Source organism: Pelmatolapia mariae, linkage group LG1, assembly GCF_036321145.2.
Source record: "Pelmatolapia mariae isolate MD_Pm_ZW linkage group LG1, Pm_UMD_F_2, whole genome shotgun sequence".
Taxonomy (NCBI): domain Eukaryota; kingdom Metazoa; phylum Chordata; class Actinopteri; order Cichliformes; family Cichlidae; genus Pelmatolapia; species Pelmatolapia mariae.
This window is the reverse complement of record NC_086227.1, coordinates 32,112,304-32,184,392: the sequence shown is the minus strand read 5'-3', so window position 1 is coordinate 32,184,392 and position 72,089 is coordinate 32,112,304.

The following is a 72,089-nucleotide window of genomic DNA, read 5'->3' as shown; positions in this document are numbered from 1 at the left end:
AAAGAAGAACATTCATGTTGTCTAAAGGATGAGGATGAGACATGTTTAATCCCTACATGCTCTTCTTGACCATCCTTTTACTCATCCTGTGAATTATGTTATAATCTGCTAGTTGAATTGGCATAACATTTTGTGCAGACATTGATAGCTTCTATGATTAATCCTGATGACTTTAGTGATCATTTAATCTTTCCCTACTAGCACCACGAGATTCAAATTTGTAAATTTTAATAAAATGTCTGGCAAATCGGTTGATGGACTTCCATAAAACTTGGCACCAACATTCTTGTCTCCCTCAGAATAAATGTGTTCAGTTTTGGTAATCTCTTCACTTTTCATCCAATGCTATGATCATCTATTACTTTTATTTTATTTGACTGAATAAAAAGAATACTGTTTCTAGACTGAACTTCTAATTAGAAAATTAAAAATAGTCATACCTAATCAGCATCAGCATGCTAACAGTCAGTATTGTCAGCATGAACATTTTGACATGGTGCTGTTAGCAAAGCAGCTAACCACAAAGCAGCCCAGTCTAATAGAATTGCTCTGTGGCTATTGACTAATCTCAGTGATAGCTGTTGCATCTGAGGTTTGATTATTTGTTGCCATTAGCTTTAGTTTGGGGCCACAATTCTTTCCACTTGAATGTATCAAATAATATTTGGGGATTTTTTAGTCGTGTTCACATGCATTGCATTGGTCTGGTTTGGTATGGTTACAACAGAGTCTAATCATTCCCAGTGTATTTTAAACTCTACTGTGATTACAGCTCAACTTTCTTTGAAGGAAGAGGGAGAAATCTGTTACCAAGTCATATTCACCCTCATATGTCCTCTAATCACAGTAATAATGCTGATACCTTCTCAGCATCAAAGACAGGTTATTCTATTTGATCCAGTGTGACCACTCTCTAATGCCTGTCACTGGCTATTTTCTTATGTTTATATCATGGGTTTGGAGGAATCCTTATGAATATTCATGCTCCACTACAACTGAATGCTCAGCATGAAATGAAATACTGCGCTGCTTGAGAGTTGTTTGCCGTGAGACACAAATCTAAATCTACATATTGCCCATTGCATACAAATAATAGTGCTATATGCTTCAACCTGCAGGACACATCCATCTATCTCGTAATCTAGTTGAAATATTAAGATCCCGTCTAAACTGGATATTTTTTTCTTATCAGTTATGCTCCCCATTTAGTGTTTAATTTACATGTTCAATGGGTTTTGACTCTTTGGATTAAAAAGGATACACATATTACTTCTTAATTTCTTTTTTGACACGTATGTCTGTTGCCTGACAATCACATCGTGCACAGTGAACTGCATTTTCTCTTCCATGGTCCAATAACTGAAGAAAGGTTCTTGATTTGTTTCTCCCTATGGCTGCAAATCTCATTTTTATAGCACAAGATATTATGTGCAAACCAATTGCAAATCCACTTTTCCAGTCTACTTTTCCATTATCACTATAAAATCGGAGCTCATTTTTATGATGGCTGAATGTTGAAATACATTAAAATGGGTCTGAGAATAGCCTTGCCCTCTTGGCCGTTGTCTTTTGAATTAAATGTCAACACAGGTGTAAAACAAAATGTAACCTCATATTCTGCTGAATATAAATGTGCCATTTACTGATATAGATGAGTCTGGAAGAGAAAGAGGCTCATAAATTAACTAGGGGCTGTCCGAGGTTGAGTGACACATCTTTGATTTGTTGCAAGCAGTTAATTTCAATCCAAACCCACCAAGCTGTAATTTCTTGCTGTATCTTGTCTTCTAGACTGTCATGCAGAGGAATAAGGAATACACCACCATCAAATAAATGACATGTCACGCAACCTCTAAAAGTTACACTTTTGCTAATGTAAGTGAAAGAAAACACCCGAACGTCACACTTTCAGCTGAACAAACACGTGCGGTCCATCCTTTAACTGGTCAAAACTAATTGTTGGTTGTTCATGGGGACGACCAATTTGTTGATTCCTCCACTCATATTTTTTCATTGTAATTGATTTCCACTGTGCAATTATTTCCAGACAAATGCAGTATTTTCAGTAGAGCAGTGTATTAAGTTGTGCGAGACGAGGCTCAGGAGGGCAGCCAGTTTGAACAGGAGAGAAACAGAGGGGTGGCTGGATCTGAGCCATGACCCTTCTACTGTCTCTCTCCAAAACTGTCATTTCCATTAGTGTAGACTCACTAGGGCCCTGACAAACTCTCTCGTCCCCTCCAACTCTATTCGATTGGACAAGCACTGGACTGTGTCGTTAAATTCTTCATAAATGGTTGTGTTTTCTGAAGCATGAATAGCCCCATAGGGTTGCTTAATGAAATCAGTATATGGTATAGCACTGGGTGGGGGGTAACAAGTTACATGTAATGGAGTTGCATAATTAAATTATAAAATAAAGGTAATCATCACCAATTACTAATCAAAAATCCAGAGACTTAAGTCCAAAAGATCAATAAAAGGTTTGATTGTAAACCATTCTTTTTCTTTTCTTAAATCTTTTCATCGAGCACCAACAAAGGTCAGGAAAGCCACTGGCTCAAATTTGAGTGAAACATTATTAAGGATTGGATGGCTTGCAAAGAGATGTCTCTACGTATGGACAGACAGTATGCACTAAAATATCAAGCTTTCTTTTCGTTGAGTTCACTTATTTAAATTGCTGCAGCAACTCTACCATATGATCAGAGAAGAACCTTTCAGTGCTGCAATATCTACTTTATTTTCCTAATGAAAACAAAAAGGGGTTCTAATATTACATTTATTGTAGTTATATGGAAATAGCTACATTAATTATTAGAGTTTTAACACAGTACATATCTAAAATAACCCTGCTGACACAATTTTCTTATAAAGCTGTATCTTTTCATTGATATGAAGCACGAGTTACAGTTGGCAACAATCTCAGTTGGTCCTATAAGTGGTAAAAGTTAAATTTGTAATAATGACAGTTTTTAGGTTAATTTTCTGGAGAAGTGTGACCTATAATGCTGGACATACTATGCATATGAAATTGAAGAGAAGAGAAGAGAAGAGAAGAGAAGAGAAGAGAAGAGAAGAGAAGAGAAGAGAAGAGAGGTACAAAGGATGAAATGTTCTCTACAGACAATCCATTTACTCCTAAACACACCTTGGGTTATTGAGAACGATAACAATGCAGCAAGAGCCTTTTGTATTTCAGCGCACAGACACATGTTTCTCCGAGACTGACATAATTGCCATTCTTCCTCTATTTTCTATCTGGGCAACATCAATCTCTGTTGCTGGTCTGTCAGAACTGTCGGAGGCACGGAGCAAAGTCAGGCTTCCCGTTCAGGGCTTTGTGGAGTGCTGGAGCTATAAGCATGAGATGCAGCTGAGGATGAGAGATCACACAACTGGCTCAGCCAAAAGACTCCATCCTCCTCTTTACATCATATGTCACCAAACAGATTTAGTGTAAAACTCTCACTGTAGCACCAAAAGCCTATACAGGCTGACAGTAACGAATTGATTGTTGTTGTCTCTGCGATGTCTGATATCACATCAATAACATCTAAAATGAAATTGCAAAAGCAGGGACCAGGCTGCAGTGCATATGGACACACATCAGATCTGATGATGATATGAACACTTTATATAAATAAGTATGGTTTGGAATCACATTTGAAAAAAGGCGTATTGAATCATAAAGTATGAGCTTGTGCAGTTGGTTCCCAAAAAAAAAATGAAATCCTGTGCACTGTGAACATAGACTAATCACTGTTTCAAAATTTTTTTCCACAACTTTGGGATGAAAAAGATTGTTTGAGGGGAGAAGCAATATTTCACTGGGTGAAATAGGTGCAGGCAATCTGCCTTTGGAGTGGAGAAGGCAGCAGTGTTTTATAATGGAAGAAATTCAATGTGACATGTCGAGAATGAATTGCTCAGTCAACCAGAAATATCCCTTGTTCTAATGGCTTGGGACATTCAGTGGCGTGTTCTCTCCTCCTCCTCCCCCTTCTCTTCCCCACATATTTCTCTCCATCTCTCCTTCCTTTCTATCTCACTCTCTGTCTGTATAAACACAACACACATCTGTAATGAATAAGGTTATAAATAGTTCTTGATTGCTTGAACTATTCCAGAACGTGCAGCAGCCAAATTGAACCAGCTAGTGGAAGCAGAGCATAAATGACCTCCTGAAAAAACACTGTGAGCAATATCAATGCTGACCTTAATAGCAGATTATCTTGCAAAACAAAGCTGTCTCCAAGTAGTTGCAAGTATAAATTCTTGGAACTATTTAATGCAGTTTGTATGTGCATCTGAGGGATTTGAATGCACAAAGAGCACAAAATAAATAAACAGAAATAGGACTGAATTTGAGGAAAGTATCTTAGTATGACTTATCCTGTTTATACATTGTTGTTGATAAATATAAAGTCTGTAATGCAGTGTTGCTTCAGTGCACAAGTACTTACATTTCTTTATACAGATTTATAGATTAAATCTGTATTGTTCATCTCCCTTGTATTTGCAGCCCAAAGTAATTTCCCTGGTGAATCACTGTATATCTGATTTTGTTTAAGTTGTATATGTTAAAATGATGAAAATATTTTCCAAGAAAAATAATTAAACTCTGATTTGTGAAGCCTACCAAAATTGCTGTGTTTTACAACTATACAGATACAAGCCTTGCATCCTTAAACGTTATGAGCAAAACATTTTAAATGAAGCCTTTTTACAGAAATACACAAATATACTTAGACATTCATTATGTAGGCTAATTGCATCTTTAATTCTGCACTATTTTACAAACAGGCAAATGCAGGAAAAGAATTGTTATATAAAAAGCCATGTTTTCATTGTCCTCTGTCTAAATTTCTAACAAATTGAACAGCTGAATTATAATTATTTTCAATTATGAAGAAAAAAGGAGAAAGAAAAAATAATGAGTTTTAGTGAGATGATCACCACATGCCACCAGAAGAACTTTAGTGCCCCTTGGCCTTGATTCCACAAGCTTTTTAAAAACTTTACCAGACGAGTGTTTATTGTTTTTATGAGTCACTAGATTGACTCATCCAAAATCTTCAGTTCAGTTTCCTTTGATACTCTGTCTTGTGTTTGCAAAGGCTATAGCATATCAGTTCACATGTGGTTTTCTCTTTTGAACCATTCAGTGACTGTTTGTGTCCCATGCTAGAGGGTACTGTCATCCTGAAAAAGACCTCCCCCGATCAGGAATGTTTCATTATAGGATAAAGATGATAACCCTGACACACTTAATGTTGATTTACAGTGGCCCTTCCCTTTAAAGGAGCAAGTGAAGCCAACTCATGCAGGTCAGGTTTTCAGACTTTTCATCTGGCACCCATCTGTACATGTATTACAAACCACATAGAACTACATGACACCAACACTGGCTGGAGCCAAGAAGATATGTGTACATCTAATTTGGGGTCTAAGTGTACATACAGTCACCAAGGGCATAAATGCCATGGTAATTTCTTTGAACTACTCTGGTTCAAAGGTGGAATAATTGTACATAAGGTCTTTAAAAAACAAAAATTGCATGCAGAAGTTTGAAATTATTTTTGGATTTTCTCTAAACAACACAGGGTAGAAACTAAACATACACCCTCCCTAATGTTTGGTTAAATGTCCCTTAGCAAGTTGTGCCCCTTATGATATGGACTATGCTTAAAATCACAGGCCTGAAAATTTGTAATGTGGTTACGTTGGAGGCTTTGGATATACCATTCCAGAAACTTAAGGAGCATGGAAAGAAAAGCAACTGGACTTCTTTAAGTTTCTTGAAGAAGTTTCAACAGATGAGGAGTAAAAAGCCACTTTTCTTTCCAACCTCCTTAGATTACATGACCTGGATAACTTAGAACCTACACAAATATTCCAGAAGCTTTATGTTAGCTTGTTTTTACCAAGGAAGATACAAAGGATCATAGTTTGTCATTTCTGGACTTTGTTGTGCACATTGATGAAAATGTAAACCTCAACACTGAAGTTTACGGAAGTCACAACTGTCTGCCACCTACAATCCAGTTTTGAGGTCCCTTCCTTGGTGCATTATCACCCACTCACATCTTGCGTCAGTTGATATAAATAGGTCACATGATAGGGTAAGGCAAGGTCTCACAATGTTTTCACCCAAAACCACTGCTTATAAGAACCCCACCCTTTTCCTCATCTTGGCTAATGTGATGTGGAAGATGATGAATAGTGGGTCAACTACCATCTTAAGCGACAACTCCCACTAGGGCTTAAATACCTGGGCCACTCCACTATTTGGTCATAGAACTGAAGAAGCTACTCAGATGAGAGGTGAAACATCTTCAAGAAACTTAGAGGTCCAGTTGCTTTTCTTTACAAGCTCGTTAGATTGCCGTGACCTGGATGACTGAGAACCTGCACAGACAATGCTAAGCCAAGAATCAGCCCAGCAGCCAGACCCTGAACTTCAGCAGGTAACAAACTGATGTGCAGTCAGGCTGCTGACTCCATTTCTACCTGTTCATGTTTCCCAAATAGAATCACTGCGGCAATTGCTTTTGTGGAATGTGTGAGAAATGAAGAACATTCAAAAACTGTGGAGCTGATTCTTGTTATCTAATCCGATCAAGAAAAGCCCCAAACTACCATGACATTCATGTCCATGAAGAAGTCTGATTAAGTGCTAAGGTGCTAAGCTTTTTAATATTTTCATATTTTTAAGATGTCAACAGTTTCTTTTAATTAAAACAGAAAACATGTTTCAGCATGTTGAGGGGACAACAGTGAATTAAATACATTTGCACTGACAGAGAATATATCAGTGGAACATAACAGTTACAAGAAATGAAATGGCTGGCTTTGAAATCTTGGAAATATAAAAAAAAAAAAACCTGAATACTTGCTTTAAAAAGTTAGTTATTACCAGTTACGGTGTTTTATCAATGCTAATGCCATTTTCCAGTGATGGTCATGACTTAAAATTCATTAAAGAACATATAGTAAAATATAGTTTTATCAACACAATCATGCTAAATTGGTCATGTTGCACTTTTATCTGTGAAGTAGGGTGAAGATAATGTGGTGAGATGAATGTGCTGCAGCAGCAGAATTGTATTTTCTCCAGGTCACTGCAGTGTTGTGATATGTGTACTCTTGCCACTGATAAAGAATATGTATTCTCTCCTCAGTGGAGATAGAGGATACACCATCATGTATCCATTCACATTATTGGTTTTTGAGTGTATACACTATATGATTGGTACTTTAGCTATTCATCCAGACCACAAAACATGTCTTACCTTACATGAAATATGATTTCTTGAGAAGTGTAATCATAGGTTGGGAGATTGCTTTCTATTATCTGGGAGTGAAAATGATAAATTGGTGCTGGGAGGAAAAATGTTTCAAATGTCAGTTTCATCACTGAGCTATTTTCTACACGTGCTCTGTTTCATTGTGTCACTTGTCTCATCGAAGCATTGTTGAAGATTGCGATGATTCTCCTCTCTTTTTGGCAAGGTTTTTTGAGGGTCAACACAGCATCTGCACTGCCCTGGTCACAGGATGAGTTTGACTGCAGTCAGCACAAGGAGGGGATCTGTGCTGTTCACTGAACACTTATTCACAAATGTTAGCTGTAGCCAAACTGTTAACAAACATACTGGAAGCAAACGAAACTTGGAGGCTAAAAGTATCACAGGATTAAGATAGGGTGTCTGGCTCCTGATAACAGGAAGTAATACATTACTTATTAACCAACATTCACACACTGGAAGTTCAACACTATAATTTTGTACTGAAGCTACAAAAGAATGCTTGTTGATAGAAACTACACATCTGTTCTCATTTTAACTTAATTTTAAAAAAAAATACATTATTACAGAAAACCTATTTTGTTTTAGTTGTAATTATCAAAGACAAAGACAAGATGTAACAAAGAAAGATGTGCCTTTCCAGGTGGTATTGCTGTAACTGAAACACAGTAGTGATGCAAAACAAATCCTGTGATGTTCAGTGTTTTTCTTATTGTCCATAGGTCATTGTCTGTTGCATAAAAAGTTCAAAAACAAGAACAAATTGATCCTATTAAGAAATGTTATCCTTGCCAACAAAGAGAGAGCTTATAAAAACCACAGTAAACATTGGCTTCTGCCATTTGCACGTTTCTACTGCTGCAAAATTCAGTGTATGAGAATAGGTTTCGATGAATACACTAAATAATCATGTTTGAGCAGTTTGTACTAAAAACTAGGGTGACCAGATGTCTGATATCAAAACAAAAATATATACCCATGAGCCATTTTTAAAGAATTAACATTACCTGTATACACCAGGTTGCTTTGGTCTAGAGGTCATTGAGGGTGCAGGAAAACCATATTAGAAGGTATTAGAAAACACACACAGTTAGGTTTTCATCTAACTGTGTGTGTGATGGTGGGGGGTGGGGGGTCTGTGCGTTAGAAGTTATGTGTGGGTTGTTTTTTTTTATGCAAGCACAGCAGAAGAAGAACTGGGTAGTTAGCTTAGGTAGTGATATTTATCATGGCTGAATAATGAAAAAAGCATTACGTTAGACTAGCAAATTCCACACAGTAATATTTCACAGTATTTGAAATATTGTTTTAGTTACTGATGATTTGTAGGGAATGCAGTCCAATGTATTTATTCTTTTATTATTGTTTAAGTCGGAAAGAAAAAGGCAGTCAGACACTATCATAAATATACAATCATAATTGTTAGCTTATGTTGGCTTAAACGCAAACACCTGCACTGTCAGATGTGTAGAAGGATATGTAGATGGAAAGTATGACAGAATTCCCACATTGTTTTTTATGGTGCACGTAGTATTGCAGGTGTTTATGGTACAAATCCACACCCATCTAAAGAGTCTCAGGTCCAACAAAGTGGGCTGTAGAATTTGTTATTAGATCATTAGCATTGAAAACCCCCTTCGTCTTGGAGCTAATGCACTGCTGTCTATTCATACAGACTCATCTCCTCCTGAGCTCTAGCTGCGCTAAGCTAATACTCTCTGAGGCGTTAACATTAAGCTGGGCTACAATGTCCGCTGGAGCTGTGGAAAAAGGGGGCTCCCTGTGCAGCTCCCCATCCAGCACACTGTTTAGAGTCAGCACACCATTAGTCAAATCTCCCCAGCCATGAAAAAAAGATTGGGGGGTGCTGGGGGGGTGGGCAAAACAGAATATGCATGCATAAAATTCAACACATTTGTTCCCATGGCAACCATTCAGCATGTCATTCACTTGTCAAGCTGCATCAGGGCCGATGGGGTCCATTGTCTGGGTCCTGGTGAGCATGGTTGCCTGGAACAGACCAGGCCCCCTTTTCCTCCCTCTGAACGACATCCAGGTCACTCACCACGCTGTTATTTCTCTTTAATTCCAATTCAGTTCGTTTTTCATCGCTAATCACACGACAAATGACCACCATGGTTAAAAAAAAAAGAAAAGAAGGGGATAAAGCAGTGCAGTACTGAGGCATGGCTTTTATGATTCTTATGAATAGGAGGGAGGGGTACGGGATTAGGGAGAAATTCAGGACCACTACTCTCAGAACAACACCTCAAAGATTTCTCCACTATAGTTCATAGATTTGGTGGGCGGTGAAGGCAGTGCAGAGCCTCAACGTCTATGACTGGCTGTCAAGATTAGTTTAACAGTCACAATAGGAGAAAAGGCCATTTGACTTCTGTAATGTTTTTTCAACATGCTCCACAGTCACCGTTGATTGGCACTGCTCAAGCATTTCCCCTGTGAACAGCACTGTGCTGCTTGGATGTTAAGCTTGTGCAAAGGTTGTTGTATGTCGTACACGCTTTAAAACGCTTGTTCAACTTCATTGTTCTTGTCTTTTTCACACAAGTATTGTTTAAGACACTGAATGAAAGAGAGCAGAGATACAGAACAGTTTCCAGAATTTTGTTTTCCTCTAACACGTTTCGTGTTTGAGCTCAACACAAAACAAATGCACACTTCCTCCTTTAGTTAATAATTAACCTTTAGCTCTTAAACATGACCTGCACATTTGGAAAAAGCCAGTTGTGAGGTTAAACTACTCTGAATGAAACTGAGAACGTGTCCTGCTTCTGGTGCTAAAGCTCAGTCTTAATTTGGACTCACTGGAAGAAGAGCACTTCTTTCTAAAGCTTTTATAACATATTGTCTACTGTTCAGGTGCTCACAAGTAACACAACATTGACCTATTATTAAAACCTGTGTGGTAAAGGCTGTTCTCCCTGCTCTACACATGAGGACGGCTGTAAGCTGAAGCGTTCAGTCAAACAGCTGTTTTTCAACACAACAGCATGACTGCTCCAATCACCTGCCATGGCCTAATCAATATAGATCAGTGGAGATGATATATGATATTGAACAGTGAGTAAATCTGTGTTGCTGTCAATTCGTTGAAGCAATTATAGATAAAGCTATATATTAAAACAAGAATTCAGTGTTAGAGTTGTGTTTAACATAATAATACAAATTAAAACTTTTTGATTTTTATTATTTTTGGCAATGTATTCGCCCACACTCACAACTCACATGGCTCTGCACCTTCAACAGACACCACTATAACCTTCATACTTAGCTTTTCCAGAGATCAGGCAGAAGCACAGCTGTAGCAACTTGTAATACTATTAAATGAGACTTCTCATAGATCATCTGAGAAGTAAAAAAGGGGGATTTCTTTTCTTTCTTTTTTTTTTAGTAGAACCCTATCTCAGAGCTACAGCAACCAAATGATTAAGTCTCCACAGAAGCATTACTCTAGTATATTAAAAAATGAAACTGACATACACAGACAAACTGCATAATAATACAAAAGACAGTGTCCTTGAAAATGAAAGGAATGATAAATTACCAAATTGCAAAGTGAAAAGGAAAGGGCAGTTAATCAAAAATGTGCTTTTACAATTAAAAGGAGACAGTATTCTAGAAAGAATACTGTTCATTCCTGTGCCCTGGTGTGTGTGAGGCCAAAAGCTTATAAAACATTTCAGTGTTACAGGTGATGATCGAAATGTACTCAGTGCTGTATATCATTAAGACTGGAGCAGCTCATTAATGCAGTTGATTAGCTGAGACAGAGTTTGTTATTCACAGACAACAGTATAACATTTTATGATTTTCTAAGTTGGAAGCACAATGCCAAACACATTTGTGTCTAAAATAGGACTCAGCTGAAGCAAGTTCATTCAGTGTTAAACCTTGAATATTTTGATTGTTTTTGATTGGCCATCTTTAAGTTACATCATCTCATACCCTCCTTGTGTATTTCCTATAAATGTAGCTATTGTTTTGACACTGTAACTTTGCACTTGCTACAGTACCTTCAAATCAGTGTATAGCTATATACTGTGAGACTGCCATGCAATGTGAAAAAAGGTTGAGGCCATTTGGTCCAAATGGAATACTAACCATAGAGAAATAAAAGGGGTTTTTGAAATATTATATATTAAAGGAAACTATCTCTGATAATTTTATATGCATGTCTTTCCTCATTTAAAAGTACAATTGCAACTGAATGACAATGTCACAGTGGTACTGAATAAATAGCTGCTGTTCGTGACTTTATTGTAGATGCAAGGCCCCCCCCCCCCCCCCCCCCAATCCCTGCAATGGAAATGCTGACTGCAAAGCTGCAGTTATTAAAGTTACTACTACAGGTAATAAAATGTCAGAACAGATTTACAGTTTTGCAACAATTTGGTTAACATCCAAGAAAAGAAACAAAGCTATAATAAGCAATAATAAGTAATTTGTTACCTAATCTGTTACCTTTATGATATCACTTTTTTTTTTAAGTGTGTGTGTATAATTTGAACTCATACAGACTGAAAGGTCTGGCATATCGTCATGCCTTATATGTATGAGAAACTAAAAACTGGGTGAGTGACAGCAGGTCAGTCTGCCGTTTAAAAAATGTTGTGTTTATATTTAGGGTGGCACACATAGCCTGTATAGGAATTATAAGTAGGCTAATACCAGAGGCTGAATAATGAAACTGAGACAAATGTACACATGTTTTGAAGGTGACATCAACAACTTAAATGAAACAACTTTACTAGACAACTGAACCAGGGCTGTTTTAATCAAACAATTAGGTGGGATTTTTTTAATATGAAAAATCTCATTATCTTTTACTTTAACAAATAAATCCCAGAAGCTTTTGTGTTTGGTATATTGTGGACACAGTGTGAAGTTTTTCTTTTCAATACTTCATGCATGGTTCTAGCAATAGAACAATGGTAAAAAGTTAAAGTTAAAACTCACATTAAATGGTCACGTAAGAGTCAAATTTGTTTTTTCATGGAGGCTGATGTGATTGAAAGCAGCATAGAATACTTTGACAATCACATGAACAGATCAAGGATAAGCCGCGACGAATAAAAAGACCCGTAGGTGCACTCTGGCCCTGCTATAAAGTGAAGGGTGTGAGAAAATGGCAGTTAAACAGTACCCAGGTTTGGGGCTTCTTAATAATTTCTCCTCCATGCTGAAAGTTTGGGTGTGGGATTTGTGCCTAAATAGACATGAGATGTGCTCACCACCCCTGCTCACAGCCAGTACCGGGCCTAATGAGGCATTAATCTGAGGTGTGGGATGTTGCTCTATAGAAAAGCACAGGGTCAGCAAAGCACAATGAAGATGACAACAAAGACTGCAGAGGCAGTGGCCCAAAGGAGCATTTCTCTGAACTGTATGCTCAGCAATCACTTCAAAAGCACGGTGACAGAATATTCACCAAATTTCAATGGAAAACATATGAAAGGACCTTTGAACACTTTTGTTTGTAGGTTTTCCTTTTTTCACATGGGTGATTAACCTCACTTTTACTACCCCACCCCCAAACATATGCACACACACACACATACACACACATTAAATGGTAGGAGTCCTTGAAAATAGCATGCTATCGTGTCTGCTGTTGATTAAAATGCTTGCTCATTAAATTTAGTTGTTTTTTTTTAAAACAAACTGCAATAGGTCATTTTTGCTTGGATGGTTGTAATCTGATAATAATGTTTCATGAGTGCAAGACTGTCTGACTCATTGTTGTAGCATACAGAAAGAAAATATTTGAGATAACGTAGACAGAAACCAACTGTTGCTGACCCTCTTTTAAACTTCAATCTCAAACATTGACTCTATAATGAAAACAGTGAGGAAGAAATATAATGATAAAATATTGTCTTACTCTATTTGTTTCTATATACAGTTGTTTTTCAGATTAAACACCATTTCTGGCATTGAGAAATGAAACAAAAAGGTTATTGAATACATTTTTTTATTAGAGGTACCAGGTCAACTATAACATTTGCACAATGTCCCAGTGTGAGAAGACATATTAAAACAGTGGGTGACCTTTTATACCAACTGCTCAAAACCAATATTTCCTACAGGGTCAGTTATCACAAACTGCCTTTGTGTCTTTTATATCTGGATCATGGAGCCACAGATGGCTGTTAGACTTGGCCATCTGGATATGAATGTCCAGGCCAGAATGTTTGTATCCCAGAAGAAGCTGACTATTCCCAGATACAGAGAAAAGTCCAAGTTTGACTTTAATAAGTTTGACTACAAAATATGACTTCTTACACTTGAAACAATTACTTTGGGGAAACTTAATAGCTGGGTGGGTGCTCATTTTAATTATTTGCATGTCTCTCCCCTGCTTTCTCTTCCTCTTTTCCTGATATTCCTCCTAAAACAAATATTTTTTAAAACATATTTTTATGCTCCTGATGTTCAATGTAAACTCTTCAAACATAAAGATTTAACAGGAACTCAAACTGGAATTATGTTTGTTTAAGTGGAAAGGTAAAATGCACATAAACATGTACACTGTAACTCACACAAGCATATATAAATGAGTTACTCACAAATATGCCATTAAAAAAGTGAGCAGATAAAAAAAACTATTTTTATTTTGCTGACCATTATCTTCTTAAAAATATGATCCCGCACAAAGAAAACAAGACAATTAATGGCACATATAACTGCATAATAATTTCACTTAATGGTGCCCTTTTACTATCATTTTCAAAAATTATTTAATTTTGTTTTAAATTGATATTCATTTTGGCCTTCCTAATGTTATTTCTCCATGCCCTCATTGTTTTCTTATCTTTGTCTCCCTCTGTCCCTTAATTTTTTAGTTATCACTTCCTTTTTAATTTTTTTCACCACCTTTCCTTCCCTGTTTCCAGTACCTTGACATCCTGTCTTTGTATTCTCTCTGAGTCTCTGATTGTTTTTAGCTGTTGTATATTCTAACCTCTGCCTAATTTTACAGTCCTCTTTGCATATAATGTCTATAATAGTCTCTTTTGTCAGAATGCTTATTTATTCATGGTGTGTCTTCTCTGTGGACCCTCAGAAGATCTAGTAGGTGATATGAATGCAGCATTACGAACGATACCTACCGCCACCATTTCTCAAGACTAACAAGCTGATCTACACCATGGCAGCAGTGATCAGTGAGATGCTTGGCTACAAGTTGAACAGCCACAAGGAGCAGTAACCTCCATGTAGAAGGAGACTAGAGGCCAAGATCAAGGTAGCACGGAGGGAGGTTAGCCAACTATGGGAGTTGCAGAATGGTGCGACAAAGAAGGTGCCTATAAAATACAGCAAGCTGTCCATACCTGAGGCCTTGGAAACTGCCAAGCAAAGACTCACAGCCTTGGCCAGCCCCTTGAAGAGGTACAACAGAGAGATAGAAGGCAGGAGAATAAAGCAGCTGTTTTCCACGGCCCCAGCCAAAATGTACTCTCAGTGGCAGGGGAACAATATGAGAATAGCACCACCAGGGCTGGAGACAGAACAATACTGGAAGAGCATATGGGAGAAGGACACAACCCATAACGGCAATGCTCAGTGGCTAGTGGATCTGAGAGCAGACCACAGCAACCTCCCTGAACAGGGACCAGTAACCATCGCAGTGGCAGATATCCAAGAAAGGGTCTCCAGTATGAAGAGTTGGACAGCACCAGGCCCGACATGGTTCACACCTACTGGCTGAAGAAGCTGACTGCACTCCATGAGCATCTGGCAGCACAAATGAACCAGCTGCTAGTTGACGAGAGACACCCGGAATGGCTAACCAAAGGCCGGAGAGTCCTGATCCTCAAGGACACCCAGAAGGGACCGGTACCATCCAACTACTGGACAATAACCTGCCTCAGTACCACATGGAAGCTCCTGTCAGGCATAATAGCGGCTAAGATGAACAGGCACATGGGTCAATACATGAGTGGGGCACAGAAAGGGATTGGCAAGAATACCAGAGGCGCAAAACACCAGCTACTGGTAGACCGAGCAGTCAGCTGAGACTCCAAGACTAGGCTGACCAACCTGTGCACTGCCTGGATTGATTACAAGAAGGCCTATGACTCAATGCCGCACACCTGGATCCTGGAATGCCTAGACCTATACAAGATCAACAGGACCCTAAGAGCCTTCATCAGGAACTTAGTGGGGATGTGGCGTACAACACTAGAGGCCAACTTCAAGCCCATAGCACAAGTCACCATCAAGTGTGGAATCTACCAAGGAGATGCGCTGTCCCCACTGCTGTTCTGCATAGGCTTGAACCCCCTCAGTGAGGTCATTAACAAGACTGACTATGGATACCAACTACAGAATAGAGCAGTTGTCAGCCACCTCCTGTACATGGATGACATCAAGCTGTATGTCAAGAGTGAATGAGACATCGATTCACTGATCCACACTGGAGAAATTTAGTCAGATGATAACAAAGAGAGGGAAGGTAGTCAGAAGTGAGGGGATCGAACTACCAGAAGGCAACATTGCAGACATAGAGGACAGCTACAAGTACCTGGGGATCCCACAGGCAAATGGGAACCATTAAGAGGCCGCTAGGAAAGCTGCAACCACCAAGTACCTGCAGAGGGTCAGGCAAGTACTGAGCAGTCAGCTGAACAGTAAGAACAAGATCCGGGCTATTAACACCTACGCCCTGCCCATGATCAGGTACCCTGCTGGGATAGTAAGTGACCAAAAGAGGAGATAGAAGCCACTGACATCAAGACCAGGCAGCTCTTGACCGTGCATGGAGGGTTTCACCCCAAGTCCAGCACCCTGAGGCTGTATGCTAAGCGGAAGGAAGGAGGCCGGGGACTACTGAGTATCAGCACCACACTCCAGGATGAGACAACAAACGTCCATGAATTAGTGCTGTCAGCGTTAATCTCGTTAAATGATGTTAACGCCATAACCGCATTCAGTCGCGGTCCTAGCCTGTTTGGCGCCCTGGGCGAACACCCCCTCCAGCGCCCCCCCCCCCCCCCCCCCCCCCCCCCCCACACACACACACACATATATATGAAGAGTGAGAGAGTATGCATAGTATGCAAACGGCTACTAAACAGACATCATAATTCGTCATACAACGAGAACAGGACAAATCAACAATTGACACTGACTAATTAATATTATATATGTATATATTGTTTGGAGTTTAGTCTCTTACTGTTACTATTTTTACCATTTCTTCTTGGAGGAACATAACCCACATAATTTCCTTAGGGATTAAGAAAGTATTCTGATTCTTAATGTTTTAGGATACATGACCTGTCATTATCCAATGATACATCTGCTTACCTGTATCTTTTGCTCGTTCCTCCTTGTAGGAGCCATAATTAAATGTTTTGAATTTTAATGATCGCTGGGTTTTCATTTGTTTGGTTGCTATGGTGATGTGCAACGGGAGTCACGTGGGTGCTAGCGGTGACATTAAGAGTCAGTCTGTCATTCACTGGTTTGATTTTGACAGAGAGGAGGGCTGGGTAGCCGTAGTTTTTGTTGACCGCAGCACAACGAGTTTCCCCTTGTTGCATTTGAGCCTGTGATGTTTTAAGAGTTTGAATCGCGAGCCGATCACATTGCTCTGTAAACTTTTCAAGCACTTTAATAAACAAGCAAGCAATTCCACCTCTCGCATTATTGCGTACAGTTGACAGCGCGTCAGGCAACTAGGCAGGCTCCATCCCCGGCCTCTAGCGACTGTGGAAGTCGCTACACTCCTCCTCTTCTTTTCTCTTTTTTTAAAACTTTAAAAACGGATTGTGTGTGAGACTTTAAATCAACAAAATATAAAATATACATTTTAAATTGTTATTGATCCCTTTACCCCGAGTCCTAAAGTGTATATTTATTTTTTTACTCTTAAATATTTATTGTTCGTTTACTTGCACTGCTGTAACTGGAGCCTCGTCGTCTCGTCTCTCTATATACTGGACTGTATGTAGCGGAGATGACAATAAAGTTTACTTTGACTTCAGCAGCGAGCAGGCGCACCGAGGGCTCTCGCGCTCACTTTTCGCGTATAGAGTTTTGAAAAAACATCGGTTCAAATTTTAAGTCTGTATCATAATGTCTGCTGTTTTCGTGTTTGTTGTTTTGTTTTTATTTTGTTTTATTTTGCGGGTTGGTTATTAGATGCTGCTCCAGCCAGCCAGAGAATCCCCCGCCGCCCCGCCCTCTCCTCCCTGTGCCGCAAGCAGCAGGCGCACCTCGCAAACGGAGGGCGCCCTTACTCCCAGCAAATGGGCGATAGAAAACCGATCGGTGCCTACGCCATTCCCAATATGCGCTGGCATGATGTTGGGGCAGCATGAGTACGAGCAGTTTTTTTTTTTTGCCGATGCCCGTGATGCCGCCCCCACCACGATGCCGCCCCGGGCAACCGCCCGTGTCGCCCGTATCTAAAACCGCTACTGACCGCATTAATGCGGCAAATTTCCGTTAGCGAGTTAACGCGGATCGCCCCATGCATGGGGCTGCACAGCGTCAACGCGTTAGCGCAAGTAGCTCGTTAACACAGATGTTTCTGTATACTATGCCGGCCACTTCGTTAATGCGTTCCATGTATGCCCTGCCTACTAGCATCTTGCAGTAATGCTTTGTTCAGCCACTGGTAAGATTTTCCAATATCAGTCACTTCTTCAATCTGTCGGTGGTACATGCCATGCAGGAGCCTGTCCTTTAATCGTGGTTCCTCCTCTTGCCCTCTTTCTCAGGTTTCTGCTGCCTGAGATATTCACTAAGCACATAATTAGTTGTGACCAGGTTCTTAATGTACTCATGCATCTTCGTTGTTTCAACTTGGATAGAGGTTCTGACACTCACTGGTCCTCAACCTCCTTCCTTCTGCTTAGCATACAGCCTCAGGGTGCTGGACTTGGGGTGAAATCCTCCATGCATGGTAAGGAGCTTCCTTGTCTTGATGTCAGTGGCTTCTAGCTCCTCCTTTAGTCAGCTTATTAACCCAGCAGGGTATCTGATAACTGGCAGGATATAGGTGTTGATTGCACAAATCTTGTTTTCCCCATTCAGCTGACTCTGGTTCCAACTCTCCCATTTGCCTCTGGGATCCCTCAGGTACTTGTAGTTGTCTTCAATGTCTGCAATGTTGCCTTCTAGTAGTACAATGCCTTCAGTTCTGACTACCCTCCCTCTCTTTATTACCATCCTACTCCACTTTTCCAGTCGGAATGACATTCCAGTGTCATTGCTGTAAATCCTAGTGGTGTGGATCAGTGAATTGCTGTCTTGTTCACTCCTGGCATACAGCTTCATGTCATTCATGCAGAGGAGGTGGCTAAAGTTTGTGCTCGTTTGCTGTTGTTTGCGACATCCCCATTGAATTCCTGATGAAGGCTCTTAGGGCCCTGTTGATCTTGTACATATGTAGGCATTCCAGGATCCAGGTGTGTGGCATTAAGCAGTGCACAGGTTGGTCAGTTTGGTCTTAGCTGATGTTTTGACCCTCTGGTGTTTCTGCCAATTCCTTTTTGTGCCCCACTCATGTATTGAGCCATATGACTATCTATCTTAGCCACTATGATGCCTGAGAGGAGCTTCCATGTGGTTCCAAGGCAGGTTATTGGCCAATAGTTGGACAGGTGGTCCCTTCTGAGGATCCTTGGGGATCAGAACTGGTCCAGCATTTTGTTAGCCATTCTGGGCATGTCTTGTCCATTGGCAGCTCGTTCATTTGTGCTGCCAGCCGCTCATGGAATGTAGTTAGCACTAGGTGTGGATTATGTCAGAGCATGATGCTGTCCAACTCTTCATGCTTAAGACTCTATCTTGGATGTCTGCCACTCTAATGGTCACTGGATCCTTTTTCGGGAGGTTGCTGTGGTCTCCTCTGTGCATTAATGTCTCCAGCCTCAGTGGTGCTATTCTCATATTGTTGCCTTGCCACTGAAAGTACACCTTGGATGGTTCAGTAGAGAACAGTTGGTTTATTCTCGTGGCTTCTATCTCTCTTGTGTACCTCTTCAAATTACTGGCCAAGGCTGTGCTGCCTTTGCTTGGCAGTTTCTAAGGCCTGAGGTACAGGCAGCTTGCTGTACTTCTTAGGCACCCCTTTTTTTCATCCACACCCTTCTTCAACTCTGATATTTGGCTAACCTCCCTCCGTGCTGCCTTGATCTCTAGTCTCCTTCTCCATGGAGGGTACTCCCGCTTCTGGCCATTCATCTTGTAGCCAGGCATCTGGCTACAAGATGTCTGCTACAAGGCATCTTGTACCCAGGCATCATGTACAGTGATTACTGCTGCCATGGTGTAGATCAGCTGGTTGGCTTCAGTGATGCCCGCTGCATTCACATCTTATACCTTACCTTCCTTCCGATGGTACTTCATGTAGTCTTGGTAATCAGCCACAGAGCATCCAGGTTTCCTGCTTAGCCACGATCCTATCTCTCAGGTCAGTTGTTCCCACACTCAACACCTTCAGTGCACCAGTTGTTGTTCTTGGGGCTCAGCAACCAATTTCAGACAGTGGGGATGATGATGTCTCCCCCCTGACCCGAAAATGCTAAACAGGCAATATGCATTGCACAGCTGCTTTATTGGAAGAAAAACAGTATTTTGGTAGTAGTGAAAGTAAATCAAGCATTTGCTATGAAATCAAAACAAGTTGAAAGATTCCAAAATTATTCAGAAGTAGAAAGCATTTCACATGATGGCTTTCTCATTACAGATATTCTATTTCTGCTGTGAAATTATTGAGCAGAGACACTTTATTGAATCTTGTTATATATCTGGTAATATGTTATTCCTACAACTCTAGCTAATAGTTATTCCTGATTGGTATTGCTTTTCGATGACTTTTTTGGAAATTTTCCTTTGCTACATTTCTCTGCTTAGCAATTGGCTTGAGTTTCACTTGCTTCTTTTTGAAGTTCTGGTGATAATACACTGTATGCACAAATCTGATCCAGACTTTTCAAGCTAATTACTAACAGGTTGTGAGCCCTGCTGTAATGTCAGCTACAGATGGGGCTCCCTGCTAGGGCAGATCCTGGTGTCATCAACCCAAGCTCCAACTGATGTGAAAACAAATTAAAACAAAAATCAGACATCTAATGACAAGCTTGAAAAATATAATCACATCACAACACTTTTTATTTCTTTAATGGTGTTGCATTGTTTATGTGGCTTACAGGATAACATTTACCATGTGTCATCATAAAAAGGCTTTTTTCTTTTTTCTTTTTTAAGTGGTAAAAGGCGGGTAACCATCTAGATCCTTTCTGATATTGATGGCAGTTGTTAAGATTTAATTAGGAAAAGGCACAACTAAAACTTGGATTCACAAACACGAAGTACTACAATCAATAGTATTAATATTATACAGAGAGTACAGAATATTATACCTTAGTATTATACAGAAAAGATGGCACGACTGTCTAATATCTACTATAAAAGTTTATCAGCAAATATTGCTGACAGTTAAAGAGGACAATAAAAAAAGAGCAATAAATATACAGCATTGGCCATTGTGGAGGCTACAATACCTTAAAATAGTATAACAGCTAGTATTGATTTAGGTTGCCTTCCAGAAACTGTTTGTTGTGCCACAAATGAGATTAGACTTTGCATTAAAAATGCCTTTAAAGTTAACTGCTGGAACTTACTGTGCTTAACTTACTGTGTAGCTATGCAATTTATTCATCCTCTAATGTTCATTAATCAGAGAGATCAATAATCAAATTAATCATTGATTATGTGAAATGAATGTACTGAATTAGCTCATGTAACAAATAGACAGCTCTTCATATTACAATGGAAATATGGTCTGTAATAGTTCCATGAAGCAAATTAGATGAATTTCAAGAGGTATCTGCCACTTACTCTTGATCTCTTGTTAAATGTAAATGAGCGTGCTCAGCAGCATCTCAGCAAGTGTGCCATGGATCCTTCAAAAGGGAAACAAATGGCTAAGAGGAAGGGGCATCATGGAAAAGCAGAAGATGGTACTATGAAGCTGATATTATTGTTGATGCCCACAGATCTGTAGAGCTTTTTTAAATCCCAGAAATTTTTGCTTGGTTTCATTGAATTTTAGCAGTTGACCTTCTGCGTGCTCTCCAATCAAAGCAAGCATTGCTTCAACACTGAGGGAGATATTGAACACTTGTTTTTGACAAAGAGCTGTCAGACATGGTTGCTGTGGGAACACAGACACAAGAGCAGAGATGTAACATTAAATGACACATATATTTAAGTGTAAGATTATGTGCTGTGTTCTTTAGCACTTTGTATTTCTGTTCAACTTATTAACCTCTCCTAGCTGTTTAATGTGTTGCTTGAGAAGAAATAATTCAGCTTTTTACTGTATTTGTTAGCCATTTCTTTGCTAGACCCTTTTCACATGAATTTGAAAAGCACTTCACTTGTAACATTAGAGGAAGATAATCATATTTCCATACATATAAGAAAAAACAGGTATTCATTGGGCATTACCATTTAACTGTAGATTTAGCATGTTGATCATAATTCTGATCTGTGTATTTTTAGAGCAGTTTGATGTTTGTTGTTGATTTTCAAATTAATCTTTTATTGATGTCTTAATGCAATGCACATCAAGCAAATAGATCAGAGATGAACAAAACTGGAAGCTGCTATCAGAGTGGTGTGAACTGAAGGAAGACTTTCAAAATTAGGCTTTAACAGAATGCAAAAACACATGACAACAACACAACATTGGAAGACAAACTGAGCTCCCACATAAAATTTTATGTTAGACATAAAATGTCCAACATAATCCACAGCTGCTAAACGTGTAGGGAGTGCTTGGCTCAGCTGCTTAAAACTACAACAGTGTGTATGCACAAAGGCATACATGCGCTCACATACTGTTATAGTCACGTTTATATAGTATACATGGACGTCTTTTTTAATATCAGTCATTCTTAAATTGAACATATATGAGCCTGATTTTTACTCTCATCTGTACTAAAGAATATAATTCGAAACTCTTATTTGTACTACTTAATTGATACTACTTAGTTTTCAGATAAATGAAAAATACAGTTTCCCTGCAAGTTATTAGACATGTGATTGACAAGATCAAAGAAAAAACATAATTTTGACACTCAGCAAGAATTTTCATTAAGTAGCTTTTTGCTCCCTTTATTATTACTAGTTTATTTAAAGAAAAGGCATATGTGTGTTTTTTGTTCACATCATTTCTCTATCCAGCTCCTTTGTCTTTTGCAATTTTTGCCATGCAGATAAGTCTAGTTTAGAGATACAGAACCAAAATTACAGTGTGCATTTCTCACGTCCAAATAAAACAATGTAGAAATATCTCTTAAAGAAAGATTTGTCTTGCAACAGTCATTATCTCCTCAAATGATAATATGGAGTGATGATGCAGTTTAAATATGAGCTATCATTTTTGACTTGCCTAATATACTGAATATGAATGAGCTGATGCACAGCACTCTATAATAGATTTATCCATATAGGTTGACACCAAAATTGGATGAAGATATTGGTCAGAGCCTATAATCATTCCTAAATATAATAACTGATCTTTTATTAGAAACAAAAGTGTCTTATCCTGATTAACTTTGTTTTGGTCACAACTTGAGATAACTGAAAAAACTATTATTTGCACACAGCAGTGGGACACTAGCAAGGTTAGGGAAGCTTGGTATAAATACTCCAGTACAAAAAAGCAATTTACTGCTACAGTGTTGGTGTTACACCATCTGTTAAGACTACAGAACTCCTACAATCTGGATTCTTTATATTCACATGAGTAATTTAGTATGTGATCCTAATTTGTTCCTGTACTTGTCTAACAAACCGAAACTTTGATCTTTGACTCCAAGAATACCTAAAATGAATTTTACAGGGAGAAACTACGCTCACTTTTATAAAGTGAGACAAAATTATAACTAAATGTTTTGTTGTTTTTGCACAGGTGAACTGAATATGTAATACAAAATCAGATCAAGAGCCTTTTTTTTGCAAGGTTGCACTCAAAATAAAACATCCTGTGATATTTGAAACCAGAGCTACTTCATCCTGCCAAGGACTCTAATCAGAATCTTCAATTATCAAGTGCATTACACATATAGCTATATCACATATACAGAGACATATTAGGAACTTAATTGCAACAATATATATGGTACAAATTCAGTAAGACCTCAGATGCAGCTGAACTGGTTAATGATGTTTTTGATGTCAGCTAGGTGTTTGTAGGAATAGATATATACATACAAAAGAATACTGCATGTGCTCTATGGCAGTGTTTTCTATATACAACATTTAAAAGATTAATATACCAGCAAACAGCTATTAACCTTTTAAGAATTACAGAAGTAATGCCGCTTTGAGCAGAGAATGAAGTTTCACTCCCACTGTGTGTTGTAATATGAGCTCTGTCCTGTGTAGTAACAGCCTATTCTGTGGCTAATGCATGTTAGTTCATGTAGGAATGTTTACACTCCACACATTCATAAAGATAATAAGAAAGGGAATTTAAGGTGAAAGTGAGATAGAGTGGTTACTGCTGTTTTCTGCTGGCCTTTGTTTTCTGTTTCATTGTCTCCTTTGCTTCACTAAGAAGACGCAAAGAAGAAAAGAAGACAAACACACAGTGAAACAGAAACCAGCCTACCAAGCAAAAAACAGAAATTTCTAACATGTGTTTAATTTGATAAAAGTGTAGATTTTAATCCAAACTGTGACAGTCCTCTAACCTGGCAAGATCCTGCTGTGTATTCCCCTGTTTGTCCCTCTGTGTTGTCTTCCAGGTTACTGGTAGGCGGGATTAATTAGTGCAGCTGGGAGCATCTGGTCAGTCTCCCTGGAGCATTTAAGAGCTGCCTGTCTCAGCTTTCAGTCTCTCTCCATTCACCCAGCACCATGTTATTTGTTCGGTTGGCTTCAGCCTGGTTATTTTTGGTTTTACACTACACAACACCACACACATAATATTCAATCACTCATCCAACTGCTGACACACCAACAACACTGACTAACAGATCTCATAAAGTTATTTGTGGTTTTTTCTTTTTGGAAGAGGGCTTTTTTGGGGGTTTTTTTGGTTAATAATTAAGTAAACTTTGGTTAAGTTGTACCTCTCCCAATATTTGCCATGGCTTTTGAGTGAGACTATGACAAAACCTTTTCTTAACCCAGAGGAATAACGTTTCCTAACCTAAATCTAACAAAAATGGTATAGTCCTGGCAGGCCTCTGGTTTTTCCCTTCCCTCTTTTTTTCCCTCTTCTGTCTGTAGCCTCTCTTGCTCACTCTCTAGCTCTTAGTTGATGTCGCAGGTTGGTTTTTCCTTCCTGGCCCACCTGTGGGTGGGGTTTCCCTTTCCCAGGCGCTCTTCTCCACACCTGTTCTACATTAACTCATTGACTTATTGTATTTAAGGCCCTGCTTGTGCTGCTACCCTCCACCAGATTATTGTCATCATTACGGTGATAATTAGGCCTCCCATGTCTTTAATGAGTTCTTGTGTTTTTTTCCCTCTGTAACCTTACTTTCTTTTGTGTTCTCCATTTACCAGCCCAAAGCTAAGGTGATTACCTTGTTTTTTGTTTTTTCAGATTCCTGTTGCCGCGAGGAGATTAACAGAGACTTCTAAATACACTTACATGAGCCTTCCAACCAGTCACTGCACCTGTAAAAGAAAAATACTTACCTGTTACTCACCTGCCTGTCTACTCTCCACCAAATCCCTCTGCCCCTCTGAAATCTCATATGCCTGCTAAATCACATGCTCAAACTACAAACAATGTCTCAGAATCAAATCACAAATGCCACAGAATCTTGTCAAAACTATCTTTTCTAACTTTTTCCAGTAGAGAACACCACATCACTGTTTCTCGAATACGTTTCACAATAAAACCTGTAAATCTGCAGTTGGCTTCCTGAGTCTGCCTTTTAGTTTAATTTGTATTAAACGGCAACAAAAAAGCAATAAAAATGAAAGAAACATAGTGAAATAGAAACATAAATATAGTCCCAACTTGACATGGTGCAACAGCCCCCCTTCAAACGTCAGGTGTGTTTGTAGTTGTTCTGAATGTTTTATATATAGTACCTTTGACTTAATCATTTTAATTGGATGACATTTAGAGTGCAGCTGCATTCACAGAAGCAATAATTGTTAGGATAATTAAGATATGAGAACTGTATAATTATTGGTTCTTACACAGAAAGCTTCAGGCATTGACAAAATATAGCTCTAAAAATAAATCGGTTTCTTACAGAGAAAAATCCAAGGCAGATGAATAATATCTGAACCTTCTGTCTTAAAGCAGAATGCAAAATCTGGGAAGACCAAATGGAGGGAAAAAAGATCCTGCTGAGCAACTGTTTAAATACAGTCACCTACAGGTGCCTAATTAAAGTGATCTAGGCCATGTCCAGTGAGATCTAGGTCATCTCCAGCAAAGCAGGGCAAGAAGACTTCTTGTCACTTAACTAGTAAAAAAAACCATTTTGGCCATTTCAAGCAACACATTAAACTGCAAAAACTGTTATTTTTTAGCAAATAAATTGATGAATGTGTCTACAAACTGTAATTTAAAGTTTTCCTGTTTACTTGTGCTTCCTGATAAATTTAACTTCAGAATTTTAGTACTTCAAAGAGTTTCATTGTATCCACTAACTAATTCTGGCAAGTCTGGGCCTTGCTGTGTTACAGAGCTTTTTCTTTGAGAAAATGTACCTCATTATCAATAGGAGTATAGAGAGTAAACCAAGTAAACCAAAACTTCAGTGTTATGAAGCCAATGTAATTAATTATAGAATTATAAATGTTACATAAAGCTCACTCAGGTTATAATTCTCAGTGGGATTCACTTGGTTCTTCAAGTGACAGCTTTGAGGTATGACCGGGATAAAAATGAGAACAAACCTCGAATTTCAGTCAGAAATGCCAAATATTTGTTCAACTTTGAGAATGTATATTACAATCTAACTTATTGTACTTTGTATATAGTAAATTATATAGTAAGAGAATAACCTGCACGTTGGCATCGTGGGTGTGTAAGATGAAAAAAGTTCATATGAGCTATATTTGAATTATCTGTATCATTGTGGGGTGTTTACTTTATAATATAAAGCACCTTCAGGGACTGTTGTTGTGATTTGGTGCTATATAAATAAAATGTAACTGAATTTTAACAGTTAAAAACATGTTTGGGTAAGAGAACTTGTATTGCACTTTTGCTGAAGGCTCTGGAAATAAAAACTGCTAAATGTTAAGCATTAAACCACTGCTCATGTTCTGTTTGTATAAACATATGCTTCATAATGTTAAATGTGGATGTTGAAAACAGATGCTAAATGTTAGAGATGGGAGGGAAATATGGGCTCAGTAATATATGTTTTTCTTTTTTTATTATACAGAATGGATGATATAAACAAATTACTTTTCATTCAGGTTATCTTCCATCCTAAAAATTGATAAAGCTGGCCATTTTGTAACATCTCTCCACAATTCCAGCTTGTCCTTTTTATGGCTCTTGGCTAATGATTTGTATATATAACCTTCTGTCCTCTGAATTGTCATGCTTTTTAGAATGCAGTGTGGGGGCAAAGAAAGGCATCTACTTCATTAGCTTTCAAGTTAGGTAATTGAAATCCATTAGGACAATCTAAAATGGAACTGATGGTAAATATAAGTGATTTTTTTTCCTGTGGAAACAAGGATGGGCTCTTCAAGCAAATGTAAATCTTTATATGCCATACTGTTTGGATATGTGTGCGTGTGTGAGTGTGTGTAATCCGTGCAGAGAGAATAAAAGAGGAGGTAAAAGGGGGAGAGGGAGAGACATAGTGGGTAAAAAAAGAGAAAGAGAGGGAGAAGTGAGTGCAGTAATATCCATTAGATTTATTGTGGTGCAATTCCCAGTCCCTCCAGTTCTGCCTGAGGGGGACTATATTACATTTCATCACAGTTTCATTTTCTCCTGCAGATGAGAAATGGGAGTTCTGTTGCAGTAATGTAGCATGTATGTGCTAAATCTCATCTCTAATAAAATCAAACATATCACAACTCTTGGCACTTTTGCTACAGGTCCATGACAAAATGAAACACCATCTGTTATCATATCAAGACCAGCTTATTAGAACTTAAAAATAAAACACACCAAAGGAATAACAATGAACATAATGAATACAGGAGGTAATGGGCTGTGATGGGGGATACTGGTTCTAAAGGTGGAAGATTGCTCTTTTAAATTTTAGTGCCACTTCATCCCCTAAGTGCAATAAACATATGCTTTACAAAGACAAACTGTGCAGAAGCAGACTCTGTCAGCCAAAATCACCGAACAACAATAACAACAATAAGAATAGGTCTGTTATCCTAATTATAATACTAACATTAGTTAGTAAGTAATAGTAAGTAAGTAGCTAAAAACAAGCTAATTCAAAGTTTCACTGGCACTGGGAAAACCAAAGGAATGAAGCCTTACAGCTTTGTTCCACAGTATGTTATGTCCCTTGCTCACTTTGTGTTTAGATAAGCATGCTAGCTCCTAAACAAACTATCTGTGGTATTGCTAACAAACAATAACCTCCGGACCTTTATGGGTTAAATCTTATGACTTTAATAATAGCCCAATAAAAAATGAATTTAAATCCAAATATTATTCAGAGTTGATAGACTAGAAAAATCATATAATGAAAATCAAATTACTTAGAGAAAGTTTTAGGATATTACTCTAATATTATAGAATCAACATTACAGTGTCTGTTGTTTTGTTTAATATGGTTATTATAGTTATTATAGTTGGTTTATGGTTGTGCTCTAGCTCTAAACTGTTTAAAGTGGGTAATGCAGAGTGTGACAATTTCAAAAACCAGTGCTGATGATAAATGAAGCTAATGGAAGACAGACTAATTTACAAATGTGAGCGTGCGTGTTGTTGTGTTTCTAGTAGCATTAACCATGGAATCCCTCTCTACCACTTGTTATAATTTATTGTTTAAATAATTTCTGCACTGGTTCCTCTTTTCATGGGACTGCAGGCTAAACAGTTTCAATAAACTAATGTTTAGTTGGTACTAAGGGACACAAAGTGTGGCATTACACCAGCAGCAGCAATCTAAACCGCTGATACAAGGCAGAGAACAGATCCATGCTTTCATGTTGTTTAATCCATATTAAGTCTCATCAGTCCAGGAAAAGTTTTCCAGTGCTCTACTGTCCAGCTTTGGTGAGTTTCACATTCATAGCTGACAGGAGTGGCATCCAAGTGTGGTTTTCTGCTGCTGTATCCCATCTGGTTCAAGGTTTTATATGTTGTGCATTCAGAGATGCTTTTGTTGTATACCTTGGTTGAAACAAGTGGTTATTTGAGTTACTGTTGCCTTTGTATCATCTCGAAGCAGCCTGACCATTCTCCTTTGACCTCTGACATCAAAAGGACATTTTTACACAAAGAACTGCCAGTCACTGGATATTTTCCCTTTTTAGGCCATTCTCTGTAAACCCTATAGATGGTTGTGTGGGAAAATCCCACTAGATCAGCAGTTTCTGAAATACTCATACCAGCCCACCTGGTACCCATAACCAAGCTATTCTGATGCTTGGTTTGAAATTTTGCAGTACTTGGCCCTGTCTACATTCTTACATTCATTCAGTTACTGCCACATGATTGGCTGATCAGTTACTTGAATTAACAAGCAGCTGAACAGGCGCATTTAACGAAGTGAATTATCCTACAAAGCACGTTTTACACATTTTTTTCAAACAATTGCACATCACCTGATGTATTTTCAAGATCACTGTGCTGAAAAGTCAAGGCTCAGTTGTTTTGACAGGTTTCACTATAAAAAATATAAGTCTGCGGTATCTCTACATCACACAGCTAACCGCCAGCTAATTGTTGCCATAAGTAACCCTGCACCAGATATTGCTAATTTAATCCAATACCCATGGTGAGTGTAATAACCTGTTCTGTCCTAAGGTGGCCTGCTAAATGCAGACATGTGTTCCCAGTCTTTGAGAAATTATTAGTAGGCTGTGTGAACTGATCAGTACAGAGTTTAACAAACCAGAAGACAAACACAGAAACAGAATAAAGGGGAGAAATGGCAGGCCACAGAAGGTCAATATTTGCAAACTGCATAAAGATTAATAGTAGCTGGCTATTTATAAGTAGTGGTGGTGCTAAAATATTGAGAGAGTAAGTATCTTGCTGGCAGCGCCTCATAATGCAGCTCATTAGCCAGCAGGGCGACAGGGTCAGTTGCTTTAGATTGATATTGTGTGTCAGTATCAAATAACCGACAACAGGTGGGGGATTATAATCATGGTTGCACAACTAATAATACCAACATCTTTCTATATCAGTTACCACATCGACAATGGACAATCACTGCTTAAGGGGGACGTGAGAGCTCTGTGACAGCAGCACAATCAATGCAGACTTTAATGTGTTCGTTTTAACTGGAGCAAATCCAGTCGAAAGCATCTGATCTTCAGTGCAGGAGCAGCCATAAGAAAACAAAAGAGCAGTAGCAGAAACAAAGGAAAGGAAAAGGCAAGAGAGTCAGGGTGAAAATGATTTTCTCTGCTCTGCTTTGTCAATTTCAGAGTGCCCATCTCCCGATAGTCATTAAATAAGTTGTGTTGTTGTTTTAATTATCGATAGTAAAGCAATCTGTTCATAATTACAAACATTTGCTTGTGGCAATTACAAACAGTGGCTGGTAGCAGTTTAATTTGCCTGCTCTAATCTTGTCTGTAATTAGAGCACACACAAGCAGGGCACCGGAGTTGTTCAGCTCCAAGGCAAACAAGACAAGACTGAAATTCCCATTATAACAAACTGCTGACTGCCTGCGGCACACAGACTTCCCCGCATTCAGTGTGAAACATTTCGTACATTCTAATCCATTTGTTTAGCTTTACAGTGCAATTGCACTGATGTGGCAGGTTCTCATTTCAGCCTCTCTGTAAAAAGAAAGTCAAGTGAAATTGGAAAAATATTTCATAATATTGCACCACGGCACCAACAGGGGCTACATGTGTTTATTCATGCTGAAAAAGGACTCGTCGTAGACCGTAACACCTATGTCAATATCAGCTGCAAAGTGCACATCGAGCCGGCATAAACTGGGTTATCATTATCACAGTACTAAATCAAGTTCAGTTGCTGGATGTAATAGCAGCATAACTCTTTGAAACAGAGAGCGTACATGTGATGTGACCATAAACAAAGTATCTTATGACTTAACATTATTTAAATGGGTGTGTGTGTTTTTAAAGGATTTGGATGTAGGATTTATAAAAAAAAAATAAAAAAAAAAACTCTCCAAACACTCTGGGAAAAGATTTAGGGGTCAGAAGCTCTCTTCAAACACTCCTTTGCCACATTCTTACAATCCATCACTGGATCACAGTGAAGATGGGAGGCAGGGAGCAAATGGTTTGACAAGGTGGGGGATGCGTGTCTATCATGTATCTACTTGGGAGTCTCCTCTCCCTTGCCAAGTACATGTCAAGAAATCACTCTCCAAGGTCAGCTTGGAGATGTTGTGTCAAGCTGCGCTGGGAACTTGAGAAGATGGCAAGAAGAAAAAAGAAAAGGAGGGCCAAAAGGGGCAGCAGGGTTATGTCTGGCACAGTCGTAAGTGCAGTTGTGCTGTGGCAGGAATTGGAGTTGTTTTAGGGCGACAGATCAGCCCATTTGTGAATATCTATTGCTCAGTGTTTGCTATGTTTATGAAGAAGACATTGGGCATCCAGCTAAGACCTAAATGCAGCCCCCACAGTAAACAATTAGCACTCTACTGCAGACTAAATATGTTAGTGACACAAGCTTTTATCCTCAAGGTATGTATGGGCCACTTGTCACCCAGCTTTTTCTTCTACTTTAAGGATTATTTTTTCAGGGTTACTTCAGGTGCCAAACTTTCTTTTCATAGCTTTCTTTAGATATCGTTCTCTTCTTTTACTAATATTAGTAGGCTTACAGTTTCAGCTTTAGCTATGGTTTCATTTTTTTTGCCTCAGCCGTTCTGTTTGCTTGGGAGTGCTGTAACTAACCTGCTGTGTAATAGTTCAAAGAGTTCCCCTCTTTGCTAATTTGTAAGCCAAACCAACTTTTTTTTTTTTTTGGTCCATGCTGTCTCTGGATGTTTACCAAATAAATTTTATTCAGACAATGTCGTGAAGGAAGCTGGCCTGGTTTGTTGTGTTGTGCTCTCAACTAGAGTGTGCAGTGTAGATGTACTTTATTTAGAGGAGTATTTATGTCAGTGTCTAGAATAGGCCTAGCTTGTCTGTTTGTTTTTTGTTTAACTAATTTGAATCAAGAGCCAAAATAGTTTAATGTTGTTGCTATTTTATTATATGTTTATATTTTGGATTGATTTAATAATGTTTTTGCTGTTTATTACATTCGTTGTTTCATACAGGCAAAGCCACATCTGTATTTCACTTTCCTAAAAATCAATCTGCGTGGTTGATTGGTCTAATTTGGTTTCATTTTACCTAGAAGCAGAGTGACTATCAAGGTTTTCCATCACCAGTCTATTCTAGTCACATTGTGGTTGTTAAGAAACTATGATGATTCAAGTGTTTGGCTGTAGGAAAAGATTATTCTTTATTTTTTGTTATTATGCTGCTCAAACACAAGGTAAGATAATACATGCACACTTATGTGCCTACATGTATTTTCTCTGTTTCTTTCACTTGCGCCATAATAACAACAATTCCCGGAGAACATCTTTTACTGTCATTACAACCCCCATTCCAGTCTATCTCAGACTCTCTTTTCCTCTCAGATGATAGCTATTAATTCCCTTCAGAGTCTGCTTGATGGAAGGCTAACAACATTTTATATTGTTGATACACTTCTGACTCGAGCTGCATGCTCTCAATTACAGATGAAAGATAGCTGGTAACCTGGTTACAAATAGGCTTCAGTGTTTAGATGATGTCAGGCACCTTTATCAAGGAGGGCTGAAAATAGAAAGGAAGCTGTCTATGAACCCCTTCAGCTTCCTCCAGCTCCAATGCTATCCTCCTGTAAAGAGATGGTTAACTGCACATCCAGTTTGGCACAGTGCCATTCCAATTTGGGCTAAGTGATTATCATTCACACTGTCTCTTTGTGGAGACACCGAGCCCAGCTATCTGTGATATTCTATCCAACCCAGTCAATTAAAGGACTGATCGGTAATTGTGGTAATTGTTCAGCCCCCCTCTTGAGAGATTGTCACCACTGTTAATTTTGGGACCCGATGTCGATTTTATTTTCTTTTAACAAAAATGTGCATTAGGTTTAGTTGAGTCACTTTATTTGTATAGCACCGTTGTTCAACAGATGTTGACTAAAGTGCTGCACATTACCAGATGCAAGTTAAAATTAAGTAATGGAGTCATTAAAACAACTATTAACAATTAATTAACAACGATATCAAAATGGGTTAATGAACAGAAGAAAATAAAACAAATAGGCATGAATCTCATTTAATAGTAACCCAGTAAAGTAAGCTGTGAATATTATAGTAAGGTAGTTTAATCCAGAACTTCTGAGCTGGAAGCTCACAAAGTTCGGTCATCCTTAAGTGTGAGTCTTGATTCCAAATCCAATAAAATCTGCTGGTCAAGTGAGCTTTAATCTGACACAAGGGAATTCAATCACTTGTTTATAGAAAGTACCATTTTATAATTAATCTGGTTATGAACAGGTAACAATTTGAATAAACTGCAGTCAAGAAATCAGTGAGTTCCAGAGCATAACTGCAGTCCTGTCTGGATCTAAAAACCAGGAATTACTTTTTCAAGAATATTAAATGAAACAAAAGTTATAACCTTGGATAAAAGGAATTTGATCTGCAAGTCAATTTAACAGAAGGACAAAAAAATACACTTTGGTTCCAAAGAATTGAGATAAGATGGATCAAATTTTCATTTGTGAAAAAAAAGCACATTCATCTTGCCCAAGATATCTTTTCATTATCTGGCTTTGTAGGCTTGCATGCAGATCTTATAAGGTCAACAAATGTAATCCACTGCAGCTTTAGGATTATATCTCTCTATTTAGAAAAAAGACTGGAAAAAACTTTAAAATTCATTGCATCCAATAGGGATGGTGCTTTTATAGGTGTTGGATCTGTATAACCTGCCATAACCTGAGTACCCTGGTATAAAAAAAAATAGTAAAACAGACAGGGGGGGAATATACACATGGTAGGTATTACAAAAAAAAAAAAGCTTTTATGAGTGTAATATGATATACCCTGATTATATTTTTATGTTGAAATCAATAATGGCTTGTTATTGGATAAAATATATATATAAATAATGTTCATTTTAAAGCTCGCAAGATAAACTTGGAGTAAATACATACGCAGTATATGCAGGATTGTGTTTACAGAGTTTCAGTTGGCTTTTCCCCCTTGCATTGATAGCTCATCTGTTTTGATGTACACTGCAGAATTTTAAGGTCAGTGTAACAGCACTTCAAAGACTGGGAAAAAAATCTTTATGAAAGGCTTTCATTTTCTTAACACCCAAAGCTGATTTAAATTTAAACACTGAAGAAGAGTATTTGTACACTAGAGCTAGAAATTGTACCTGGTTTATTATCAAAGCAAATATTTGATGCTACATCTGAACAGAGGTATTTCTTTTTTTTATTTTATCCATATCTGAAGCTCTCTTTCATATATGCATTTCTTTGTTAAGCAGCATGTAATAAAGATGTTCTCTCTCTGGGCAAGAGAAAAAGAAGGGAGCAGTAGAAGTAAAAATAAATTGATGTTTTTTTATGAGTGGCTCTCTGAATGTTTCTGCACCCTGGGTCTGTGGCCTGAATACAAATGCAAACTGTTACATAATGAATGAGTGCTTTACTCGGGGAATAAAGATTAGCAGCTGACCCCTTTTACATCATCATCTTATTTCAGGAACCAGAACCTCTTGGGCATGGCAGTTTCTCTGCAGTATTTCTCCTTCAGTCTCCACTTTCAGAATACTCGAGCTGGGACAAAAGGAAAGAAAAGTGATTATATTGCATTCATCATCAGATTAAAGACACGTGGATCTGCAATGACGATCACATACATTATGGCGCTATGATGAATAAAGATGTTGGGATGAAGGGGGGGGGGGGGGGGGATTTAAGTGTTTCTTTAGCTTACTACTGAGGGTCATCAAAAAAACACAGGCTTCTGGTTTGTGAACTTAATGAATAAATCATTGAGCATGACCCCAACCCCCACACACACATGCACACACACACATCAATCCATAGCCCATCACAACAAAATCTACCCTCCACCCCTCCTCCCCGCTCTCTTTCTTTCTCTACCCTTGCACATCTGCTACCATTACATACCCTGGCCAACATTCACGTTGGTGTTCATTATATTGTGTCACGGTGCGCTCTGGGTCTCTGCCAGCAGAAATTAAACTCTTCAGAAAAGATAAACATCATATTACTTCATTACCCTTTTAAAACATATGCAAATTAGAGCCATTACACCCCACCCCACCCCACATGCTACACTCTTTCTCCACATGCACACCCGCACGCACACACACTTTCTTTTTATTTTCCTGAGTGATGAAGTTTGTCTGGCCCGTGTTCAGTCATTGCCTTTGTCACAAGCTGACCATGAATGGGCCGAACCATGCGGTTCTACCCTGCTCATTTTCCACCCCTGAATTAAACATTAATGCAGCTTGACAGCAATAAATAACATTTATCACAATGGGGATCTAATAATGATTTGGCTAAGCTCGGGATGCTCATCAGAGCCCATCAACTGACGAATATGGCAGCGTGATTATGCCGGCAGCTGTCTGTGACAACTGTATCTAAATCACTTTGAACATGTCTACCTCTCTTTGATCTCCTGAATGGGCATTGTGATGCAGAGTTGTCTTTCCAGTCATCTGTCTTCTCTTTTTTTGCATAATTGCTGTTCCAATCAAAGATATCATCATGAGGCCATTAAAGCCATTCTGCAGCTTACTTCACATAAGTTTACGTTATGTAAACGTTTACAGCAGTCACCCAAGAAAACAATGTAATGTGCTTCGCAGTTCTGGCTGCAGTGTGTGGCCTTTCACAGATGTTTTTAATTAAATCTTGCTTAAGTATTTTGAGGACTTTTTCCCCCCTTTAGCAGAGAATGTAAAACATTTTCGTTTTTGATTGAATTTATTTCATTTACCCTTTAGCGTAGCCGAATTTTGTTCCTCTGCAAGTTAATTGGTGCCAGTGCTGGAGTGTGCCTTTAAAAATAAGAGATCATTGGCCAACATGGAAAATAACCATGAAATGCATTAAAAGCTGTCCTCAGAATGCAAGCCAGTGTGCACTTTTAAATGCATGTTTATGCATATGTGCACACGCATTCATTCAGGCATACATGTATGTGTACGCATAATGCGGTCTGCCTGATATTATTAGGCTTTTGCCCACCTCTCCTCAGTCACAGTGTGTGATTCCACAGCACAGAGTGAGAACGAAGTCTAACAGAACATCATGATGAGAGTATTCTTCAGTACTGCGTTTGATCTTTCTGTCTCATTTGACAGAAAAACACTATTCTCAGACAAGTCTCTTTTTTGATCTCAGAAGGCATAATAAAAGTCTTGGCTGTGTGCCTTTGAGATAAGATAGCCATCAGACCTTGTGAAGATGAAAAATATCAAAGATAATTAGAGTGAGGGTGAAAAAAAGATAATTAAATTGTATGCTGGGCATGGGCTTCGTTTAATAAGCACATTCATTAACTGCAGTGCTGTATCAGTATTCCATTTGTGTTTGATTAATAATGAACAGGACACATTTAATAAGAATAAAACATTCATCATAAACACATATAAACCAGCTAATCGTATTTCTTTGGCAAATAGTACAATTGGATCTCATTAAACTCTTTCCATTCAGTGGTATCCTGCATGTTAATTGAAATGCCTTAGAACCTTTCAAAATGTGTTCAAGTTAATCATTTGGTTTGATTCACAATTAGTCTAATCTGTGTCAGTGGGAAATGGAAAGTCCAGCCAAAGAGTGTATCAATTCCGCCTGACAACTGGGTCTGATTCACCTTTTATGCTTTGTGATTGGTTGTTAAGTTCTATTGCAGAGGGGATATCAAGAGGCCACACAAAGCATGAGCTCATTAATCTTCCATGAAACTGCAAGGAAATTGAGTTCAGAATCAGGAACAAAATCCCTAAAAATGGCAAAAGGCTTTTTGCGGTCCTGATGGCAAGCAGCGGTTGAACAAAGCAAGGCAGAGATGCTGTAACATGGTGCTCATATAGGACCCAATCAGTCACTGCTTCATTTAAAGATTGATCATTATCTGATATTTCTGATAGCGCAAGTTGAACTCTGCTATTTCTCTTATTTCTCTTCTCTAATGTCACCACAGTCAGAACTGCAATTACACTGCAATCCATCAGTGGTTGTGTTTCCTGGTTAAAATAGCAAAGGCAGGGAAAGACTGACAAATCCGTTCGACCCCAAACTGTGACCAAAGCTCATCTTTTCGACTTAGCTTTTATTGCTTTTATTATTTTATTACTTATTACAACATTTTTGCTCTTAGGGAAATATCATGGTTTGAGTCAAAATGGAAGTGTTAACGTAACACGAGCTACAAAAGAGCAGCTGCAATGAAAGTTTAATTGAGGAGATTAATATAACCTAAATTCAAGGGGCCATTAAGCAGGAACAATGCACTAAAAGCTACTAAACTGTTACATATAGCTTAGGTGACGTGCAGATTCATTTAAATTTGGGTTTCATATGAAAAAGAGCCTTTTAGGTTACACTTTATAAGTTATACTCTATATCCTTTATGGATATATAAAAAAAAACTATTAAAGAGTTATTTCTGTTGTTATGTTGAAAAGTACATGACTGAAAATGTGCTTATAGCTTTTATTACTATGGATGCATTAGTGTTTGCAAAACAAAAATATATCAAAGATTCATTATTAATGAAAAAGGAGGTTCAAAAATGTGCTTGAAAAGTTCAGGCTTTGGCTAATGCAAGAATGGTGGAGCAACTTTCATAAAAGGCTTGATTCATTCAGAGCCGCACGTAATGAATTTGATTATAAATAGCATTTTAAAGGGGTTTTCAAAGCCCACTCCAAAAGAGTAAACATCCACTATGACAGGCAGCTGTTTTCAGTCGTATTTCTCACTACACTTCACTGGACTCTTCAAAGCACCACTTAAATGAAGAATGATACAGAGATGCCTGTGGCAAGAGCGAGCGTCTTTGACTGCATACAAACTAGCCCATACCAGTACACTGTATCTGATGATTGGTGGCTGCTTCAGTTCAGAGTAAGCTTACTTAAAAACATGGCAAGGAGCCTCACCCTAATCTCCTCCTCACAATGCATCCTTCATGGCAAGTCAACAGTCTGATGTTTTATGCATTTAGAACAGATGGAGTGAGTCAAACACTTATCCACTGGTCTTGTGCAGAATTTAATCGCTTTTACACTGACTCACTTATACCAGAGAAATAAACGCACTGATGTGAAGTTTCTGTTCCGTTATGCCCACTATCATCGCCATAGATAAATACACAGCGATGTATTTTATAGTCATACACCAGTTGCTCTCTAACAAAGAATAATCTGAATAACAAAAAGCCCTTCAGACAGTGAAATGATGAATTAGCCATCTTATTCATCTGAGTTTTATGAAATCAAACACAACAATTTACTGGTGGGTTTTGTTTAGTGTGATCACAAAGATTTTGATTTTAATCCATCCCAGTCAAACATTATGTCATCCCAGTGGTGCATTACCTTTTTTTTTTTTTAGCTGTCACTAAGAAAGAATTTAACCAACATGCAGTAAAAAAAGATAACCTGACTACTTATACAAGATGTTGATCATTAAAATTTATATTCTTGGTTCTCTTGTTTAAATACTATTTTTATGTGTCCTGGCCCCCGAATTTCGGAATTGCTGTAACTGTCAAATCTGTGTGGGCAAGTATTTTCAATACTTTCACACCAGTCACAAACAAACTTGTAGTTTTACTAAAATGAGAGTGAATAGTGTATTTAATAGAGACTATTTTCAGCTACAGATTTGGTAAGTTGGCGAGTATTTATGGCAACACAACGCCTGTATGCAGGAGTGACTCATAATGTGTTTATTGTCATAAACTGGTAATTTTAATGGGTGAGCAAAGCAGTCAGTGCAATGGTGTTTTAAAAATATGCTCTTTTAATAGTTTTTGGACAACAATGGAGCTCTGTAGCACAGAGGAATTAACTATACTGGGCTTTGACAGCAAAGGCATTATTTGTTGGACTGACTCGGTTTTGGTGTTTTGTTTTGGTTTTTGTTGCAGACATGACATCACTTGGGGTGGGGGAAAATTAGTACAGTTAGTGATTTAATGATTTCAGCTTTAAAGATATACCTGGTGTAACAATAATAACAAGAAAAGAAAATACAATAAATTTCAAATAAAAATTCTAAAAATGTGTGTATTGTATCTGTAAACAGAGAAACCTTGGGAGGCTTTGCTAGTCTTGGAATCCCCCGGTGGCTGCAGGTTTGCTTATGCCTCAGGCTGTCTATCTGTGGATGCATACCCACAGACACCCTGGTGCACATGCATCCTGATGCATGCTCATGCAGCAGTCATAATGTACAGTGGAATATACTGTAATTGTATTAGGTAATATGCTTGATATAAACAGAGAACTATAGCAGTGCTGACCCCAATCACTGGACTGGATCAAAAACACTTGTCAGACAGCCCTTTTCAATTTCAGGCACATCTGTTTACATATCATGTGTTGTTTAGATTATACTGCAGAAAATTCCCCATGGAAAACTGTTGTAAAGTGTTCTTATAAATTGCTGTTTACTGTTGCATTGGTATTATATAATCCTTTTGCTGCTTAGTTTCCATTGTGAGAAATTAGGAAACTGTTATTAGGCTCCGGCTCCATCTAGATTTAATTTCCTCCCTTTGCCCCACTCTTGGAGAATAGTCTCCTTATGGTCCAAACATACCAACCTTTACAAGCTTCCTGGTATTTGGACCAACTCCTGATAGAGAGGTAAAATCATCCTTTTCCATGTCCACATCATCTGAAACACAGCAGGGATTTGTTTCATTTATGTAACAATGAAAGGAGCTGGCAGAGTGCCCACATATTGCTAAATGGCACACAATACCAAGAAGCAAGGTGCTTTTTAAACAGGATGGAGAGACACCAGAGAGCGCTTGTGGGGAAGAATGAAAGAATTGGATGGCAGAATAGAAAGCAATCAATGCCTCTTTGTGTTGTGCACAACTTTTACCCAATAGCTCTTCCACTCTAGGAGCATTTGTGAAGAAAATACATGAATCAAGTTTAACTATAGTATGGCAGAGTTATAGAATGCAGAAGCAGTCACTGAAAAAAAACTATCGATCAACTGGAGACATAAGTGCTTTGCTGGACGCCAAACCTTGCAGCTGTACAGTATGAAACATATAATATAAAATATGCTTTAGCCTCTATACGCACTAAACTCCACACTCCCGCATGTAAATGCTGTTTCTCTCGTTTATGCTTGCATGCTTCAGCAACATCTGCACTCATTTATATGTCCAGGTGCTTAAGGGACCATAATGAGTATTATCCACTGCAGATGAGTAACCATCTCTGATCGCATGCTATTTATTGGTGAGTGTGGGAAAGCGCTGGCCTCTGCAGACGTACACCTGTTGTTGGACTAAGTCATGGTTACACCCCTTGTCTAGTTTCCAGAGATTATTTTTAAGGGCCGCACTCGGCAAGATGTTCATCTCATTCTGCCAAGTTGAGTTGTTATACAATCCCCCTATTTGCCCAATTTCATGTTTCACTGTCAGATATACTGTGTCATGGGCCCTGGTTCGTGAACCCTTGGTTTTGTGTTCTATGTCAGGTCATTATTCCTTTTGGTTTTGGGGAAGTGATTTATGTTCAGGTTCTGTTCTTTGCTTCATTCCCTCTGAAATTTCGTATTATATTTTTCTTGGTGTTATTTATTAGGGCCTATCCAGCTCACTGTTTGTTTCTTGCTTGTTTTTTTGAAGTCCTTTAGTCGAGGTTATCTTTGGGTTGGGTTTCTGTATTTCTTGGTTAGCCAATATTTTGTTTTTTGGTTATTGACTTGCTGTTGTTTTTTTTTATTTTCTGGTCTTGTTCTTTGAGTCTTCTGTTTCTAGTTTTGTTACTCCCAGGTTATTCTTATTTAGTTCCCTTTATGTTTCCATTTTGTTCTACTTTCTGTCTTGCCTTTACACCTGTCTGGACCTTCTGTCTTCCCGCTGTGTCAAGTTAATACAATTCCCCCCTGTTAGATTGTGTTGTTCTGTTGTGTTTTATTTTGGTGACAGTTGTGTTCTGTATCTTGAGTTAAGTTTAACTTCCCCTCATCTCATTATGTCTATTGTCTCTAGCTGTGCATTTCTCCTGTTATCTCTCACTTCATTATCCTGTGCATGTATCCTGTTTCCCCTTATTCATAGCTGATTTGCCCCTTGTAGCTCTGTATCTTCCTGCTCTGAGTTTCCTCGAGAACTTGTATTTTCTTGGGATTTTTGGTTCCCTGATTGTTCCTGTAATTTTGGACTAATCAACATTACTCCTGCCTCCTGTGCCTTACATTTGAGTTCACAATAAACTGCTCACACTGCCGACATATGACACACTGACTCCAAATTAGCAATGATTAAACTATAATAACACTATGGAGATTCATTTGGACTTGCAGACTCATTTTTGGGGAGGATGATTAGTCAAGCTGAGACTGGCTGTTTTTAGTGACCATTTAGTTTTACTGACAAAATGGTATACTTCTGTCCACTTAATGTAATGTAGTCACTGGCTTTTAAACATGCCAATGTGTGAAGTTGCAGAGTGCTTTTTGAGGCTGTATAGTTTTATGAAAGGACACTGAGCGTTTGAAATGTCAAAAAGAATGTGGAAAAATATGTAGCACAGAATAAATAGCATTTTCAGTGAGTAAAACCACATGCCGCGCAGATATTAGAGGCTAGAAAGATGGTCTTTTAACTGTGCTTATCTGAAACTACAGCTTGAAAAGGTTATTTTTCTGTTTGGATTTAAGTGCAAAGAAATTGTAATGAGCCTTTTTTCCCTACCAGATCCATATATAGTCACTTTGATGCATCTCATTCCTGCTCCGCTCACATCAGAACTGTGTTATTTTTTTCCTTAAGTTCATGTTTATCCCACAGCACTGCAGAGTAATATACCTTCTTCCACCAAGTAAATAAAGAACAGGTTATGTAATCAATCTTTTGGGAGTTTGAAATCATAATATTGAACACAACTGTCAACCATGCCATTAGCATGATTCATTTCTGCCTTTTACATTTACAATTTTGCTACAAGAACAACATTGATTCTCCGTGTGTGTAAGTGTGCGTTTGTGCGTGGGTGTACATGTGCGTGTCCATTTGTTTGCCTTTGAGTGTGTGCAAGTGTGATCCCGAGTGTATTGTATATGTATGCGTCTGACACAATTTCCTTCCTATTTTCTTCCATAATTTGAATCAGAGGAAATGTATTAATTTTGCAGGGGTGAGGGGAGCCTACATAGAGCCAGTAAATAAATCTATCCTATTATTACCCACAATGCCCTGTCAGGTCCATACATCATCTCAGCACATCATAATTAATTGCACACTAAACCATTCTGTTCAATTAACCATGTGGGAATGGATGGAGAGGGAGAGATACAGAGAGAAAGGCTGGAGAGGGCTGCGCAGCATTTGAGTCTTTATTTTAAAATACAGCATCGCCATAGTGACCACATGATAACTTATTTTTTGGGTTGTTTTGCTCAGTTTCATTTTTTTTTAGTTATTTGGATTCCTCTTTGTGCATACACCCTTACCTGTTTTTATGCCTTATTGACCGTTTCGCCTCTGCATATTTCCATATTTTCCAAAACTGGTTGTATTGTATATGGACAGGAGATTTGTTCAAATTCCACTTGCCCTTCAGTGCTGTTCTAATGGGAAATGTGCTTATGCAAGGCGATCTCACCCTGGAGGCTTCACATTTTCCACCACGGCTCTGTCAGGTCAACAGTCTCATAAAAAAGTGGAATAATATTATGAAGACAGTAATAGTGAAGTGAGTTGGTTGCTAACACATTTCCCATGTTGCCTCAGGAGCATGTGAAGCCAAACATACTTAAATGCAATTTTATATCTTGGAAACATTTTCAGTTTGGGTTGCATCAACTGTCTTCATGTAGCAAAACAGTAAGATGGTGAAATGTTATGGCATAGCTAGGGGAATATATATAGTTTGTCAGCTGATTTGGCATTGGCTGTCTGTCTTTGTGGAGACAATACCTTCAGCACAACACAAAGATAAACACAGGCAGTCAAACAAACAACATTTCCTGCCTCTTCAGAAATAGACATATTTTTGGCTGTCAGCAGGCATGCTAAATGTACCATGAAACCACTCCCACAATGATGCAAATCTGATGCAGGGATATAGGTCAAGTTGCTCCTCCTGACTCACCAGCCTGAAATAATCAAGGCTACAAAGTAAAGTAGGGAGTCTTAGTTTGGACAGGATTTGCTTAAGAACACAGAGATGTTATGAACACTGCAAATGTGGAAGAGGGAGGGGAAATGTTAGAGGAAGGATTACAGTTATGGTTAAGTATGGTAAGACTATTTTTTGCAACAACAGAACTGGGTCAGAGACAGATGCTGAGAGGCGATTATAGAAGAACATTTGATCAATGGAATGAAACGTGCAGTTCAAATGGGTCTCAAACCCTTCAGAGGCTCAGTTTACCTTGGGAAAAGTGTTTAAGGAGGTTATTGATTGTTCACTAAACCCCTCCCCAAACAGTGGCTGTCCAATTACAGCTTAGCAACTGTAACTAGGTTTGTTAGGTCTGTCAAGCTTTGGATTTTTCCACATGCCAGAGTAATGTGCATGCCTCTGCATTAAGACATCGAAATTTAAAGACACACAAACCAACTGCAGACATGTTTTCATCTCTTTCTGGTCACTGTGGACTTTTTTTTTGTACCATTTCCATATCTGGTAATGATCATTTTGTTTCTCTTTGCAGTTGTTTTGCATCTATTTGTTTAAAATTTGCATTTCTTCTTCACTACCCCATGTTACTTTCTGGTTCTTTTCCATCTCTCTCTCTTTGTAGTCACTTTGATTCTCTGGGGTCATTTTGTGTCTCTTTGCAGTTATTTTGTTCCTATTTGCAGTGGCTTTGTATCTAAATGTGATCATTTTGCATCTCTTTTTTGCAGGGTCTCTCTGTCCATTGTGGTCCTTTTTTCATGTTGTTTTGTGTCGCTCTGCAGTCATGTTCATTTTGCCTAATTCTCGTTTTTTTGAGCCCTTTGTCAAGATTGTGAAACTCTTTGCAGTTGTCATGAATCATTTTGTCATCTCTCTGTCATTGTTTTACATCTCTTTGTCGTCATTTGTTTTACTTTACAACAAGGATTGTAAACTGTCTCTTCAAACACAGGCTATCTGAGCCCTGCCTATAACTCTTATTCACTAATTTTTCCATGCTCTTTTATTTTTAGCTCTACATAGCGATATAAAAATACAGCAAATATCATTGTGACAGCAATGTTGCATCCCTTGTCAAAAATGTTATCCATTCAAAGGCAATGCAATGTTAATGTATCTTTATGTGTTGGATGGTTGACATATGTGTACAGGCCTCTGGACAAGGAGAGCTTAACAATCAGCAATATGATTCTGTCATTGTGCTGGCAGGTTAGCACAGAAGGATAAGATTCAGTGGTATGAGGTCCTGATTATCAGCCTGTCTTGTGGGAAATAAATGTGTGTGCTTCGTACTTATCTTATGCACTTAATCTTTTGCTTTTTTGTCTAATTAATAATAGCAATATATTCAAAACTCTTGTAAACAAGCCTGCCCTTTGCCAGAAAGTCGAGAAAGGATGTTCATGTTTATGAAGGGCAATGAGCAGATGGCCAGATAACTTTACAAATATTTCCGCACTCTGCATTTTGAGACTTGGTTTCAACCATTTCATTATATCTTAAATGGATGCTCATAAAAATGTGATGTTACTGTTTTTGGTTTGTTTCTTTGTTTTGTTTGGGGGGGGGGGGGGGGGGTCACCACTTGCATCACCACTTTTATCTGGATGAAGCCTCAGTTTTTAATTATATGTCACATAGGAATTAAGTTCACATAACAGATCACTTGATCGAGCCTTTGCTTAATTTTTCAAGCTTTGTATGATAGTTTCCTGTGCCACATTCAAAGAACAGGCTCAGTGAGCACAAGATCTTCTTTTCAGTCAGTGACCTAGGCACCTACCATTTATCTATTTGGCTGGATTTGTTGCCTGCAAGAAAGGTTTTTTGGAGCTTGAGAAATCTTAATGATAAAATTGTCACCATGACAACTGTAAACTGCATATGTGAATATGTAATAATACAAAGGCCGATGGATAATATATTTATAATTAAGCCTAATTAAGCCCATAATTAATCGTTTCTTGTTTCCAAAAAGGACCCTTTCTGTGTAGCTTGTAGTGTGTTATCAATCATATATTTAACCTCTGTACCATCACTGACATGAATTCAACTTCTGTTTGTGTGATGTGAGAGTCTGAAACATTATATTTATGTTCTAAAATTCAATATACAATTTGGCTCCTATAACAGCTTTGTTTTTGTAGCATCCCATCTCATCACTTTCCATAAGTAGATCTATGCTCATCATGCTGTAGCTGCAGCTTTAATAATATGTTTGTAATAAAGAATGTGTTGTGGTATATCTTCCCTCTGTCACCCTGCCTTTTCACTTAGCAGAATAAATACTTGTTTCATGTTGAAACCATTTCTGGAAAAGGATGAAAGTCCCAAAGGAAATTTCCTATCTGATGTACCATTTGTCACTGCTGCATGTAAGTCAGAATTTATGGTACCTATTACTGGATCAGTAAATCCAATGTTCTGTAGCCAAAAGCTCTTTTGTTGCTTGATTTAGTTTATCTGAAAATACATCTTACAATGAAGTATGAATATATTGGTAGAGGTAATTTATATCACAAAAGAATCAAAATAAAAACTACTTGCATAGATTTATACTATTCTGGGTTTGGGGAATTATTATGCTGGTGGGAGATAGTTAAATTATGTTTTGTTTATATAATAACTTCTGCAGGTAATACAATTTCACTGCTTAAATTAAGTTTAGGAAACACCATTACTGTTGGGAATACAGACACTACCACTGGTGGTTCAAATGAATTTGTGTGTGGAGATCCAGGTCAGAGCTATATTTTTGTGTAGCAGCTCACTGAAATGCAATATAATTGCTAGCTTGAGTATATTTGTGGCTACTAGTGTGCTAGCAGAACAACATTAAAAAAAATCAGAGGTAAAAGATTCAACTGCTCACTTGTAGGAAAGACTAATGTAATGTTTTGCCGTGGCAAATAATGTTTTGTCTATCTATAAATTAAAGAGCAAAATCACTATAATGTTTTCAACATCATCTTTCTGATTTAAAAGCAAGCCACTTACTGGGGCTTTGAATAACTGAAAGAAAATTCAAGAGGAGTGGGTAAGAGTGTGTGTGCCTGCACAAAAAGATCAAATGAAACCTTGCTACAGTGGTGAGCACAGAGGGCTGAGGGTTATGCAAATGTCTTGGGCAATGGAGGAATTCCCCTTCAGTCCTGTTCCAGATAATATTCAGTGCCAGCAATATTCACCACAAGTAGCTTGGAAATGAAATAATTAAATAGAATCACTTGTACTTGATACATTTGGCCTCTAAAGGTTGAGAAGGGTTAGAGTATGTGTCAGTAATGGTGTCTGTCGTGTCATGACAGATCTTGAGTCCCACATTTGAAATTGATCCCACTATTTAAATTCCACCAGGATTGTCCCTTCAGTTTTCTACATTAGTGCTGACCCCCCATCCCCCACCCCCCCAATCACGTGTGTCATGAGTGACATGCAATAGTCCATCTCATACAAAACCAGAAGTGGAAAGTCTCCCTTTAAGATACAACACAAAGTCATCATTTCCATGCATCAGCAGTGAGCAGGAGGAGAAAAGACCTGATTATTATGTGCACAAGATGATGGATCGCACATATATTCTCCCTTATCTTGCCAACAGCAGTATTATAGTATAATATTGTGCATATCACCTACCAATGACAGAGATGCAACGGCTTACAGAAGTCAAACGGCAATTTAACTTTGATCACACTGCATTTCTGATTTACATTTGAATCATTCTTTGAGTGCATCAGATGAATTTTTGACCAAAAAAAAAAAAGAGACCAAGGTCAGAATACATTACGGCTGAACTTGAAAGTTCTCCCTCTCTTAGTCTGCCATGCACTTCAATTTACCGTCTCATTATTCAAAGTGAAAATGAAAATTGGAGCCTGAAGCATTTATATTTGAACAAAGAGAGGGGAAGCAGATTATGAATGTTCAAAATGTAATTTCTATTACACTTCCATTATTCTTCTATTAATCACAGATTCATTCTCTCTGCGCTCTTCAAGTAAAACACGCTCATACAGTATTCATATGCATACAGGAGGGGATAAAGAAATTGGCGAGGCTATTTGAAATGTTTAATTTATGGATGATACATCCTCCTGCTGAAAAGAAAGCAGTTACAGAAAGTGAGGTATATGTTTTAATCACAACTTGTGAAATCTTTTGCTATTTGACAAACATACAGTAAGTAATTATGGCTGAAGCAAAAAAATGAAAAAGCCCTTTGTATGAGAATAATCCTTGTTTCTCTTACTTTTAAATCACAGTATTTGTGAACAGGGACCCCTTTTTGTTCTCCCTGTCTTCTATAGAAAGGGTAATATTCACAAAGAGAGATGAGATTTAATGCATACTGATTACTCTGGAGACCCACTATTCAACTCAGGGAGAAAGCGTCAATTAAAGAGTTTTAAGCCTCCATAAACTGCACCTTAAAACAGCTGATCAACGCTATGCAGGCCTACCTCCAGGATTTGAGCTGAGTTTTGTTTAAATGGAGCAAATTCATCTCTGGAGAGAAACCTTGTAATCCCCTTTAAATCTCTAAGCAGTTGAATAAGTATGCTATTCATACACAATGATTTTTCCCTTTTTCTTTCGTTTTTTCTCACACGTGCACAAGCAGAGCAGAGGCACAGCAAATACAAAACATTACAGAATCACTCATTGTGTTTAGAAATATTAAAATCATGCCACTGAAACATGTCAGCTTATATACTAATACAAAGAGAGCACGTGGAAAGGAATGCTATCAACAGAACACAAACACCCTCTTGGGATATCTATTTAGATTCATTTGGCTTACTTATGTATGTATTCATAAGCACTGAGGCATGACTGAATGGAGATATTTTCATTTGTGTGCAATGAGGCTTTGACATTAACCTCACTTTTAAAACACATCACAATGGATGTACAATGAACAATACCATTTGGCTGGGCTTCAACAATACAGTAGTTTATGGATAGTAGCACAAACATATCTGCACAAACTATTGGTCAGTCATTAGTTTGATTAAGGGTGCACTAACCCCTCAGGGCCAAACCTTGACCTGCCACAAAAGCTGAGCTCCTCTGCACACAGTGAACTCTGTTGCGGTCCGAAAAAGTGAAGAACACAAAACCACATTCATTGCGCCTTCGAGCGTTGCACAACAATAACACAGCAGGACTATTTTGCGGCGCTCGTTTTGATCGAGACCAAATGAAGTGAAGGGGGGTAGAAATGAAGCTTTTGGCATCCAGCAGGAGAATGAGATGTTTAAGACATTGATTCACCTTGGGTTCAGAACCACAGTATCTAATTATAGCCATGGGAATCTAGTCAAGGCCATGGTATTTCAGGCTGGAGAGAGACAACATTCTGCTATAACTATGCTCTGCTCTACATGAATCATATTCCCTATGTGGTTTGGCAGCCATTAAAACAGAAAGCATGCCCTTTCACAGTCAGAAGCCATGGGCTAGTGTACCTCTATTGTACCAGAAAGGTTAACTTTTTTCCTTTTTTTTTTTTTTTTTTGACAATGTCTGCGTTATCAAAAACATACTGTGGCAACATACCGAAAGCAAATAAAACCAGGTAGACTAAAACAGACACAGCTCTGGGGCTGTTTCACTAGTAATTACACCGAGGTTGTTTTTTAAGCCAAAGGGCTCCATGCTGTTTCCATTTCATCTGGAAATATTGTGATATAAGTAATCACACCATTAGACATACATATGTCACCAAGCTTCTTACCCAGAAATACTTGTCACTCCATGAAAGTGTTGCTTATGCATATATCAGTTCCATCAAAGAGGGGAGGAGGGTGGGGGATGGTGTCTTTGTTAGAGAGGGGAGGAGGGGAGGGCTGCTCTCTGAAGCACACAACCTCATTATTCAGTCTATAGAACAGCACATCCACTTCATTGTTCTTGAAATCAGCCTAAACTCACTGGACTCATCCAAAGCCGTCAGAAGGGAACGAGGCTGCTTTATGTATTAAAAGGAACTGCCGATGAGATCTCCAGAATAATCAGTCAAGAGCACCATTATTGGCTTTTTTTAATGCTCTTAGCTGTCAAGTACGCTGATATGATTTTACTTTAAAACGTCATTTGTCATTAGCAATTCAAAATGATACAAGCATGACACAAACATGGGGGAGAGATGCCTCGCTGAGCTGTTTCGAGCGGTGTGATTTCCCCGAGGCAGAGCTGAGAGGTGGCTTGAAGATGAAGTGTGATAGTGAGGGATATGTTGGGAGTAGTGTCCGGAGGGCCGGCCGATGCGGTGAATCATTCAGAGAAATGTGAACTGATTTCACCACAGAAGGATGTGTTAGAGATGGTCTTTTGTGTTGCAGCATGCCTGCCTGGCTAAGCATTCTGCTGTGAAGTGTGCAAGACAAATAATGGCAACACAAAAAAACCAAAAAAAATTGCATGGTCCTCCCACCACTGTTTAATGTAAATATGCTCTAACTATTCTTTTGCAGCCGCATCAATCATGGTGAATATGACAAGGCCCCTTTTGTTCCACACAAAGAGTGTAAACACAGCTGGAGCATGCTGGAGGAACCTTTCCGTCCCCTATCTTGCCACTACACCTGTCGGACACACTGAATCAAAACCTCATTTAAAGCTGTGATTATCCTAATGACACCAGTGTCTTTTCCCACTCTGGCCATTATCGGTTAAAAACCACCCCCTCCTAATTAAAGGCACACAGTCAACACATGGTCAAGCATGAAAAGGATCCTCTTTCCCCCTGCACTCCAGGGAATCAATCACTCTGCCATTTATCATTCTGTTTATTTTGTCAGAATTCATTTAACAAAGATTTCCTTCAAGTGTTACTTAAATTACTTTACATCAGTTTCATAAGAGGTTTTTAAAATCAGTGAATTGCAAATCAGATACTGATGCATATCATCTTTATAAGTTCATTACATGAAAAGCCCTGGTGGACTTAACTGCAACAATACTCTATGCTTCTGAACCTTGAACTATGTAGTATTCATAGTGTGCAGTTATTTTAAAACCAAGCAAAGTAATGCATTAACATAACTCTAAAATTAAAAGTAATAATTTCATTTTGTCATCTCTTGGTTTCCTTCTAGTTGACTGTTGGTTTGTTTTTTCTTTTGGGTGAACTTGAATTGCAAAAAGAGAATAATTTAGTTGACACGCTATCAAGTTTTAGTCATGCGCATTTATTAGCCTAATGACAGATCTGTCAGCACTGTGAGGTAAAATATCATATGTCATCTGGCCTAACTTCACTAATGGCTAGCGCATTTTCATAAATGAAATTGCAAAAAAAACAAGCTGATGTTTAGCAGGCAGTGGTGTGTAATACAAAGTAGCTGAAACCTGACATTCCCTTTGTGTTATTGATTAAAGATAAGATAATCAAACTTATATAAATAAAGAATGTTGTTTGTTATAACAGTGCTTCTTGGCAATGCATCTTTTCATTTGAAAGCCTGTTAATTTCCCCTTAAATGGTGGCACATTTGTGAGAAATACATTTGCAGGTTGAGCAGAAGAGTTGAGTAGATGAGCTGTGTATGACAAACCTGACAATTTTTCTTTGCTAATGGCAAACAATATATTCTGCTATTAACTCTTGTTTTGTGCTTATTTGCATGGATGACTGAAGTCTTAAGAAACAAGACACATTAGCAATTTAACAATTTATTCATATAACAAACAGGGGTCTCAGTAGCAATGTGGAAAAATCATACATATCCACAACATCCAGGAACAACCTCCTCATCCTGGTCCCCAGCCTGGTCACACACCACTGTGGGATGGGATCCCACAAGCAGCATTTGTCACAAGTGAGTCAGTGTCGTTGTGTTATTCAGCACGCTCAAGCTGTAGTGACAAGTGTTCAATGGCCGGGAGGTAGTCTTTGAAAAACTCTACTCTGTGGGTTCGGCCCACTGAGTAGGAAGACAAAGTTCAGCCCAGACTGTGGAAATATGGGAATCTCATCTTGACTGATGTACCCCATCAGTACATCAGTTCCTGGGTCTTCTCCATACTCAGCCTACAATCCACTTGCCATAAGCAGAATCTACATAATGTTCCTCCACGTGTTCAGGTTCCAGTGCACATCTTACTAACACCACCTCAAATGGACCTGATAGTGAAGGGCAGTCATGGCAGGCCTCCTGGCAGCCCTATGAGATTTGTGATATGAGATTTGCTGTATGGAATTTGTTCCAGATTGTCTGGGTAGAGAGCCATTGGCCATGTTGTCCTGTAAACCTTGTCTGCAAATCTGTAGAAGACTATCTAAGTTTCCTACATACTAACAGGCTGAGAAAACACTACTCTTGTGGCTTCACCTTCTTAGGATCCCCACTTCGAAACCTGTCTGTGAACTCCCCCAATAGATAGAACTTGGCCTTCAATTTGGAAATGGTACCAAGTAATGCTGCAACCTGGTTTTGATGGCCATGGGCATGGGCCCTCTTCAGATCAGTCAAACATGACATGTTTAGAGCAGATACCAACTGACCACTGTAACAACCTACACACTCAACTCTGCTACTAAATCGGCAAATGCATTTTCCTTTCAAATGTGGCAGAACTTAAGGACTTTCCAACAGTATGAATTTTATTGCCAAAAAGCCTTTTTACCACAAAGAAATAACTGACCTAAAACAATTTTACTTATAAATTTGTGCAAAGTTTCTTTTATTTTCTTATATGTGAAGGCAATCCCTCCATGCCTTAAGATTGTTTAGCTATAAAGGTGTTAAGTCATTTATTACCAGAAGAGGACTCAAAAGCAGAACCCACAAGACTAAATGCAAGTTTCTTTATTTTAACAAGGTATCAAGTAGAACAAGTAGAAGTTGGAGCTCAGAATGCAGGTACGAACAGTTCAAGTAAGGTATTTTCAGTACAGGAATCCAAACAGCAAAACACCAGCAGCAGGTTAGTGTTGTATTAGGGTTTTATTTTGTTTGTTTGTTTTTGGTAGAGTTGCTTGTTCAGAATTCAGTTGAACTCTTACTTATATTTCCTTGTAGATTTCCCAGCAGGGGAGGCTGGTCAAATTTAAGTAAGTTCTTACTTTTACAGGTGAGCCACTTAGTCATCTAAACTTGCATTTAACTTAACCTGCAGGCTTGTTTAGGATCGAGCCAGAACACATACCAAAAGGCAACTGGAAAAGGAGACAATACAGCACAGTCACTAAACAAACAAAAAAAAAGACAAGCCATACTCACAGGAGTATTGCCCAATTACTACCAAAAGGGTGACAACAATCTGACAAAGAGTGGATGTTTTACCTGGCTTTTTTTTCCTTGAAGGTAATCAGTTAATTGCAGATCGGTGTGCTGACTAACTCATGGGTAGAAATTCCCCACGCAAGCATGGTACGCAGGCCTGTACAGGATATTACTGCACACTTATTACCAAAATGAAGAAATAACATGAAAGGATGACTAAAAGTCTTCATCTTACCACCAAAAGATGGAAAATGAATAGAACTTCTCATACCTGAACAGTACACGAGTCAGTAACCCCTGTACTCATATTGTAAATGTATAATTAATTTCAAACCGGTACATGTTAATCTGAAAACTAGCCTGACCCAGACTCCAGGTAGTAAAATGAACTACAGGAGTACACCTAAACTCCAGTATCTAGTATCTAAATGTTAGCGTAAAATTTCCAATTACTGTGTTCACAGACTACATTAGGGGAGTACAAATAATAGACAAATATTTCTCTCAACAGAGTATATCAGCAAGAGGCACAGTGGTGGACTATTCAAGTTAAATCACACCATTGAATGTCTTTGGTACATAAAGTGACAGTACCAGGACAACCTTGCTAGAATAAACCACCTCTTCAGTGGAAATTGAGTGCAGCCAGAAAATTAGTGGCACTAATAAAAAGACAGCATCAATAAAAAGACAGTGATTAAAATCCCCTCATCACACTGGTATACTTCAGGCAAATGACTGAGCTGAGATGGTAGCTTATCTATCACAGATAGATATTCTGATTTAAGGTGGAAATGCAGTATCAGACCACCCTGCATGTCAGGATCATTTGTCACAATCACCACATCGGTGGCAGTACTATAAAAAGTAGATGTTTTACAAGACACTACAGTGGTCTCTGGTACTTCTTCAATGTTTGTATGTTTATGTGGTAAATGTGTTTCTTACCTTCACTCTGGAATGCCAATCTTTGTCACTCACATGCTCAAAAACCTTGTATTTGCCACAAAGTCTAGCAGAGAGAGCTTATCCTTAGCTAGGATAAAGTGTAGGGCCCCACTTATCCTCAGCCTGAAATGTTTGTGAAGCAAGTGGTCCTAGTGGTGTTTTTTGATTGTCTGGAAGATTCTAGCAAATGAGTGTGACAAATCTTAGAGAGGAGTTTGACATGGGTTTTCATTAGCACTTTGATAGAACTCATGGATTGACTCACAGCAAATAAACAGCAGGAATGGGATTCTTTCATCTCATTTTTTCTCAGTTTCATAGTAGGTGTTAAATAGCCTGTCTTATGTAGAATTCAAGATCACTCCAAAGTGTCCTGGGATTCAGGACAGTAGGCTATGTAGATTATGTGTCGAGTACATTTTAGAAATAGAAGTTCATACCTTAATCTGTCTTGGTTGGGCATGTTAAACCAGGGGAGGAAAATACTTCAAAAATGTCAACTACACACTGGATTTCATTTAGAGATCTGTGCAACCATCATTACCCCTCATTTCAAGCATCACCGTATGTGTGTGATGTTAGCGAAACAAAAACAAATTGATCAGCAACAACATGCTCAAGCAATAACTGGCTGTCATTTATGGCTGCAAATATGCTGCACTGTAAGGTTTTTTTTTATTTTTTTCTGAAACCAATCAGGTTCTAAATTTAGTTTAGCAAAACAGCATATTCAGCTAAATGCCCAGCAAATGGAATGGAAAAAGTGATGGACAAGCAGAGTTCCCACTTACAATAGTTTAATAGCATTTAGTGTTTAACATTTAGTCAGTCACTGCACTCACCCAATCAGCACTGCCAAAATAAAGGCGCTGTGAAGTAAATCATTGTAGGCCTGAGCTACATAACCTAGTTGACCTTGCAGGGATAATGCGTTGTTGCTGATATGGAGAGTATGAGAGTGAAGAAAATTCAATTTTGATTCAGCAGAGTAGTTTCAAGTACTTTTGGTCTAATGGAATGGGAGAGTTGTTGCATACAGAGGTCACCCTGGACAGGCTTTTTATTTTTCCTTCAGTTGGCTGAAATCACGATGTTCTAGATAGGATTTGTCCTTGTTTTCAAAATACTGTTATACACAGTACCAGCGTTTCCTTTTCTGCTTAGTTGCCATAGTGCTACATTGACTTCAAATTCCCAGAATGTTTCATGGGTTCTTTGACATTTTTAATGTTCAGCTGGACGACCCATGCTGGGTCTTATGATTCAGGAATTAAGGCACTTTTAGTAATAATAATAATTGCTATCACTAAAAGACATTAACAGTGTTCTATTAATGTCTTTATACTACAAGTGAACTTGCAGTATTCTCCTTGTGATTGCTTGTAGTAATCACTAAAAGACATTAACAGTGTACTATTAATGTCTTTATACTACAAGTTCACTTGTAGTAATCTTCTTGTGCAGCAAGGTTAGATGTGTTTCATGGGTCCTTTAACATTTTTAATGTTCAACTGGATGACCGATGGATTATTGGATTTCATTCCAAAACACCTATACTGTGTCGTATGTTTTAGGAATTCAGACACTTTTAATAATGATAATATTTCCTATCATTAAAAGCCATTCACGGTGTACTGTTGATGTCTTTTATACCAGCGGTCCCCACCCCCTGGGCCACGGACCGGTACCGGTCTGTGAGTCGTTTGGTACTGGGCTGCGAGAGTTGAGGTTCGGGTGTGAAATTTAAGGTTTTCAGGGTTTTTATCGTTGTTTTTTTTTTTTTTTAATCATTTTTATCATTGACTCGGTTTCCCTGGGTCTTTTCCTGTGTGTTATGAATAAATCTTCTTTTTTTGGTACTGGTACTGGTTTTATTTTATTGTATTTATCCGCGACACCTAAAGGCTGGTCCATGAAAATATTGTTGGACATAAACCAGTCTGTGGCGTAAAAAAGGTTGGGGACCGCTGTTTTATACTACACTGAATCAGAATCAGAATCGCATTTATTGTCCAAGTATATGTGCAAACACATACAAGGAATTTTGGTTCCGGTAGATGGCGTCTCTCAAGCACAACAATGTAATCACAAAAACATGTAAACTGAACACTGTTATACTACACGTGAACTTGTAGTATAACAGTGTACGCAAAGACTGTAGCCCAGTAACCCTAATTTCAGTAAGGTCATACATAATATTTGATGATTTGTAGACTTCTTGAAGATTATATTAAGGGATTCAATTTTAAAGAAACCCAGCAGAGTAAACCAAGAATTGAGAAAACCACAGATACTGACTGTTACAAAAAAAATCAATATGAGAGTGAAGACAAGATTGAAACTCATTGCAGTTTGTATCATAACTGAGCGATACCTGTCAATACTGAGCCAGGGTTTCACGAAACCACTTGTCTCTTCCACCCTGTGAGAGAGAAAAAGTCACTGCTGTGCTGCCTGCATGTTCTCATTCTCTTCCATTTTACCTCAAGGCCTCTGGACTTACCTCAACAAGACCTCATCAGATTCTGCAGCTCTGTTTACAAATTCTGTTAGGAGACAGAAAGAAAAAATCCAATTCTCCACAGAGGAATGGTACACTTTTTCTCCCCTTTTTTCATATATTATTTGACATGGCAGGAACAAAACATACTGTGAGAGTTAGACAGAGCAAAACTTCCAGCAATGTATACCTGGCCATGTTTTCTGAATTATTTACCTTTAGCAGCCCCTTTGAAGGAGACTGAGAGTGTACTATGTGTCCCTTCACATGACAGCTGTGAAGCAATTCTCCAAGTTTGGTTTTTACAGCTCTTCTTCAATGCTCTGCTGGTTTGCCCTTTAATTTCACCTCTGGTGTGAGACTGCCTCAGTACCCATATGAAATACAACTGACCTATGGCAACGTTGTCAGAAGAACCAATGACATTTTTTTTTCAAAAGGCAAAGTTTGTAGACAAAGGCTAGGTTTGGAATTATTAAAACTGAAATGTTTATGTTGTCTGCTTCAGTTTTGGTTGATGACATGTCAGCAGTAGGAAGACATGCAGTCGTTTTGTTTTGTTTTTGACAGTGGCATTTTTGACTGGTCACAGTAAGGAATGATAGCTTAGTGTCTCAATAAACCATTCTGGTGACCGTGGTTTAATGTTATGGTCCTGTGATTTTGTGTTTTGTGCATATTTGGTTTCTAATGGATTTCTGATTTTGCAATTTGCTTTGTATTTTGGAGTGTTTGAAGTTTTGTATTGCTGCTTATTTTCAGGTGCTCTGTATTTATTGATTTTGGTTATTATATATATTGTGATTTACTCAGTATCCACAGCCTTTAGTCCTGATTGTGTTCTATGCAAAAATTAAGTCAATCCAATCAGTGTTTTGCTCTGTCAAGTTAATGAATGCTTCTGTGTTTCCTGGATTCAGTTAGTCATTAATTCCCCGCTTTATTTTGGTAATCATATCAGTTGTACATCTACACCCTGGTCTGTCCTTATTATCTACAACTGTGTGTCATTACTCTCCTGTGCCCTATTCAGTGTTAATTTCAGTGACAAATAATTTTGATCATAGTTTTTCATCATACCTTTTTTTCTGGCAAAAACAAGATAATAACTAAATAAAAACTAATGCACAAGGACACAAATTATGATGGAATGTACTGACACTTTCGTCAACAAATAAAAATTAGATAAAAATGTTCTGGAGAAATGAGATTGAATCTGAATTAATCAAGTTGCGTAGAGAGGCGGGACGAGTTTGGAAGTGATCCAATGAGAAGTAATCTCCTTGTGCAGCAAGGTTAGACGTGGACAATTTAATCTGATGCTGACAGTCAGGGTGGGAGAGCGGGAGGCTCCCATGCTCTCTGTTTCTTATGAAAACACAACAAAATGTCAACGCTTGGGAGGAAGAGAAGAGTACACATATGGATACATTTTGCATTTGATGTCAAGGAAAATAAGACATTTTGTAAACCTTGTGGAGCAACTTTTACTGGTACAAACATGATAAACTTTTACACTTTATTGTCAACTGAATAAACTTCAGATTTAGTCTACGATATTCTAATGATATTTATTTGACTAAAACTCAACTATAATTGATAGAATTTTGATGCCTAAATTATGACTAAAACTAAATTAAAATTTCCTGTCAAAATTAATGCTGGTCCTCGTGTATAGTCCAGTATTTTTGTAGGCTTTGTCAAATTGTCTTTTGTGTTGTCCTTATGAGTCCTCTGCTAGTTTATTGAACCTCACTCTGGTTTTCTTTCTTCTTTGAGACTTGATTTCTGCCTAAAACCTGATTAATTTGTGTTCTGTGAGTTGTTTTCTGAGTCTGCATTTTGCAACCATGACAGTTTGATGTCTAATGAAATCACTATTACAACCTTGGCCTACTGTGACAAATCTTCCATGTATAACATTTTAGCATATTTCACTGAAAAGGAGACAGAAGCTTTGCTGTGAGCTGTAATGATACTTTGTGATACTACATTGGTTTTTTTATACCGAATAACAAGATTGAGAATGTGTTTAGATGCAACTTCTCCAGCAAGTGAAAAAACTTTTTTACATATGTCATTCATATGAATTGAGTACTGCTGGGATGTGGTAATTCACCCAAAACAGCTAATGTACCCACAGTATGCTAGCTAAAACGGATGTGCTTAGCATATGTATGTCTCCATCTCATGTGATTACATTCATCCTTTTACAATGATTTATAAAGGATAAAACTGGTCTTGACTCAGGTGTTTGAGAAAGAAGGGTTAAAGAGCAGGGATGATCAGAGTTATTTTAAAATAGTTGCCAAACCACAAACTCTAGCTTCTTCATTCATCACCATTTTTCCACAGACTATCATTAGAAACGTAGAATGACTCTTTTGTCGGTTATTTGGAAAGTGTAAGAAGAGCCAACATGAAGTTATGAGTGAATTTTGGTTGCACATGTATTTATTTAATGACTTGCTTGAGAAGACTGGGAATGCATACGTTTTAAATGCCTGAAACTGCTGAACCATGTGCACCTGAGTACTAATGGAGGAAGTTTTGAAAACATTTCAGTTTAGTTTTGCAGCACTCAACAGGTTTCACAGAATACAATCTCACCTTGTGATCTAGTATCAAGTGTACACCCATCATTCATTCTCTAGGAGACCTTGAATGTCTGTTCAATTGCATATTAATCTGTCCGTTAGATTTTTTTTTTAGATATTTCACTTGGCTCAAACTAATGACCAACTCCCACTAAAACCAATACTGCGTGATGTACTCTATGTGGGAACTTCTATTTGATATTCTATGATATTATATATGTTGAATCCTTTCTTCATTTAGCATGACTTTGTCTAAAGCCAGAAGAAGCTACTGCACCTATGTAAGAAACATTTTCTCCCCATAGGTGCACACTGCCCCAATGTGTAAACAGAATCTTACAAGCTTTGAATCAAACATCTTGCATACGTTCCTTTTTTTATTATTGCCACTTCAGAGGCTCTCAACAGCCAAATAAACCACAGACATACCACTGGCATGTCTACCTGTCTGCACTGTAATGAAGTGCAACCTTGCAACCTCTATATAAAATGCTCTCTGTGTCCCTTTATTGCCTGCAGGGAGTTGAAAGCATCCTGATGTTTTGCTTTAAGAGAGAGTCTTGTTTTCTGACGGGGGGCTGTGGCGCTGCTGGTAGCTATCCTTAACCCTAGCTGACAGAGACTGGATAGGAAGGGTGGGTGGGGTTCAACTAAGGAGAAGCCAGGTCTGCAAGCAATTTTCATCAGTCCGTACTGTTTTAATAGAACTTGTGTGTCCACCCAGTCAAATAAACAACAAGAAAGCAATGGAATGGGGTCGTTTTCTTTTTATGCTTTCTATAGGCGCACAATGTAGATTTCATTACATTCTTTATCCGTATGCATGCAGAACATTCAGTTACAAGACATTAACTATTCACTTGAAATATACCACTACACATGGAAGCTTGAAGTACAGCACAAACAAATTGGAAAACAGTGAATGTAACATTGACTCTTGTTCAAATGTAGGCCTCAATCATAATATCCTTAAGCCCTTTTACTTCCTCTTACCATGATGGAATTCTGGAACATAAGGCCTGGTTTGGGATACCAATATTATTCAAATGTGTACCACAGCCTGCTTGCACTGATAACATATGGTGCTTCAGACAAGCACTGCCATATGGACCCATATGGTCGTCATTCCAAACATGATGACAACACAACCAAATTTAGGGTCATTTCTGAGTGTATTTGCTTCTGAAAGAGAGCCGTCTCTGAATTTGGCTCTGTGTCACATAGTCTAGCCAATCTGTGATGGCTGGCAGCAAAAGCAAAGAAGATTGACTCAGGCTGATCAAAGCGACAGAACAATGACAAGCCTGAGTCGCAGAGGAGAGCAGTGCCATACAGTAGAGATGCTCGGCATGCCGGCAGCTCAGGCTAAAGCAAATAAACAACACAAGCACTCATCAAAATACTTTGCATACACAATCAAGTACAAAATAGTGATAGGGATTGATACCAAAATTCAATCAACTCTTGGACCCAAACATGACCAAATAAACACAGCCTTGATTGCCCATCATCTAAAAGTTGGAACCAATTGGACTCTGGCAGAGTCAAGTGCACAATTTTCTCTCTCAAGCTCTGTAATTGTGGGCCACTCAAATCACCTTTCTACGACTGAGCAGTTCTTGGTGAGATTGAGAAAATAACACAATTTATAACCTATCCAGTAATCACTGCTTTGCATATAGAGGAGGGATGGCCTGTATAAGCCTTTGGTTATGTTGCTGGAACTTAATGACTACACTAGTGCTGGACAGATGAAGGACCTCTAGGTTTTGACATGGTTGCCAAAAACTTTTTGAAGTGTCACATCTAAGTGTCACATCTAAAATAAATATATGTGTTTGTCACAATATGGGAATAGGCGGATGAATTGACAGTATACTCATTTGCTTTTCAATATTTTTTCTCCTTCCTTCCTTCTCTCTCTCTCTCACTCTCTCTCTCTCACTTCTTATTCCATGATGTTGGCAACGCTTCAGGCTTAAAACTCAATTTCTCTAACGTTGAATAGACAGCAATTACACTGAGCTAACTCAATTGTGCAGATAGTGCAGCGAAGGTTCTTGAATACATTGAAGGCCTCAACTTTAACTCAGCATCACTCCTTTTGCAAAAAAAACAAAGCACTTTAAAACAGGATGCTTTGGGGGGGGACCCTTATCATAGTTAAACAAATAAGGAAATTGTTCAATCGTGGGTGGTTGCTATTAAGCCAAGAACCTGTGTCTTATTTAAACACACTACTTACATGATTACGTTTAAGATAACATTTATAAAAACAGCATTTGTTTAAATTGTCAAATTTCTATTAATTATGATTTCCTAAAATACTTTCCACTGTCCCACATACTTAATTTAGATAAACTTGGAAACAACAGAGTGATTATGGAAATTGGGCATTTCTTAAAAACAGTCAGATCTAAAAATATTAGTTTGGGGGTTTTTAGTTGGATTTTGTTTTCAATGTAGTTAGGTTGCAGTTCATTTACAGAGAAGGTTTAATTTCAGACAGCTATTATTCTTTATTTCTTTATTAAATTCAGTGTTATTTTTAGCCTTTTGAATTAATATAGTAAATGTGTGTGTTTGTATTAAAGCACAAAAATCCTCAGACTCACAGTCATGTAGATATCTCAGCTCTTAAAAACTGCATGCACAAAACTCATCAGACATGTTGTGCTAATGAATTTGACTAAATTGCAAAGGCTAACACTAGGATAATTTTGTCCGAAGCAGTTCCATGCCACAGCATATCTCCAAAGAGCGTTGTGTAGGCACTGCTTTAGTTCATCTCCTGAGTCCGTATACCAAAGGAGATACTGACTGACCAGGGCACCTCGTTCCTGTGTCGCATATTAAAGAACTCTATGAATTATTGGGTATTAAGTTGGTTCGGACCAGTATTTACTAGATGGACGGGTTTGTGGAGCAGCTAAACAAGATCTTAAAATCCATGATTTGCAAGTTATTGGGTTAATTGGGACCACTGGCTAGACCCTCTTTTGTTTGCAGTGCAGGAAGTATCCCAGGCCTCCACAGGATTTTCTTCCTTTGAGTTACTGTTTAGCAAGAAGCAGCGAGGGGTATTGGACCTAATTAAAGAAAACTGTGAGGAAGGTCCAAGACCAGCAAAAATTTAAATTTAGTATGTTCTGGACCTGAGAGAAAACACACACACACACACACACACACACACACAATTTGCTCCAGGTCCCGTCGCACCACTCTCATAGAGCACCATTTTGAGATCTGCCCTTGGGTGATGGTGCATTCTTGGCACTACAGGTTGCTTGAACGTTGCTTGAATTATTCCGAAAGAATTGGCTGGTATGCTGGAGATAGGCGTAACAGAAGACTCACACAGTGCTTGGTGTAGCCCCATAGTTTTTGTGGTGAAGAATGATTGGTCTATATGGTACTGAGTGAATTATCACAAGTTTAATGAGGTGTCACAATTTGATACTTATCCTGTGCCCTTGGTTGGCAAACTCCTGAACAGGTTGGCCATTGCTTGTTTTTTTTTCACAATTTGACCAAGGGCTACTGGAAGATTCCCTTGTCTCCAGAGTCAAAAGAAAAAATGACCTTGTCCAGTCCATACAGATTATACCAATTTGTGACACACTAGGTCAACCTTTTCAGAGGCCAGGTCACTTTCCAGCATCTCATGGACTCTATACAGAGAGGTGGGCAGGCACATCTGCAGATGCAGCCATCGCATCCTGCCTGCATACCCAGTACCATACCCAGTATCTCTTCTGTATTACCTCCTGGGACACGCAGTCATCCTCTGTTCAGACCATGCCCCGCTGTAATGGCTCCCTTGCATGAAGGATGCCAAAGCCCAGATCACCTTGTGGTATCTGGCTCTCCAGCCTTTTAAGTTCAAGATGGTCTATAGGCCAGGGGCACAGATGGTCATGGCTGATTTCTTCACCTGCTTCTTGGGAGACAGAGTAGGCTCGACCAAATGGATTCCTGGCCTAAGTTAGGCAGAGGAGGGATGGTGCAGTGGGTTCAGGGGGCACTTCTAGGGAGGCTGGCAGGGCAGCTGGGACCACTTCCATAATCATGCTCTCCTTGTTTCAGTAACACACCAGGACCTAGACAGAGTGGAGTGAGCTGGAGACTCGTCCAGAGTGTCCCCCAAGTTTAAATATAGCAGTTCTCTAATATTGTCTAACGAAACAGCCTTCAAATTAGTATTAAGGGGAAAACAAAACAGCTAGTCATAATTGTTCTGCACTTTCACAACAAAGGCTTTAACTGCTGCTGAATATAAAGGAAGCTAAAACAGTCTCCACTTTGTTGAAGCATAAGCTCTATGAAACATTGTGACCATTATGCTATTTATTTTTCTGATATGTTTGCTGTTGCACTTTGACAAAATAGTGAGGGACATTTCTGTCACAAAACATTTGTAACACAAATTTATGATGAATCAGTGTTTTGTTAAAGACAAGATTTGTTTGTTTTTATTCTTAGATTTAAAAGCATTGCAAAATTCATCAGTTGTCAAATTGTGAGTAGATAGCAGCATTAATGTTAGATTATTTCTGGTTCAAATAGAATGTGTAAGTTGGTGCTTGTGACAGTGAAAAATCGCAAAGTGCAGAAAATATAAGATGACAGGCCATAACTTAAACATTGCTTTTTGCTGTTGGAGCTTGTTACACTCTCAGAGCATGGGCAGAGGAGCACAGGCAACATATCAAACTTAATTACCTTTCAGGTTGCCTCATCAAGTCAGAGCTTCAATGAAGACAGATTGTTCCTGTTCCTGCAGAACCTTTAAAGCCACAAACACCACATGGCTCTTTCTCTAATCTTAGCAGCCTTTTTGAATTATTCCCTGACTGCTATGATGGACTCTTAACAGGAAAATGTGTGTTATTGAGTAGAATTTCATCTGTGAGTCTGTCATTTCTCATCTTAATATACAGATGAGACCTCTACATCCTAAGGTAAAGTAGCAGTACAAGGTTGCAGTTTGGATTACATGAGAAATAACAACATGTTTACCATGTACTTCCATGGTAATCTTTCAGTTTTATGTTGTAAGTGCCAGTTGCTTTCCTATTTTATTGGGTATTACTTTTGTTTTATGGAGCAATTTTCACATCCTGCCCTTGATGATAGTGGCCTCACTCTCTTTAAGCACCAACAGAGCAGGCCTACTGATGAACACACAGCACGAAGGGGTGATTATGGAGTGCTAAACTAATGATTGTCGATGAGAAGCTGTTCTCACCACTGAGAGAATTCATTTCTCTGTCACTTGGAGTTAATGACTCCTTTTAAGGAGATGAAATCTGGTCACTAGGGAAAGCCACCCTGAAAGACCACAGGTAGCTTTTTCCATTTATCTAAAGTCCTGTTTCTGTAATGTCAGATGTATTTTAGCCGCTGAACACAATACACACATTGGCAGACATGTCAGCTCTAGTCTTTAATTCTGATATCAGATCCATCATCAGTACCTATATGGGAATTTATTGAACATGTCAGGTTAAAGTGGTAGACTGGAGGGACTATTAGGTATGTCACCTGTGAGTGATCATTTCAAAATGTCTGCTCATGATTCTGGTGCCCTAGGTATTTGCTGCCATCTCGAAAGGTTATGCATGAAGCCAAACGGAACTAGGATGGGGTGATATAGAGCAATCTTTATGGGGCACTCAGCTATGGACTCAGTTCACTGCTCATGCGTCAGAAGGTCCTTAACCTCCTGTTTGAAGCTTTTCATTATTAATGTTGAAGTTTGGACTCATGTTACGGAAGACGCTCTGATCTGCCACGGCCAATATTGGGCTTCTAAACAGCAGCGCCCGAGCACATTTGCTGCATATAGAACTTGGTAAACATTTATGAATGATTTAGGAGCGCGAGGCGAATTGGTAAAGTACTACAGCTGCATCGCTGAACTCCCAGCTGCTCTCTCAATGCAGCTTCAACATAAAACTGCTCTTTACAATGAAGTCCGTGTAAAACATCCTGCTACTTAATACTAGCAAATTCTAAAAGAGCTTACTGTTGAACTCTTGCTCCTCATCCTGTTGAATTCTCAAAGTAAAGAAGCTGAATGAAGTGTCCTCGTATCCCCACATATAGGTGTTGTATTTTTATACATCTTTATTATTATGTAATCTGCTGAAAATATGCACTGACACTGTGAAAATGTTTCATTATAACTGTTAAGTTATGCTAAGTGATGATGGCTAAGACCAAGCTGATAACTACGGAGACGCAGTGACAACAGAGATCGTAAAATGTAACTGAATCACTGAATGCTGCACTTCAACTCTATGCCCTGGGGCATGTATTGTAAAATGATTATGTTCTTATTTTAACTGCTGAATGGGTCTGGCTGAATTAAGTCACACCCTAGTAATTTTATCAGACTGTATAATAGTGTTCTCACAAGAATTGCCAGGAGGAAATTAAAAAACAAATAAACAAAGCAAAAAAAAAAAAAAAGCTACAGTATTAGAGGTGAAACAATATTAAAATTAATGTGAAAATTATTGTGGCCAGAATGAAACAGGTTATCAGTACTATCAAGGTACTATTGCATACAATTAAATTACTTCACAAATGTTTGATTTGCATACTCGAGTTTTTTAACATTTAGAGTTTAGTGTGAGGATTCTCCTTTAATTTCAGGTCTCAAGCTAAGAAACTAAATGGAAAATAAATTGGAAAAAAAAAATAGTATTTTTTGTATGTATGTGTATGTCTGTATGTGTATGTGTATAATAATTAATTGCAGTGACTATTTTAAAAGAAATTTTTATCCAGTATATCATACTTGATCTTTGTAATTTTATTGCATGAGAAAAACTGTCCCATTTTCATGGGTAAATCATATTATGAGACATGTCTCTGATGACATAAAAGACATAAAACAAACAAAAGATTTTGTTTTTTGTTTTTCCATAAACGTTGTACTTGGGTAGATGTAACCCACTAACATATGAATTTATGCCATAGCACATCTTATTTTGGTGACTTACTATCATGTGTCATGACCAGACTGTGCAGTGCATCTGCATCTGTTGCAAGATTCCCTATTTTGACTGAACTCAGATGTTACTTTGATTTCATGCAGTTGCATGTTTTTCTTTCTAAAGGACTCACACTTTCTTAATTTGTCAGACAGAAAAAACTCCATCATTGCTCCCAGTCATAGGATATTAAGCGCATTAATTAACTGTTATGTTATATAGCACTCAACCTTCTATGTAGGGTTTTCACTAACATTCTTAAATGAATTTGTGTGTATATATATATATATATATATATATATATATATATATATTTCATATGCAAGACGGAAACATACACATACTGTCTCCACATCTTCTGTAAAAGTTTACTCTCAAGCTATGTCGCAAACCTGAACTTAGTAAGGGGGCAGTAATTGTGGTATATGAGCGTAATATTTTGATAAAAAGTGTTTCAATACAAGTGTATTTCATCACTGTGTTTGTTTTTATTGCTACCTCCAGAAATACTGCCATTGCTTTGCCACTTATGAGACAGACTTTTCCACATTTTGGCTCACAGCTCACTCTCATATTTCCTTTTTATCGCAGCCCCAGCTTATGACCACAGCTCAGATTTGTGCTTCAGGGAGTCTTTAAAGAAACCTCAGAAAGCATTATTCGGGGTCCGACTGCCTGTGTCCATTCGTGTTAATGTAGTAAAGATAATATGTTCATAGAAGATGGATATTCTCCAGCACACAGTGTGTAAATACAATTGCTTAAAATTGCTTAATATAGTACAGTTACTTTTTTTTCTCCTTCTCCTGTTTGACAGTATTTGCTGTACTGCTTTTTGAAAAATTAAATCAGAAATTTACAACAAAGAGTCACGGCTCTCCTGAATCCTAAATGGAAATCTATAAGAGAATTCCCCAACCGCAAAAATAGTGATAAGAACTACAACTCCCATGAGGGTAGGTGGAAAAACAGAAACAAATTCAAATCACTTTTTTTGGTCAAAATAGCAAATTTTTAAGCTGATGTCATATGTATATATTTAAATATATTAATAAACTAATGAGTATTATTAAGTGGATTACTTTATGATCCACTGTGTATAGAAAGGCTGCCAACATTATATTGCTCTGCTCTGAGTTTATGGACAAACATGCATCTGTTCGTAAATGTTTGATAATCTGATCAAGTGCTTTCTATATGAACTTTTTGTGCTCCTAATCCATAATTCATACCTTCTGTGATGTACTATATGTTATGTGGAATGTGTCCACAGTCATTAAAGTGAAAAGCAATGCTCCTCTAAAATCGTAAAGGGGCAACTAATGCTTAGAGCCCAAAACAGAAGAACAAGATATGATACATTATTAAATAGTATCGATCACTTTTATCAAATCGATGAGATGGCAAGAAAAAATAGCTACTCGTATGAAAGTCACGCTCGACTCGCGGCCCTTTCTGTTTGAAGTGTTTCAGCCTTTCAAGAGAACATAAGCAGATCAAAGAGTAACCATAGCTGCTAAGTATGTGGGGGAGGCATGTGTGGACGAATGGAGGAATTCCTCCAAAAGGGAATGGCCTAGACCCATATAGCAGGGCAGAGGGGGAGATGTGTTCAGCTCAGTATATTTACTTCTCATCTAATAGTCTTTTACCCATGTATGCAAACATCATTACTGTCTGGCATTTCAACATTATGTCTTCCTGTCATCAAAATTTTAAGTTCAAGCCCACTAACCACTTTGTGTCATCAGCCAATTTCTGCATGTTTACAGCAGCTTGCAGTGCTTATGTGCTGAATGTCAGAATAATTGGCCAATTAAAAAGGAGAGCCTGATCCAGTATTCTTTTAAGTGACCCAGAATTTCTAGCTATGTCCTAGAAAGGATGAAAAAAGATAAAATAAAACAAAAAACCTTAAGGCATGTCTTTTTACATGCAGATTCAGGAAAAGTTTAACTACCTCAGCTGCAGCAGAGTATCACTTGAAAGAATCTTTGGCAGTGTTTAGCTAATGTAGACGCTACAGCAGAGGCATACCAAACAAAAATCTAGCATTGGAAAATGACCTACTTCCTAAACACAACAAAAATGCTTTCACATCAATTAGGTCAGTGATTACGGCATTTAGTGCTGGGCGATATGTCGATATATATCGTGTGGACGATAGAAAAGTGTCTATCGTGCCATTTGTCTTCTATCGTTTCTATCGTTTCTAGCCCGAATTTTACAAATTATTACATAAAATATATCATTAACCCTTTACAACCGGTCGGAGCAGGCACACTCCGTTTTGCCTAACTATTTTTAAATCCCTGTAGAACTGTAACCAGGTAAGGTAGCGCAATAATGGGTTTTTTTGCATATGAAACCGTAAGCGTTGTACTTACATCTTATTCTATTAGCTTGCCCTAGGTCACGGTTTCCTTCCACATATAGCTTTGCAAAAATTGCATAAAAGCACTTCCAGCAACAAAAACATAATATTCCAGACTTGCAGCAACAAAAACATAATATTCCAGAAACAGGCTTTGCCGATCCAATCAGCTGTTCATAACACTTCCTAGTTTGTATATAAGTCAGCGCGAACTCTCGCATGTCCGCCATTACCTGCCCGAAACCGGAAGTGACGTCATTTTCGCGGAAAATGTAGTTTTTTAGCTTCAAAGCCTATGTTGGTGTTTTTAAAAGTCATGTTTGACTTTATGTTCTTCTGTATCGTTTCTGGGATGCTTAGAAGTCAAATTACACTGTTGTAAATAGTTTATTTTGATGCACATGCTGTGTTTTTGCAAATTTGCATTTATTTATTTTTATTTTTCCTGTAGTATATAAAAAATTGTGTGTCTCAAAAATAAAACTAAGAAGACACTCAAAATAAATAAATGTAAAGATAAGCTCTGGCGGACTTGGTTCTATGGTAGGTCTTAAAGGGTTAAATAGCCTGTGCAAATATATTAGTGTTGTCTTCTCACTATACATACTCTTAACAAGAGAAAATAAAGTATTAAAAAATGATATTTTTCGCAAAGAAACTCTGTCTTGTGGTTTTGCAACATGGTGCTGCTTTACGTGCACCCGGATTTGCGACATGCTTTACAGTAATTCAAAACAAAGACTGCACCCTCTCCACTCGCTGTTTAAAGACTGCATACTTTCCAGATGACCACAGGTCAGGTGGTATATCGTGATATATATCGTTATCGTGTTATAAAATAATTCATATTGTGATAAATATTTTTTCCATATCGCCCAGCACTAACGGCATTTGTGGAGTTTAAGTAAGTAATAGACGGTATACACTTTATGGATGAAAGTCCATGCGAGATATACTGTCAGTGTCATATATTAAGGATATACAAAAAATAAAAACACCTAAATTTCAAAGGTTTGTTCTTCCCTACTGTATGCTGCTTACAATGCTCTTGTCAGCCCATGCTTCTTTGCATCTTCTTCTTTCCATTACTCAAACACTCATTTAATTGATGAAGCTATTATCAAGGCTACAGTTAGAAATGTTCCGTTTAACAGCATATTTCATCAGTGTGGACATTTAACCATTTTACCTTTATTTAAAATGTTATTTCTCAAATTTCATTGGAACAGAGGCTACATCTGAGATTTGGTTCCTCATGGATTCTCACATAGTATAGTTTTCCTTTTCTAATGTAATCAAGCACCCATTTTATAAGAGACAGTAATAATTTATTTCTGCCCCTAATAGCCTATACATCACTGGCAGGGTATATATTTCATTTTCCTGAAGCATGAAGGCGAATAGAAATCTTAATGATTTGCCCTTGCTAGCATAATTTTAATTATGGATTTTCGTCTACATGATCGATTTGGAGAAAGCCATAGTAATACAAGTTGTACATTCTACTGTATTAAATATTTGATATCCATTAAATTTTCATGATTAATGTTCTGGTAAAGAATCAGTTTCTCTAAGCCTTCTGGTTTTATTGCTGAGTAAATTAAGGGTTTTACTCCCTTAGCAAGAGATATAGCCATATATTGCACCAAAGCTTTGCTTGTCATGAGAAATGGAGCAATTTGATATTGATTATAAGGGAATTTTAAACTGAGAGAAATGGTTCCCAAAAGAGAGAACTTGATGTTCTATCTTTAATACAGGGGAGAATGAGATTGTACATTTCATTTTGTCATTGTTTGGTGAAATAGTGTTTTTATGCGTTTTATTTTTCAGTTTATTGTTATTTAATTTTTGTGCATAAAGTTCGGTATGCTTGCTAGTTTATCTCTATCCAGTGATGATTCTACAGGTTGTGTAGCTTATGCAACTATAAAACTGATACTATTTGACTTTTATTCTTGCATGTACTAATGTGTGCTTGGTATTAAAAACTAAAGCAATGAGCATAGACTAACTGACTAACTGAGAAATACCAGCGTATGGTGTTTGAAATGCGTATATAAAATGTTAATTTATTTTATGAGTATAATATATAGAAAGATATTTAGAATTATTTTTGCAGCTTCACCCACTGACTATTTTACACATGCTTATGAGTAAAAACTCACTTAGCTTACTATCGGAGTAAGCAGACAGATTCTGGTCTGCTAGCCACATACATTTCTGAAGTTGAACTTCAGTTTTAATACCCCTTCCGACTGTACTTAAGTAGAATTTTATAGGTATCTGTACTTGAGTATTTATTTTTCTGACAACTTTTTACTTTTTCTCCCCGTTCTCTACACAAATATATATACTTGCACTATGCTCCTTACGTTTGCAAAGCTCGTTACTTTAGGTTTTAACACATTTGAGGGAAGTTTTCGTTTCCCAGCTCTTGCAAACATCAAACCAATCTCAGCAAAAATGAGCAGAACAATGGTCTGTGTCATATACAAAGGGATGAAAGAGGCAAAAAGATCATTTACGTGTTATAGCTATACTCAGAGGTTAAAGTGGACCGGAACTCTTGAACAGCATTTTAGGTGCAAAATGTTCATAAGCTGTGGTCTTGGTACTTTAGCATCAAGCTAGCACTACAGAAGATGAGCCAGCATAAAGGGAATGACATTTTAGGGGTTTTTTTTGTTTTGTTTTTTTAAGTGGCCTTTTTAATTAAGTTAATTGGGTTTATATCAACAAATGTCAGCAACCACCCAAACTGTGTGTCTGTCACACACTGTGCTGCTTGCTAAAGCTCCAGCTGCTGTATTTTCCAGGGAGAGAACAGAATGAGAGCTAACTTCACTCAGAGATGGACAAAGATAAGAAAGACAAACGCTTATATTTAAAGGTATGGACTGCTTAGGACTGGGTATTTGACACACTGGAAATTTAAAGCTTTCATGTAATGTGCTAATTATTTTTGTAATTTACGTTTGATTTTTTTGGTTCATGTTGCCAAACATGCTGCAAAACAAACTGAGGTACTACTCAGCAGTTTAGTGCAGGATAAACATGTTAGTTTGCTGTACTCTGATAAATTTACAGTAACTGTGTGCTGTCATGTTCATGGTCAGCTAGGTTACATAATGTCTAGCAGAAACTAGTCATTTTTCTGTTTAGGTGTGGAGCTAAAGTAAAGAAAAAACAACAACAACAACAACAACAAAAACAGTGTAATCCCATGTATTAAGTAAGTATTATTATAATACTATGTTAATATAGCACAAGATTAGCACAAGATTAATATAGCACAAAAACAGCTGGTAGAATTGTCCTGCAAAGAGCTACTTTTTGTTTTTGGATGTTAAGTACATTTCAAAGGTTGCTCTTTTTCACTTTTATTTGAGTGAAGAAGCACTTTGACTTTCACCAGAGTATTCTTAACCCAAGCATCTGTGTTTCTACTTCAATTATTTTTTTATATAGCCACTCTTCTTTAAAAGACAGCTTATTGATTATAAAGACAATGTATTTTTTCTGGTCCAATTAATTAGTCAGATGGTCCCAAGGATCTATGTTATGGCTTTTGTATACTATCTAGTATACATATAACTGACAAATCACCGAAGCAATAATAAATGAAATGTAATAAATATAATAAAACAAGCTAGGAAGTACCTCAGGCTTAAAAGACATTCTGTGCATTGAGCAGGTACACTGCTGCATACAGCTAATCTTTAACAAAGTATCCTGATTGTGTATCTGATCAGAGAGGACTGCAGTGCCTTCCTATCTCCGTACACAGAGGTGTTAGAGGGCAGCGCTGTGCATGAGGAGATATGGGACGAGGCAACAACAGGAGAATAATGAGCCACCAAGCCTTAACGCCTGAGTTTTGTAAGTCCTAATGATTCTGGCTCCAATTCAAAGGAGAAAGACCCACTTGAAGCCAACTTTCATTTCCCACTATAGAATGGTGTGAATCTCATCTCCTAAAAGAATTACAGGTATCACACACTCTGCTGATCTCCTCACACACCTTCTCTGTCAATCAAATACAGAACCAAAAAGTACCTGAATTATATCTAACAGGGGAGGTAATGCATTGTACAGGTTTTAAGTGTAATATAATCTGTTAATAATCTCTCAATCAGATAAAATCTAATTTACCACCTTCATTTCATATGTTGTCTCAAATGTCTTATTACACACAGTTTCATGTAATTGGAGACAGTAAGATTCTGCACAGCTCTATTCATCACCTACTGTCACATATGGTAATGCCATGAAAGCGGATGTTTCTTAAATTCACCTTCTGATATGTTCACATCTTTGTGCTCAGTAGCTGTCTCACTTATGTAACTGTTCTGCTGTGAACAGCTTTGCCATGACGTTCTCATTTTGGGTTTGGTGCAACACATTTGACATGTAGGTATATTTCTCAGTGTCACTGACTTCTCTGGGTTCTGATGAGCACAGGCAGCAGAGCGAAAACACTGTTTTCTTTCTTCTGATGGTTTCCCTTCATTGTTGATCTTGAATCTTA